This window comes from Macrosteles quadrilineatus, unplaced genomic scaffold (assembly GCF_028750875.1).
Source record: "Macrosteles quadrilineatus isolate MER2022 unplaced genomic scaffold, UCM_ALF_1.0 Scaffold_2__2_contigs__length_208266976, whole genome shotgun sequence".
Taxonomy (NCBI): Eukaryota; Metazoa; Arthropoda; class Insecta; order Hemiptera; family Cicadellidae; genus Macrosteles; species Macrosteles quadrilineatus.
In genome coordinates, this window is record NW_026542595.1 from 114,577,310 (window position 1) to 114,628,157 (window position 50,848).

General features: G+C 33.8%; 2 protein-coding genes across 4 annotated transcripts; both read right to left on the bottom strand.

The window, feature by feature from the left end:
- Nucleotides 1-3,930: 3,930 nt before the first annotated feature.
- On the bottom strand, nucleotides 3,931-18,369 carry LOC128987147 (uncharacterized). 3 transcript variants are annotated; one of them, XM_054407873.1, is made up of 9 exons: nucleotides 18,304-18,369; nucleotides 17,287-17,385; nucleotides 16,081-16,191; nucleotides 12,797-12,895; nucleotides 12,135-12,233; nucleotides 11,381-11,536; nucleotides 10,594-10,746; nucleotides 4,822-4,974; nucleotides 3,931-4,243 (listed from the first exon to the last, which is right to left on the bottom strand). In XM_054407873.1, the coding sequence occupies exons 3-9, from the start codon at nucleotides 16,093-16,095 to the stop codon at nucleotides 4,127-4,129; spliced, it is 792 nt and encodes a 263-aa protein (XP_054263848.1). In that variant the 5' UTR covers nucleotides 16,096-16,191; nucleotides 17,287-17,385; nucleotides 18,304-18,369; the 3' UTR covers nucleotides 3,931-4,126. The 3 variants fall into 3 exon arrangements, with proteins under 3 accessions (XP_054263848.1, XP_054263847.1, XP_054263850.1); XM_054407872.1 differs by lacking the exons at nucleotides 16,081-16,191; nucleotides 17,287-17,385; nucleotides 18,304-18,369 and having other exon boundaries at nucleotides 12,797-13,045; XM_054407875.1 differs by lacking the exons at nucleotides 3,931-4,243; nucleotides 4,822-4,974; nucleotides 16,081-16,191; nucleotides 17,287-17,385; nucleotides 18,304-18,369 and adding an exon at nucleotides 9,703-10,015 and having other exon boundaries at nucleotides 12,797-13,045.
- A 7,889-nt stretch (nucleotides 18,370-26,258) lies between these two features.
- On the bottom strand, nucleotides 26,259-32,788 carry LOC128984793 (GATA-binding factor 6-B-like). Its single transcript, XM_054404161.1, has 6 exons — nucleotides 32,611-32,788; nucleotides 31,405-31,515; nucleotides 28,121-28,219; nucleotides 27,459-27,557; nucleotides 26,705-26,860; nucleotides 26,259-26,270 (listed from the first exon to the last, which is right to left on the bottom strand). Exons 2-6 carry the CDS (start codon nucleotides 31,417-31,419, stop codon nucleotides 26,259-26,261), a joined length of 381 nt encoding a protein of 126 aa, XP_054260136.1. The 5' UTR covers nucleotides 31,420-31,515; nucleotides 32,611-32,788.
- Between the last annotated feature and the right edge of the window lie 18,060 nt (nucleotides 32,789-50,848).

Consider the following 50,848-nt stretch of genomic DNA (forward strand, 5'->3'; position numbering starts at 1 on the left):
ACAGTCAAAAGGCATAAGAGGCTGTAACATTAACTGGCTTAAATTACCTCTTAAAATTTCTATATGATATGTTATACTTTGTATGTATAGAACTAGACTGCAAGAGAGAAAGATGTTGAAATCATCGAACAAATTTGCAGACACGTGAAATTTGTTTCTTAAAATAAATGAGTATGAAAAAAGAAAAGTTATTGGATAATGTATCATTTAGTCATTTTGTTACCAACAATCAATGCCGTATTTAAGGTACTTGTGACCGTAGGCCAAATTACTTAAGCGGCCCCCATCCCTGTGGTAGAAATTCCCTACGATAGCTGTGAAGTAATGAAAATGTCCCACGATCATTGTCACTAGCAATTGTGTATGAAATTGTGTACATCTCAACATCTCCCGTGGGCTACAATCCCGGGAGAAATCATCATTGTCACCCTTGATCGCGAAGAAATCGTGAACACTGCTTTCCCTAAAACAAGGGAATATCGTCATCGACACTTGCGACCATAGCGAAATCGTGAACATCTCCCTCGGGCTGCATTTACGGGGAAATCATCATCGAGACTTAGGACTGAGGCAAAATCATGAATGATATATTTTCAATATAGTGTCAATTAATAATATTCTATCCTCCTATATTTTAATACCAGCTGATTGGTTAATTATTTATTGTTTTTCTTTTGTAAATCCATTGTACAATTTAATGTTTTGTTTTAGTGTTTGTTATGAACACATGAAGCTATAGTTGTTACCATAGCAACCCAAATGTTTATTATGCAATGCTGTTTATTTTCTATTCTGAATTTAATACAACATTAATACAACATTTTCTATTCCGATCAGAAGGTGGGTGATGTACGGACTATTCACTGTGGACAATTCAGTTATACATTCAGGTCAAAAGACACAACAGGCTGTAACCTTAACTGGGTTAAATTGCCTCTTAATGATTCTATATCTTTACCTGTAAAACATTTTAATTTAAGTTAATACTTGATAATCTCAATAATAAATACCTAACTAATGTATAAGAAATTAAAGTATGAAATACAATATAAATACAAAATCAATACAAATAAAAAATAAATAAAAATATAAAATAACATATAAAATATAAATAATTATAATAACTAAACCAATTTGTAAATTAAAAGGAAAAAACATGTGGCTCGGATTCAGTCGAAACTTCGTTGCCATTGACTGTATATCTAAGGAACATTACGTCCTCAGTCAGCACTCCTCATCCCTGCACATGGGATCACGCTTTACTTTGCGTTTGCTTGGGTGCAGGTACGAGGGCATGATTCCAAAGTGTTTGTACTAGAACGTTATCAACAAACATTTAACGATCTCTTGTCTTACATGACTAGATACACTATATGTTTCTAGGTTACTTACTCTTCTACGGATGTTCAAGTTGCATTTTGCGCACACTCGATATTTTTCCCCGTCTGCACTATTTTCTTCAACACAAAACTGGCCGTCTGAGTCTTTGTACAGCCATTTTTTGTTTGATTTTAAATTAATTGTTTTTTTTTTGCAGTTTTTGCATATTTCCTGTGAAACAGAATCTAAATTTAGTTTGGAAGTGGAGTGAAACATAATATAGTTGTAGATAAAATAATCATACAAAACATAGAACACGTGAAATTTGTTTTAAAATAAATGAGTTTGGAAAAAGAAAAGTTATTGGGTAATGTATCATTTAGTAATTTTGTTGCCAACAATTATACCACTTACTTTTAGACTATTAGGCTATGAATATTTCAATTAAGTGTTCAGAGAAGTAAGGCCTACAGCTAAAATTATAATACTTGAACAAATTTGGAAATATAGTCTACTGGTAAGAGTAAGGAACTTTTTAACTAACTTAAATTTGAAAGTTATTGAATTGCATGTACAGGTTAACCTGTATTTACATAAATTCAAACGTAAAATCAACTTATATGTCTGTAGGCGTAGGGTTTACCTTGTTTTTGCACCCGGCGTCATCACAGGAACAGTTCTCTGTGCATAACCTTCGCAATTTGCGGCATCTGCAATTTTCTTGGTGCAATCCAGATTGCATCTACATAAGCAAGGTCTCTTTCTGTTTCGTCGCAATGCCAACTCTTCCTTAAATAATCATAGAACCAGTTTTAGGACCTTCTATAAACTTGTTTAGTTCAGGAAAACCAATGTGTTGTACACATAATTGTGAAGTAACTAACAACACCAGATTAACAAACATCTAGCTCAAAAGTGGACGGAAATAAAATGTTATCATTTTGATAATATTTTAAAACTTATCATCACCTTCATCATCTTCCTCCTCTTCATAAAAATTCCCTTTTGATGTCCCTGGAGTGGCAAAAGCAACTTCCACTGGGTAGTCTTTTTCTAAGTCAAATCAAATAAATAAATAAAAAATAAATATTTCTTTATTGTCACATAACGTTTTGTACATGTGCATAGCTAAATTTAGTTAAATTATTTAGTTAGCGTTTAAATGGTTACTGGGTTTTTAACATTCAAATAACGCAAGGCGTATTTTGTTGAGGGAAGAGTTAATTCATGAGCAGAACACAATCTGTCTTGGGACGCCGACAGTAGTTTGATTTTTTGATGCAAGTTTGAGTGTGTGATTAGGAGAAGTTTTTGAAAGTTCAACAAAGTCTTCCCTATTTTTACACATATGAGAAGTACTACCAGAGTCGAGACACCAAATGTTGTCTTTGGGTTTACATTCTCCGGATAAAAGACAAAGTTCTTCTGTTTTGAAATATTTGTGATTGTATTTAGTTTTTGCCCAAAATGTTTCTGTTGAATGATTATTTCTCCCACATTTTTTACAGAAACCCTTTGAATTTTGATTAAAGTTTTTGTGCTTGCTGTTAACACTTTTAGAGAAAAATTCACCGTCAGTGCTTTGTTTTTCAACTCTATCTTTAGAGTGTGAATTTACTACTACTTTTTGCCTAGCTTCAAATTCTTCAAGTATTTTAATTTTAGCTTATCAGGTTTAGGAAGAGAATCTCGTGACTCTATTGCGACTCGAAAGTTCTCAAATAATGAATTAAGACTGTACAACATCATTATGGACAAAAGATAATCATTTATGACAATGTCTAATTCTAATAATTTATCAACAGCATCAGTAAATTCATCTAAGTGATTTCTTACATTATGTCCATCTTTCAATTTGTGTAGAATCAATTTCTTTAAAAGTGTTACCTTACGGGCAGGACCTTTAGATGCATAAATATTATTCAAAGTGTCCCAAATATCTTTTGAGGTGTTGCAGCTTTTTATATTTCTAAGCTCACCTGCAGAGATTAGTAGTATTAAATCTGATTTTGCTATCAAGTCTTGATTCAACCACCTTTTCTTCTTTTCAGGATCTGTATCATCAGGACATGGTTCTTCACCACAGACATATTTCAACAGATCTGATTTTATTAATATCGCTTGTGCCTGAATTCTCCAAGTATCATAGTTATTTTTGTTTAGAGGTTCAATTCGGTAATTTACAGTACTAGTCATTTTGTGAAAATGTTATGAGATGTTACAAGAACAAAACTTTACACTTCAACCTAGGCTGACTGATAAATTATTTAGATTGAAAAAGATTTAACTTGGGAATATATTAAATTCATGAGTCTAGAACCCTCTGGGCCCATAACCTAAAGGGGAGAGCATATTAAATGTGAAATTTACTCTAAAACTCATGAATATCAAACTAAATTTAGACAAAATAGAAAACTAGTGTTTAATTGAATCAAGGAAAAACACAAATGTAATAATCAAATATAAAAACATAAACATATGACTTAAATAAAATTAATAGTCACATGCTAGCTTATATGCAGATCATGAGTGAAAATCCAACAAAATCTACTCCAGACATAGGTAAAAATGAATCCCTAAACTTTGAGGTGGCAGCCAAATGATGGATTTTTGATAGGAGTACTCAATTCAATTTAAAACTTCTTTATTCGTTTCATGTACAGCAATACAATAAATAGCGTCACAGTTCCTTAATCTAACTCAGTACATTGCATTGAATTGTTCAGTTATGAAATTTACAGTTATGTAGCATCATCATTCACATCGATTAAATTGTACGGGATTTTGGTGTTACAGGCGGTGCAAACTACATAATTTTCCCCGTCTGCATTTTTTTGTATCCAGAATTGGCCGTCTGCATATTTTTGTAAGCATCTTTTGTTTGATTTTGTTTAATGTTCTTGTTGCAATTAGTGCATTTTTCCTGTGAAACAGAAGCTAAATTTAGTTTGGAAGTGGAGTGAAACATAATATAGTTTTAGATAAAATAATCACACAAAACATAGAACACGTGAAATTTGTTTTAAAAATAAATGAGTTTGGAAAAAGAAAAGTTATTGGGTAATGTATAATTTAGTAACCTTAACTGGGTAAAATTGCCTCTTAATGTTTCTATATCTTTATCTGTAAAAAATTTCAATTTAAGTTAATAATTGATAATCTCAATAATAAATACCTAACTAATGTATAAGAAATTGAAATATAAAATCAATAAAATAAAAAATAAATAGAAATATAAAATAAATACAAATATAAAATAACATATAAAATATAAATAATTATAATAACTAAACCAATTCGTAAATTAAAAAGAAAAAACATGTAGCTAGGATTCAGTCGAAACTTCGTTGCCATTGACTGTATATCTAAGGAACGTTACAGCCTCAGGTGCAGGTACGAGGGCATGATTCAAAAGTGTTTGTACTAGAATGTTATCCACAAATATTTAACGATCTCTTGTCTTACATGACTAGATACACTATATGTTTCTAGGTTACTTACTCTTCTACGGATGTTTAGGTTGCATTTGCTGCAAACTGGATATTGTTCCCCGTCTCCATTATCTTCTTTACATAACTGGCCGTCTGAATCTTTGTACAACCATTTTTTGTTTGATTTTAGATTAATTGTTTTGTTGCAGTTATTGCATCTTTCCTGTGAAACAGAAGCTAAATTTAGTTTGGAAGTGGAGTGAAACATAGTATAGTTGTAGATAAAATAATCAAACAAAACATAGAACACGTGAAATTTGTTTTAAAAATAAATGAGTTTGAAAAAAGAAAAGTTATTGGGTAATGTATAATTTAGTAACCTTAACTGGGTAAAATTGCCTCTCAATGTTTCTATATCTTTATCTTTAAAAAATTTCAATTTAAGTTAATACTTGATAATCTCAATAATAAATACCTAACTAATGTATAAGAAATTAAAATATAAAATACAATATAAATATAAAATAAATACAAATAAAAAATTAATAGAAATATAAAATAACATATAAAATATAAATAATTATAATAACTAAACCAATTCGTAAATTAAAAGGAAAAAACATGTGGCTCGGATTCAGTCGAAACTTCGTTGCCATTGACTGTATATCTAAGGAACATTACGTCCTCAGTCAGCACTCCTGATCCCTGCACATGGGATCACGCCTCCCTTTGCGTTTACTCAGGTGCAGGTACGAGGGCATGATTCAAAAGTGTTTGTACTAGAACGTTATCCACAAATATTTAACGATCTCTTGTCTTACATGACAAAATACACTAAATGTTTCTAGGTTACTTACCCCATTTGAGTAAAGGTACATATGACACGCGTTGCATAATGGCATGAAAGAATATCTCGGGTGTTTGATTGCTATGTTACAAGTTGGATTGAAACATAGCACATTCATATCTTGAACCTGTAAAACAGAAGTGATGTACAGATTATTCACTGTAAACAATTCAGTTATACATTACAGTCAAAAGGCATAAGAGGCTGTAACATTAACTGGCTTAAATTACCTCTTAAAATTTCTATATAATATGTGGTACTTTGTATGTATGGAACTAGACTGCGAGAGAGAAAGATGTTGAAATCATCGAACAAATTTGCAGACACGTGAAATTTTTTTCTTAAAATAAATGAGTATGAAAAAAGAAAAGTTATTGGATAATGTATAATTTAGTCATTTTGTTACCAACAATCAATGCCGTATTTAAGGTACATGCGACCGTAGGCCAAATTACTTAAGCGGCCCCCATCCCTGTGGTTGAAATTCCCTACGATAGCTGTGAAATAATGAAAATGTCCCACGATCATCGTCACCAGCAATTGTGTATGAAATTGTGTACATCTCAACATTTTCCTTGGGCTACAATTCCGGGTAAATCATCATTGACACCCTTGATCGCGAAGAAATCGTGAACACTGCTTTCCCTAAAACAAGGGAATATCGTCATCGACACTTGCGACCATAGCGAAATCGTGAACATCTCCCTCGGGCTGCATTTACGGGGAAATCATCACCGAGACTCAGGACTGAGGCAAAATCATGAATGATATATTTTCAATATAGTGTCAATTAATAATATTCTATCCTCCTATATTTTAATACCAGCTGATTGGTTAATTATTTATTGTTTTTCTGTTGTGAGTCGTTGTACAATTTAATGTTTTGTTTTAGTGTTTGTTATGAACACATAAAGCTATAGTTGTTACCATAGCAACCCAAATGTTTATTATGCAATGCTGTTTATTTTCTATTCTGAATTTAATACAACATTAATACAACATTTTCTATTCCGATCAGAAGGTGGGTGATGTACGGACTATTCACTGTGAACAATTCAGTTATACATTCCGGTCAAAAGACACAACAGGCTGTAACCTTAACTGGGTTAAATTGTCTCTTAATGTTTCTATATCTTTATCTGTAAAAATTTCAATTTAAGTTAATACTTGATAATCTCAATAATAAATACCTAACTAATGTATAAGAAATTAAAATATAAAATACAATATAAATATAAAATAAATACAAATAAAAAATTAATAGAAATATAAAATAACATATAAAATATAAATAATTATAATAACTAAACCAATTCGTAAATTAAAAGGAAATAAAACATGTGGCTAGGATTCAGTCGAAACTTCGTTGCCATTGACTGTATATCTAAGGAACATTACGTCCTCAGTCAGCACTCCTCGTCCCTGCACATGGGATCACGCTTCCCTTTGCGTTTACTCGGGTGCAGGTACGAGGGCATGATTCAAATGTGTTTGTACTAGAACGTTATCCACAAATATTTAACAATCTCTTGTCTTACATGACTAGATACACTATATGTTTCTAGGTTACTTACTCTTCTACGGATGTTCAAGTTGCATTTTGCGCACACTCGATATTTTTCCCCGTCTGCACTATTTTCTTCAACACAAAACTGGCCGTCTGAATCTTTGTACAACCATTTTTTTTTTAATTTAGGTTAATTGTTGTGTTGCAGTTATTGCATTTTTTCTGTGAAACAGAAGCTAAATCTTTATTTTGAAGTGGAGTGAAACATAATATAGTTGTAGATAAAATAATCACACAAAACATAGAACACGTGAAATTTGTTTTAAAAATAAATGAGTTTGAAAAAAGAAAAGTTATTGGGTAATGTATCATTTAGTAATTTTGTTGCCAACAATTATACCACTTTTAGACTATTAGGCTATGAGTATTTCAATTAAGTGTTCAGAGAAGCTGATGCATTAATCCGGACTCAAGGAATTGTTTTTCTATTATAGTGACTGACTGTGAACTTAAATTATTTTGTTTAAGGCCTACAGCTAAAATTATAATACAGGTATTATACAGGTTAACCTGTATTTACATAAATTCAAACGTAAAATCAACTTATATGTCTGTAGGCGTAGGGTTTACCTTGTTTTTGCACCCGGCGTCATCACAGGAACAGTTCTCTGTGCATAACCTTCGCAATTTGCGGCATCTGCAATTTTCTTGGTGCAATCCAGATTGCATCTACATAAGCAAGGTCGCTTTCTGTTTCGTCGCAATGCCAACTCTTTCTTAAATAATCATAGAACCAGTTTTAGGACCTTCTATAAACTTGTTTAGTTCAGGAAAACCAATGTGTTGTACACATAATTGTGAAGTAACTAACAACACCAGATTAACAAACATCTAGCTCAAAAGTGGACGGAAATAAAATGTTATCATTTTGATAATATTTTAAAACTTATCATCACCTTCATCATCTTCCTCCTCTTCATAAAAATTCCCTTTTGATGTCCCTGGAGTGGCAAAAGCAACTTCCACTGGGTAGTCTTTTTCTAAGTCAAATCAAATAAATAAATAAAAAATAAATATTTCTTTATTGTCACATAACATTTTGTACATGTGCATAGCTAAATTTAGTTAAATTATTTAGTTAGCGTTTAAATGGTTACTGGGTTTTTAACATTCAAATAACGCAAGGCGTATTTTGTTGAGGGAAGAGTTAATTCATGAGCAGAACACAATCTGTCTTGGGACGCCGACAGTAGTTTGATTTTTTGATGCAAGTTTGAGTGTGTGATTAGGAGAAGTTTTTGAAAGTTCAACAAAGTCTTCCCTATTTTTACACATATGAGAAGTACTACCAGAGTCGAGACACCAAATGTTGTCTTTGGGTTTACATTCTCCGGATAAAAGACAAAGTTCTTCTGTTTTGAAATATTTGTGATTGTATTTAGTTTTTGCCCAAAATGTTTCTGTTGAATGATTATTTCTCCCACATTTTTTACAGAAACCCTTTGAATTTTGATTAAAGTTTTTGTGCTTGCTGTTAACACTTTTAGAGAAAAATTCACCGTCAGTGCTTTGTTTTTCAACTCTATCTTTAGAGTGTGAATTTACTACTACTTTTTGCCTAGCTTCAAATTCTTCAAGTATTTTAATTTTAGCTTATCAGGTTTAGGAAGAGAATCTCGTGACTCTATTGCGACTCGAAAGTTCTCAAATAATGAATTAAGACTGTACAACATCATTATGGACAAAAGATAATCATTTATGACAATGTCTAATTCTAATAATTTATCAACAGCATCAGTAAATTCATCTAAGTGATTTCTTACATTATGTCCATCTTTCAATTTGTGTAGAATCAATTTCTTTAAAAGTGTTCCCTTACGGGCAGGACCTTTAGATGCATAAATATTATTCAAAGTGTCCCAAATATCTTTTGAGGTGTTGCAGCTTTTTATATTTCTAAGCTCACCTGCAGAGATTAGTAGTATTAAATCTGATTTTGCTATCAAGTCTTGATTCAACCACCTTTTCTTCTTTTCAGGATCTGTATCATCAGGACATGGTTCTTCACCACAGACATATTTCAACAGATCTGATTTTATTAATATCGCTTGTGCCTGAATTCTCCAAGTATCATAGTTATTTTTGTTTAGAGGTTCAATTCGGTAATTTACAGTACTAGTCATTTTGTGAAAATGTTATGAGATGTTACAAGAACAAAACTTTACACTTCAACCTAGGCTGACTGATAAATTATTTAGATTGAAAAAGATTTAACTTGGGAATATATTAAATTCATGAGTCTAGAACCCTCTGGGCCCATAACCTAAAGGGGAGAGCATATTAAATGTGAAATTTACTCTAAAACTCATGAATATCAAACTAAATTTAGACAAAATAGAAAACTAGTGTTTAATTGAATCAAGGAAAAACACAAATGTAATAATCAAATATAAAAACATAAACATATGACTTAAATAAAATTAATAGTCACATGCTAGCTTATATGCAGATCATGAGTGAAAATCCAACAAAATCTACTCCAGACATAGGTAAAAATGAATCCCTAAACTTTGAGGTGGCAGCCAAATGATGGATTTTTGATAGGAGTACTCAATTCAATTTAAAACTTCTTTATTCGTTTCATGTACAGCAATACAATAAATAGCGTCACAGTTCCTTAATCTAACTCAGTACATTGCATTGAATTGTTCAGTTATGAAATTTACAGTTATGTAGCATCATCATTCACATCGATTAAATTGTACGGGATTTTGGTGTTACAGGCGGTGCAAACTACATAATTTTCCCCGTCTGCATTTTTTTGTATCCAGAATTGGCCGTCTGCATATTTTTGTAAGCATCTTTTGTTTGATTTTGTTTAATGTTCTTGTTGCAATTAGTGCATTTTTCCTGTGAAACAGAAGCTAAATTTAGTTTGGAAGTGGAGTGAAACATAATATAGTTTTAGATAAAATAATCACACAAAACATAGAACACGTGAAATTTGTTTTAAAAATAAATGAGTTTGGAAAAAGAAAAGTTATTGGGTAATGTATAATTTAGTAACCTTAACTGGGTAAAATTGCCTCTTAATGTTTCTATATCTTTATCTGTAAAAAATTTCAATTTAAGTTAATAATTGATAATCTCAATAATAAATACCTAACTAATGTATAAGAAATTGAAATATAAAATCAATAAAATAAAAAATAAATAGAAATATAAAATAAATACAAATATAAAATAACATATAAAATATAAATAATTATAATAACTAAACCAATTCGTAAATTAAAAAGAAAAAACATGTGGCTAGGATTCAGTCGAAACTTCGTTGCCATTGACTGTATATCTAAGGAACGTTACAGCCTCAGGTGCAGGTACGAGGGCATGATTCAAAAGTGTTTGTACTAGAATGTTATCCACAAATATTTAACGATCTCTTGTCTTACATGACTAGATACACTATATGTTTCTAGGTTACTTACTCTTCTACGGATGTTTAGGTTGCATTTGCTGCAAACTGGATATTGTTCCCCGTCTCCATTATCTTCTTTACATAACTGGCCGTCTGAATCTTTGTACAACCATTTTTTGTTTGATTTTAGATTAATTGTTTTGTTGCAGTTATTGCATCTTTCCTGTGAAACAGAAGCTAAATTTAGTTTGGAAGTGGAGTGAAACATAGTATAGTTGTAGATAAAATAATCAAACAAAACATAGAACACGTGAAATTTGTTTTAAAAATAAATGAGTTTGAAAAAAGAAAAGTTATTGGGTAATGTATAATTTAGTAACCTTAACTGGGTAAAATTGCCTCTCAATGTTTCTATATCTTTATCTGTAAAAAATTTCAATTTAAGTTAATACTTGATAATCTCAATAATAAATACCTAACTAATGTATAAGAAATTAAAATATAAAATACAATATAAATATAAAATAAATACAAATAAAAAATTAATAGAAATATAAAATAACATATAAAATATAAATAATTATAATAACTAAACCAATTCGTAAATTAAAAGGAAAAAACATGTGGCTCGGATTCAGTCGAAACTTCGTTGCCATTGACTGTATATCTAAGGAACATTACGTCCTCAGTCAGCACTCCTCGTCCCTGCACATGGGATCACGCCTCCCTTTGCGTTTACTCAGGTGCAGGTACGAGGGCATGATTCAAAAGTGTTTGTACTAGAACGTTATCCACAAATATTTAACGATCTCTTGTCTTACATGACTAGATACACTATATGTTTCTAGGTTACTTACTCTTCTACGGATGTTCAAGTTGCATTTTGCGCACACTCGATATTTTTCCCCGTCTGCACTATTTTCTTCAACACAAAACTGGCCGTCTGAATCTTTGTACAACCATTTTTTGTTTGATTTTAGATTAATTGTTTTGTTGCAGTTATTGCATTTTTCCTGTGAAACAGAAGCTAAATCTTTATTTTGAAGTGGAGTGAGTCATAATATAGTTGTAGATAAAATAATCACACAAAACATAGAACACGTGAAATTTGTTTTAAAAATAAATGAGTTTGAAAAAAGAAAAGTTATTGGGTAATGTATCATTTAGTAATTTTGTTGCCAACAATTATACCACTTACTTTTAGACTATTAGGCTATGAATATTTCAATTAAGTGTTCAGAGAAGCTGATGCATTAATCCGGACTCAAGGAATTGTTTTTCTATTATAGTGACCGACTGTGAACTTAAATTATTTTGTTTAAGGCCTACAGCTAAAATTATAATACTTGAACAAATTTGGAAATATAGTCTACTGGTAAGAGTAAGGAACTTTTTAACTAACTTAAATTGGAAAGTTATTGAATTGCATGTACAGGTTAACCTGTATTACATAAATTCAAACGTAAAATCAACTTATATGTCTGTAGGCGTAGGGTTTACCTTGTCTTTGCACCCGGCGTCATCACAGGAACAGTTCTCTGTCAATTTCTCTTTCGCTAATTAGTAAAATATTTTAATTCTCTACTTTAAAACCGCGCAACAGTTACTTACCCCACCGTGATTCTTGTAGTACTGATTGCACGCGTTGCATTCTGTGCCACCTTTCCACCATTTTGATGATGTCACAGTGTTACAGTTGTTACAGATTTTCTGCAGCCACATGTAACAAAAGTTAAGTCTGTAGTGAAAAATAATATAGGCTAGTGGTAGATGTGACCTTTGAAGTTAGTCCAGTCATTGAGTAGTGGAGATTCAACAAAATTGTTTCAAAAGGTTCTCAACAGATTTCATTACTTTTATACCTCCACACAACACAACCACTTTGAGCAGACTTTGAACAGACTTTGAGCCAACCACCCACTAATGGTTTTTTTCGAATACTTCTTTCGGGCTCCCCTTCCAAATTAGCTGTGCAGATTCTAATACAAATTATTAAGAATTATTATCTTAGTGCAAGGACAAGGTAGCTAAAGGTCCATAGTTCTTTATTAAGGAACTATAGAAGCTAAAATTATTTTATGATCACTGCTGTTTAAAACCCTATATAAAAAACCAATCAAGAAAAATATTTAAACATTTTCAAATCTACTAAATCCATGGCAACGATGAGAAACCATCTAAATGAGGTTTTATTAACATGTCTCACTCATTACACACGGGCCCATCTAGGAGGCTAACTGTCTCCTTTAAAACCGCCCAACAGTTTTACTTACCCCACGGTGATTATTCGGCCATTGAAAGCAGGCGTTGCACATTGTATTCTTTTTTCTCCATTTACTGGTCTGGTCAGTGCCACAGTTTTTACAGGTAATCTGTAGCCACATGTAACAGAAGTTAAGTCTGTAGTGTAAAATAATATAGGCTAGTGGGAGATATGACCTTTGAAATAAGTCCATTCATTGAGTAGTGGAGGTTCAACAAAATTGTTTCAAAAGGTTTCTCAACAGATTTCATGACTTTTATACCTCTACACAGCACAAAAAAGTCTACCGAAGTCTGACTTGGGGAAGTTCCTGATATTAGGTTATTTAAATTAGAATAATAATTGCTCCCAGAAAAAAAATTGTTAAACACATTATTGCTAGATGTAGGGTGTAGTATATAGTTTTTAATGTTTACGAGGGTGGGGAAACTAAATCTGCAACTTAAATGAGATTTGACCTCACAAAATCCTACTACCGCATCAATGTTCCGTCAAATCAAATCAAATCATCTTTATTTTTGCACAGAAAAAAAACTGTATAATAGCTTCACAAGAATATATAATAAAACTAAATTATAAATGCTGTTAGAACTAAAACGCAACTGAACAGTATCTTAATTCGATCGGCAACTTAAAAAATCTTTCACAGTGTAGGGAGCTTGTTCCAAGAGTATGCGTTTGACCGCTCTCCCAAATTTGTCTTTGTCTTGCTCCACTTTCAGGGGTTCAGGCAACACATTGAAAAACCTGATACTATTATAAAATAGGTGTCTCTCAAAGAAACTTGTCCTGTGCTTAGGTAGCTTAATATTGTTTTTTTGTCTGAGAGTGTACTGCATTGAATGGAACTGCGGTTGATACAGTTAATTTCCTTTTAAAAACGATAGACAACTGAGTATGTATATGGATGGAAATGTGAGAATATTGTATTCCTTGAAGAGAGGCTTGCAAGAAGTACGACGGGATATTCTGAAGGCTGCTCTAAGGGCTTTTTTCTGAAGACGGAAGACAAACTTTGTTCGTACGCTCTCACAGCCCTAAACTGCCACCAAATACGACAATAATGGGTAAATCAGTCCATAATAGGCACTCAAGGTTACACGAGAATCGGTAAACCTCGAAAGACCTCTGATCACAAAAATTCCTGTGCTAATTCTTCTTGATATGAGCTCTATATGGTCATGAAAGTTGAGCTATCTGTCTAAAACCAAACCAAGAAACTTAGCATTGCTGTAAGAAGAGATCTCTTCGTCACCTATCAAAACAGTCAGTGTGACTTGCTTTTTTGAGCTGTTAATATGGTATTGGAGCATTTTTGTTTTCTTGCAGTTTAGAAGAAGTTGGTTGTTTTGGAACCATTTGCAACAAAAAGTAAAAACAAAAACAACAAAAGTAAAACAAACTGCAATCAAAATATTAATAACGAAATTAGTATCCTACACCAAAATATCCAGCACCTACCCTCCAGACTAGACATGTTGTCTATCTTACTAGATGAAATTTCAGTGGATTTATTAGTACTGACAGAACATAAAATGAAAGAAAATGAAATAAATCGTTTGAATACAAAAAATATGACAGTTAAATCTTGTTATGCTCGAAAATTAACATGTGGAAGTAATGTATTAATTTTGGCCAGATCAGCACTTTATTTATTAATTTATTATTATTAGAAACATCGTCTTTAATTAATTGATTTTAGTGTAAAGTTCAATGAGGATATTTAGTAATCATTGCTTTGTCTGAAGAATGCAGATATAAATTATTTCCTCATTAAATTTAGTTTTAAAAATACATTATTGGTTTAAATTGTGTATTTTATAATCCAATCAAAATTGCAGTCTTGAGAAAATATTTTTGTTCACTAATGTGTATTTTTATCATATTTAAGTATTCAAACAGATCAGAAGGAATTATTAAAAAAAAAATAGCAAACCGGCCATTGGTGACCTGCATGTTCATAGGATACACTACCAACCACTTAGCTAAAAGATTCGCCCAATCCGATGATTTCGAGGTGTATGTCTAAACCAAGGATTATGAACACCTCACTATGCCCCAGTGGTTGTAGTATATCGCTACAAACACACAGATCGCCAATTATTTGCCACACAGGACGGGATTCGAACCCGAGCAGACGAATGCCACTGGCCAAGTGACACACGCCCTAGCCTTCTCGGCTATCTGTGCTTGAAGACTGAGTCAAAAACCGGTATTTAAGCTGACGCCACTGATTGCGAACAGATAGCGCTACAGATGGTTGTTCAATGCGTTACTAGGTAGCAGCACTAGTTAGTCACGAACTATTTAGATGATATTTTTCAGTTTATATTGTGTTCCTGAGATTTTGCTGCAAAACATTATTTTCCCTAAAATGGCTTTATTATGACAACCTCGTCCAACTAAATCAAAGTTAAATTCAATATTACACAGTAAACTATATGTCTTTTGATTTTATGAGATTTTGGTTTCAAACAATGCTATCAGAACATAAAAATGTATAGGAAAACCAGGAAAATTACAACAAAAACTAAGTTTTATTTCATGTTTACTACAAATACGAGGATTTATCTTTGCTAAACATTTTCTTATCGTCTTATTATTCAAAATTAGCCTAATTAATAAAATAGTGACAACATTACAGTTAAAATTCAACAACAGGTAATATGTGGAACAATGTTTAAATCCACTTTTTGTTTTTGATGTTTGTAAATAAATACTTGTAAATTGTCTCTAGCTACGCTTATTTTAAAAACAAGTTTTAGTATTATTTATGACTGGATAGCGTAATATGTATCAGTTATTAATGTGACATTCACAGGTTCTTCCAAGGACGAAGTTCTAGCCACGGGTTCGGTAGTGGGAGGTTCTAAAGTGCTCTTCTCCAAAGTGTTCTTCTCTTCTACAGTGGGGAGTTTGACTCCACCCTGCAGTAAAGATAATTAGTTTCTAATTTACTACAAAAAACTCTAAAATATAAATCAGAATATAAATCCGGAGCCTAAGCTGAGTAGGTGTGGTCCTTCAATTGTTGAATCCTTCGTTTAAGACCACTCAAACTTAAGCAGAGACTATGGGGAGATTTGGAAATTGGGACCGATACAAAAAAAGTCTACCGAAATCTGATATAATATAGTTAACATGGTGTCAGAATAACTTGTGAGAATGGATTGTAAACCTGCACCTCTTGATTTGAGCAATACTACTACCAGCTTAAATTAGATTCAATTATATTCATCCTAAATTAAAGTATACTACCTAATTGGCTACATGGTAGGGGTATAAGTTACTTACCCCATTGTGGTTCATTTGCCATTGATGACAAGCATGTCATTTTTGGCCCCACCACCTAGTTGTTGTTGTGGTGGTGCAGTTGATACATATTTCTTGTAACAGAAGTTAAGTCTGTAATGAAAAATAACATAGGCTAGTGGTGGATATGACCTTTGAAATTAGTCCATTCATTGCGTAGTGGACGTTCAACAAAATTGTTTCAAAAGGTTTCTCAACAGATTTCATTACTTTTATACCTCCACACAGCACAAAAAAGTCTACCGAAATCTGACTTGGGGAAGTTCCTGATATAAGGTTATTTAAATTAGAATAATAATTGCTCCCTGAAAAAAATTTTTAAACACTTTATTGCTAGATGTAGGGTGTAGTATATCGTTTTTAATGTTTACGAGGGTGGGGAAACTAAATCTGCAACTTGAAATGAGATTTGACCTCACAAAACGCAATGGAAACGATAGTACGATGGTAACGATAGTAGTATGCTAGTAAGGAAAAGACCATAGTCTCAAATTTGAACTTTCACTTTGGCTAAAAAACAAATTACATTGCTCTAAATCAAATCGAAGATTACTAAGATTGCTTAAATAAATAATTTGAACATCCTAGTATTTTACTATGAATATTTAATTAATCTGTCATCCTCTTACAGTTGAATTGAACGTATCAATGATTAGCATTACACATAGTATAAATAAGTCAACCCTAAGTATGTCTTTACGTTTTTATCCAAATGCTGAATTTGTGACACAAAAGCTGAATGTTTACAGTTGTTATGTTAAGCAAAGTATTTTATGCCAAAAGCTAGTTTAGAATCTTAGCGCCGGCTGCTAGACTTTGTCAGACTTTGAGCCAACCACCCACTAATGGTTTTTTTTCTATCGGGCTCCCCTTCCAAATTAGCTGTGCAGATTCTAAAACAAATTCTTAAGAATTATTATCTTAGTGCAAGGACAAGGTAGCTAAAGTTCCATAGTTTTTTATTAAGGAACTAAAGAAGCTAAAAATTATTTTATGATCACTGCTGTTTAAAACCCTATATAAAAAACTAATCAAGAAAAATATTTAAACATTTTCAAATCTACTAAATCCATGGCAACGATGAGAAACCATCTAAATGAGGTTTTATTAACATGTCTCACTCATTACACACAGGCCCATCTAGGAGGCTAACCGTCTCCTTTAAATCCGCCCAACAGTTTTACTTACCCCACGGTGATGTTTGGGCCACAAAAAGCAGGCGTTACACATAGTTTTATTATTCCTCCATCTACTGGTCTTGTCCGTTCCGCAGTTATTACAGGTAATCTGTAGCCACATGTAACAGAAGTTAAGTCTGTAGTGAAAAATAATATAGGCTAGTGGTGGATATGACCTTTGAAATTAGTCGGTCAATGAGTAGAGGAGGTTCAACAAAATTGTTTCAAAATGTTTCTCAACAGATCTCATTACTAAACTAATAAACTAAACTAAACTAATATTTTTGTTCACTAATGTGTATTTTTATCATATTTACGTATTCAAACAGATCAGAAGGAATTATTTTTAAAAAAATAGCAAAACGACCATTGGTGACCTGCATGTTCATAGGATACACTACCAACCACTTAGCTAAAAGATTCGCCCAATCCGGGCTAGGTAGCAGCACCAGCTACTCAGGGACTATTTAGATTTTATTTTTTTAAACTTACATTAAGTTACTGTGTTAAAAAAAACTTAATTCACGCTATGCAACGGAACTAGACTGACGATTTAAAAAATTACACCAAACTTGATCGAAGCAACAATCATCAGTGTAAGTTCAAAGGAGAAATAGTCTTAATCCCAAGAATACCGATTTCATCTGAAATACCTTCTGAATTCAAGCGACTACAATTTCCTTTGCGTCTTGCTTTCGCAATGACCATTAATAAGGCACAAGGGCAATCCCTGACTATCGCTGGTTTAAATTTAGAAAATGCATGCTTTTCACACGGACAGCTGTATGTTGCGTGCTCACGTCTTGGTACGCCTAAAAACTTATATATTTATACACCTAATGAAAAAAAATCATAGTTTATCCACTGGCATTAAAGTAAAATAAATATTCTATACTTGTTCTTAGTATACTTTTTTTATTATTTATCGTAAACAACAAATTACCATTTAAAAATATAGTTATTAAGCACAGCAACTCGCGCCGGGTAACTGCTAGTAACCTATAAAGTATTTAAAAATATACTTTACTGTTGATGTCGAAAAGCCTAATTCTTTTTTCTTGGCCACTTTCCCCGAGCCATTCCTGGAGGCCTGCTCTCCTGGAACAAAACACATATGTCATTATGGTGATTTCAATTATTTTAAAATCAAATCACATGTGGCAGTAGGGGGGTCTATTATAGATGATGGTTATGAAATCATTTACTGCCAATCTCTACATAACCATTCACGAAGGAATGGTCAACAAACTTACTTGTAAACATACTAACTTGTAGATCATTAAATGGAATTCTTCATTTAAAGATTTAGTTTTATTTTAAAACAAGAAACGTCCCCCATGGTTGTTGTACGCCAAAAAGACAAAGTCCGAATCTGCTTAGATCCAACCGATTTGAACAAAAATATTAAACGTCGCCATCACCCACTTCAAACTTTAGAAGATTTATCATCTAGGTTAAATGGCTCAAGATTTTTCACACTCCTAGATTGCAGAAAATGATTTTGGCAAATTAAGGTTTCTGAGCGTACTTCTAAGTATTTAACTTTTTCCACGCGCGGATGATCCGCGTCGTGTGGCCCCGGCCTTACATTCGGGAACTAGTTCCACACGCGACGTGGCACGGGCAAACGTTTTGTCATGACTGGGGTTTGTCATGACTGCCCCCCCCCCCCCAACCACATTATCAGAACAATGTCGATAGTATTTGTCTTTCTTTACTGACAATGAGAATCGCCGTCGTAGATTATATTTTAAAAAATATATTGAAAAATTCTAACTAATTTATTTCAACTACCTTGTATATACTAAAATATACTGGACAATTAAAGAAAAAAGTTAATAAACTTACTTAGACTGTCCATTTACAAGTCTCCTGGTAGCTGTTGCTTTGGTAGCTGTAGCTGTAGGTTTTGCTGTTTGGCTTGTAGGTTTAGGAGTTAGTTTAGGAAATATATTTAGTTAGCATTAATATATTTTATTATTTGTTTTCAATTTGCATGTTGAATTAATTATAAACACTTAATAATTTGAAATTAGAGAGCCAAGCAAATAAATGTGAATCATTAAAAGTTGTGAATTATCTATTGGGTTGTATCTATTGGGAGAAAAATAAACAATTTGAATAACAGAGTTAATTTTTAAACAGGTAAGGTTCTTTTTGAAATTTTGAATGATGCCTTAGTCAAGAAGCAACAACTTTGACATAAATATGGCAAAAAAATTTAGTTTCAGGTTAGATAAATAAAGAGATTTTTGTGGACCAAACATTCGTCAAGAAACAGGATACTTGTACGATTTTGAGTTCATATCCTTATTTAATAATACTAGCCACCCATTAAACAAATCAGTTGTCATTCAAGCTTTTTTTTGTTTTGATCGATATGTTATTGGGAATGACTTTAAAACAATTGGGGGTTAGCGGTTTTTCCAACGGGAAAACACTGCCAACCAGACGATGTAATTACAGCTCTAACTTAACACCAAAGTTACTGTGCCTAACAGGAAGTATAGTTTCCTGTTATAACTGAAATGAATCTATAAATTTACCTCCGTCCCTTCAAAGGAATTATAGAGTTCTGCGGACAAAAATGTGAAATAGGCTACTGTGTGTTCCTAATTGACCTGCATTGTGTTGGTATCAAAATGCATGGTAAAACTGAAATATCAAGTGACTCTAGGCAAGGGGCTGAGCTTTTATTTAAAATGTAATAATTCAAAAATCCTAAATGTAATCATACACTATTGTTGTTATTCTCCTCACCTGTACATTTGAAGAGGTCGATGTGGAAAATCATGTTTTTCACCATCAGCTCCTCCCCAAAATATCTCGTCTTACACCCAAAACAATACCTCCTCGCACAACTCGTCTTAACTGCAGACAACACACACACACACCACTTAGACATAATCAATCTTATCTCAGTAAATAAATCAGCACTTATCACGTAACTTGTATCCAAAAAATATTCTCTCAAAGACATCTCAAACGTTAATGCAAACTTACGTGCACGTGTGCGTGTTGGGTTATTGTGTATAAAACACAAGCACTAACCCAACACAAAAATAATAATGGATGTTGGAATCAGACTGCTGTACTGGGTTTCATACAGGTTCATACAGTATCACTGTCACAACTTATACATATCTTTCACATTAATAATAATGCAAAAATATAACTGTTTATCTTTACAAGCCAATACACGGGCTAAGTGCACATTCATATCAAATGTTGAATTTGATCATGTTCTACCAATTAGTGATGGATAATATGATTGATTTTTTTATTTGAACTATGCAACACTTCAATATTTTCACTGTTATTTATTATAGAATAATTCAACTTCATCATATGTTTTTCTTTTTATTAATATGTCAATCCATCTCCCTTTTCAAACCATATATAATAATTAATTGTCCATACAGACCAATAGGTAATAAATATAATATATCAATATAATATACAATATAATATAGAAAACTTTCAAATAAGGGGAGATTTTCAATAGGTATTTTTCTTAATTGACCAGTATTTTCAGATTGCGCAACTGGTTTGCAACGACAGTTGTAAAACAGTCACACCGTGTGCGCTGGGCCTAAGTGTCATGATTACCAGCTTTACATGACAAAATACACTAAATGTTTCTAGGTTACTTACCCCATTTGAGTAAAGGTACATGTGACACGCGTTGCATAATGGCATGAAAGAATATCTCGGGTGTTTAATTGCTATGTTACAAGTTGGATTGAAACATAGCACATTCATACCTATCTTGAACCTGTAAAACAGAAGTGATGTACAGATTATTCACTGTAAACAATTCAGTTATACATTACAGTCAAAAGGCATAAGAGGCTGTAACATTAACTGGCTTAAATTACCTCTTAAAATTTCTATATAATATGTGGTACTTTGTATGTATGGAACTAGACTGCGAGAGAGAAAGATGTTGAAATCATCGAACAAATTTGCAGACACGTGAAATTTTTTTCTTAAAATAAATGAGTATGAAAAAAGAAAAGTTATTGGATAATGTATAATTTAGTCATTTTGTTACCAACAATCAATGCCGTATTTAAGGTACATGCGACCGTAGGCCAAATTACTTAAGCGGCCCCCATCCCTGTGGTTGAAATTCCCTACGATAGCTGTGAAATAATGAAAATGTCCCACGATCATCGTCACCAGCAATTGTGTATGAAATTGTGTACATCTCAACATTTTCCTTGGGCTACAATTCCGGGTAAATCATCATTGACACCCTTGATCGCGAAGAAATCGTGAACACTGCTTTCCCTAAAACAAGGGAATATCGTCATCGACACTTGCGACCATAGCGAAATCGTGAACATCTCCCTCGGGCTGCATTTACGGGGAAATCATCACCGAGACTCAGGACTGAGGCAAAATCATGAATGATATATTTTCAATATAGTGTCAATTAATAATATTCTATCCTCCTATATTTTAATACCAGCTGATTGGTTAATTATTTATTGTTTTTCTGTTGTGAGTCGTTGTACAATTTAATGTTTTGTTTTAGTGTTTGTTATGAACACATAAAGCTATAGTTGTTACCATAGCAACCCAAATGTTTATTATGCAATGCTGTTTATTTTCTATTCTGAATTTAATACAACATTAATACAACATTTTCTATTCCGATCAGAAGGTGGGTGATGTACGGACTATTCACTGTGAACAATTCAGTTATACATTCCGGTCAAAAGACACAACAGGCTGTAACCTTAACTGGGTTAAATTGTCTCTTAATGTTTCTATATCTTTATCTGTAAAAATTTCAATTTAAGTTAATACTTGATAATCTCAATAATAAATACCTAACTAATGTATAAGAAATTAAAATATAAAATACAATATAAATATAAAATAAATACAAATAAAAAATTAATAGAAATATAAAATAACATATAAAATATAAGTAATTATAATAACTAAACCAATTCGTAAATTAAAAGGAAATAAAACATGTGGCTAGGATTCAGTCGAAACTTCGTTGCCATTGACTGTATATCTAAGGAACATTACGTCCTCAGTCAGCACTCCTCGTCCCTGCACATGGGATCACGCTTCCCTTTGCGTTTACTCGGGTGCAGGTACGAGGGCATGATTCAAATGTGTTTGTACTAGAACGTTATCCACAAATATTTAACAATCTCTTGTCTTACATGACTAGATACACTATATGTTTCTAGGTTACTTACTCTTCTACGGATGTTCAAGTTGCATTTTGCGCACACTCGATATTTTTCCCCGTCTGCACTATTTTCTTCAACACAAAACTGGCCGTCTGAATCTTTGTACAACCATTTTTTTTTTAATTTAGGTTAATTGTTGTGTTGCAGTTATTGCATTTTTTCTGTGAAACAGAAGCTAAATCTTTATTTTGAAGTGGAGTGAAACATAATATAGTTGTAGATAAAATAATCACACAAAACATAGAACACGTGAAATTTGTTTTAAAAATAAATGAGTTTGAAAAAAGAAAAGTTATTGGGTAATGTATCATTTAGTAATTTTGTTGCCAACAATTATACCACTTTTAGACTATTAGGCTATGAGTATTTCAATTAAGTGTTCAGAGAAGCTGATGCATTAATCCGGACTCAAGGAATTGTTTTTCTATTATAGTGACTGACTGTGAACTTAAATTATTTTGTTTAAGGCCTACAGCTAAAATTATAATACAGGTATTATACAGGTTAACCTGTATTTACATAAATTCAAACGTAAAATCAACTTATATGTCTGTAGGCGTAGGGTTTACCTTGTTTTTGCACCCGGCGTCATCACAGGAACAGTTCTCTGTGCATAACCTTCGCAATTTGCGGCATCTGCAATTTTCTTGGTGCAATCCAGATTGCATCTACATAAGCAAGGTCGCTTTCTGTTTCGTCGCAATGCCAACTCTTTCTTAAATAATCATAGAACCAGTTTTAGGACCTTCTATAAACTTGTTTAGTTCAGGAAAACCAATGTGTTGTACACATAATTGTGAAGTAACTAACAACACCAGATTAACAAACATCTAGCTCAAAAGTGGACGGAAATAAAATGTTATCATTTTGATAATATTTTAAAACTTATCATCACCTTCATCATCTTCCTCCTCTTCATAAAAATTCCCTTTTGATGTCCCTGGAGTGGCAAAAGCAACTTCCACTGGGTAGTCTTTTTCTAAGTCAAATCAAATAAATAAATAAAAAATAAATATTTCTTTATTGTCACATAACATTTTGTACATGTGCATAGCTAAATTTAGTTAAATTATTTAGTTAGCGTTTAAATGGTTACTGGGTTTTTAACATTCAAATAACGCAAGGCGTATTTTGTTGAGGGAAGAGTTAATTCATGAGCAGAACACAATCTGTCTTGGGACGCCGACAGTAGTTTGATTTTTTGATGCAAGTTTGAGTGTGTGATTAGGAGAAGTTTTTGAAAGTTCAACAAAGTCTTCCCTATTTTTACACATATGAGAAGTACTACCAGAGTCGAGACACCAAATGTTGTCTTTGGGTTTACATTCTCCGGATAAAAGACAAAGTTCTTCTGTTTTGAAATATTTGTGATTGTATTTAGTTTTTGCCCAAAATGTTTCTGTTGAATGATTATTTCTCCCACATTTTTTACAGAAACCCTTTGAATTTTGATTAAAGTTTTTGTGCTTGCTGTTAACACTTTTAGAGAAAAATTCACCGTCAGTGCTTTGTTTTTCAACTCTATCTTTAGAGTGTGAATTTACTACTACTTTTTGCCTAGCTTCAAATTCTTCAAGTATTTTAATTTTAGCTTATCAGGTTTAGGAAGAGAATCTCGTGACTCTATTGCGACTCGAAAGTTCTCAAATAATGAATTAAGACTGTACAACATCATTATGGACAAAAGATAATCATTTATGACAATGTCTAATTCTAATAATTTATCAACAGCATCAGTAAATTCATCTAAGTGATTTCTTACATTATGTCCATCTTTCAATTTGTGTAGAATCAATTTCTTTAAAAGTGTTACCTTACGGGCAGGACCTTTAGATGCATAAATATTATTCAAAGTGTCCCAAATATCTTTTGAGGTGTTGCAGCTTTTTATATTTCTAAGCTCACCTGCAGAGATTAGTAGTATTAAATCTGATTTTGCTATCAAGTCTTGATTCAACCACCTTTTCTTCTTTTCAGGATCTGTATCATCAGGACATGGTTCTTCACCACAGACATATTTCAACAGATCTGATTTTATTAATATCGCTTGTGCCTGAATTCTCCAAGTATCATAGTTATTTTTGTTTAGAGGTTCAATTCGGTAATTTACAGTACTAGTCATTTTGTGAAAATGTTATGAGATGTTACAAGAACAAAACTTTACACTTCAACCTAGGCTGACTGATAAATTATTTAGATTGAAAAAGATTTAACTTGGGAATATATTAAATTCATGAGTCTAGAACCCTCTGGGCCCATAACCTAAAGGGGAGAGCATATTAAATGTGAAATTTACTCTAAAACTCATGAATATCAAACTAAATTTAGACAAAATAGAAAACTAGTGTTTAATTGAATCAAGGAAAAACACAAATGTAATAATCAAATATAAAAACATAAACATATGACTTAAATAAAATTAATAGTCACATGCTAGCTTATATGCAGATCATGAGTGAAAATCCAACAAAATCTACTCCAGACAGGTAAAAATGAATCCCTAAACTTTGAGGTGGCAGCCAAATGATGGATTTTTGATAGGAGTACTCAATTCAATTTAAAACTTCTTTATTCGTTTCATGTACAGCAATACAATAAATAGCGTCACAGTTCCTTAATCTAACTCAGTACATTGCATTGAATTGTTCAGTTATGAAATTTACAGTTATGTAGCATCATCATTCACATCGATTAAATTGTACGGGATTTTGGTGTTACAGGCGGTGCAAACTACATAATTTTCCCCGTCTGCATTTTTTTGTATCCAGAATTGGCCGTCTGCATATTTTTGTAAGCATCTTTTGTTTGATTTTGTTTAATGTTCTTGTTGCAATTAGTGCATTTTTCCTGTGAAACAGAAGCTAAATTTAGTTTGGAAGTGGAGTGAAACATAATATAGTTTTAGATAAAATAATCACACAAAACATAGAACACGTGAAATTTGTTTTAAAAATAAATGAGTTTGGAAAAAGAAAAGTTATTGGGTAATGTATAATTTAGTAACCTTAACTGGGTAAAATTGCCTCTTAATGTTTCTATATCTTTATCTGTAAAAAATTTCAATTTAAGTTAATAATTGATAATCTCAATAATAAATACCTAACTAATGTATAAGAAATTGAAATATAAAATCAATAAAATAAAAAATAAATAGAAATATAAAATAAATACAAATATAAAATAACATATAAAATATAAATAATTATAATAACTAAACCAATTCGTAAATTAAAAAGAAAAAACATGTGGCTAGGATTCAGTCGAAACTTCGTTGCCATTGACTGTATATCTAAGGAACGTTACAGCCTCAGGTGCAGGTACGAGGGCATGATTCAAAAGTGTTTGTACTAGAATGTTATCCACAAATATTTAACGATCTCTTGTCTTACATGACTAGATACACTATATGTTTCTAGGTTACTTACTCTTCTACGGATGTTTAGGTTGCATTTGCTGCAAACTGGATATTGTTCCCCGTCTCCATTATCTTCTTTACATAACTGGCCGTCTGAATCTTTGTACAACCATTTTTTGTTTGATTTTAGATTAATTGTTTTGTTGCAGTTATTGCATCTTTCCTGTGAAACAGAAGCTAAATTTAGTTTGGAAGTGGAGTGAAACATAGTATAGTTGTAGATAAAATAATCAAACAAAACATAGAACACGTGAAATTTGTTTTAAAAATAAATGAGTTTGAAAAAAGAAAAGTTATTGGGTAATGTATAATTTAGTAACCTTAACTGGGTAAAATTGCCTCTCAATGTTTCTATATCTTTATCTGTAAAAAATTTCAATTTAAGTTAATACTTGATAATCTCAATAATAAATACCTAACTAATGTATAAGAAATTAAAATATAAAATACAATATAAATATAAAATAAATACAAATAAAAAATTAATAGAAATATAAAATAACATATAAAATATAAATAATTATAATAACTAAACCAATTCGTAAATTAAAAGGAAAAAACATGTGGCTCGGATTCAGTCGAAACTTCGTTGCCATTGACTGTATATCTAAGGAACATTACGTCCTCAGTCAGCACTCCTCGTCCCTGCACATGGGATCACGCCTCCCTTTGCGTTTACTCAGGTGCAGGTACGAGGGCATGATTCAAAAGTGTTTGTACTAGAACGTTATCCACAAATATTTAACGATCTCTTGTCTTACATGACTAGATACACTATATGTTTCTAGGTTACTTACTCTACTACGGATGTTCAAGTTGCATTTTGCGCACACTCGATATTTTTCCCCGTCTGCACTATTTTCTTCAACACAAAACTGGCCGTCTGAATCTTTGTACAACCATTTTTTGTTTGATTTTAGATTAATTGTTTTGTTGCAGTTATTGCATTTTTCCTGTGAAACAGAAGCTAAATCTTTATTTTGAAGTGGAGTGAGTCATAATATAGTTGTAGATAAAATAATCACACAAAACATAGAACACGTGAAATTTGTTTTAAAAATAAATGAGTTTGAAAAAAGAAAAGTTATTGGGTAATGTATCATTTAGTAATTTTGTTGCCAACAATTATACCACTTACTTTTAGACTATTAGGCTATGAATATTTCAATTAAGTGTTCAGAGAAGCTGATGCATTAATCCGGACTCAAGGAATTGTTTTTCTATTATAGTGACCGACTGTGAACTTAAATTATTTTGTTTAAGGCCTACAGCTAAAATTATAATACTTGAACAAATTTGGAAATATAGTCTACTGGTAAGAGTAAGGAACTTTTTAACTAACTTAAATTGGAAAGTTATTGAATTGCATGTACAGGTTAACCTGTATTACATAAATTCAAACGTAAAATCAACTTATATGTCTGTAGGCGTAGGGTTTACCTTGTCTTTGCACCCGGCGTCATCACAGGAACAGTTCTCTGTCAATTTCTCTTTCGCTAATTAGTAAAATATTTTAATTCTCTACTTTAAAACCGCGCAACAGTTACTTACCCCACCGTGATTCTTGTAGTACTGATTGCACGCGTTGCATTCTGTGCCACCTTTCCACCATTTTGATGATGTCACAGTGTTACAGTTGTTACAGATTTTCTGCAGCCACATGTAACAAAAGTTAAGTCTGTAGTGAAAAATAATATAGGCTAGTGGTAGATGTGACCTTTGAAGTTAGTCCAGTCATTGAGTAGTGGAGATTCAACAAAATTGTTTCAAAAGGTTCTCAACAGATTTCATTACTTTTATACCTCCACACAACACAACCACTTTGAGCAGACTTTGAACAGACTTTGAGCCAACCACCCACTAATGGTTTTTTTCGAATACTTCTTTCGGGCTCCCCTTCCAAATTAGCTGTGCAGATTCTAATACAAATTATTAAGAATTATTATCTTAGTGCAAGGACAAGGTAGCTAAAGGTCCATAGTTCTTTATTAAGGAACTATAGAAGCTAAAATTATTTTATGATCACTGCTGTTTAAAACCCTATATAAAAAACCAATCAAGAAAAATATTTAAACATTTTCAAATCTACTAAATCCATGGCAACGATGAGAAACCATCTAAATGAGGTTTTATTAACATGTCTCACTCATTACACACGGGCCCATCTAGGAGGCTAACTGTCTCCTTTAAAACCGCCCAACAGTTTTACTTACCCCACGGTGATTATTCGGCCATTGAAAGCAGGCGTTGCACATTGTATTCTTTTTTCTCCATTTACTGGTCTGGTCAGTGCCACAGTTTTTACAGGTAATCTGTAGCCACATGTAACAGAAGTTAAGTCTGTAGTGTAAAATAATATAGGCTAGTGGGAGATATGACCTTTGAAATAAGTCCATTCATTGAGTAGTGGAGGTTCAACAAAATTGTTTCAAAAGGTTTCTCAACAGATTTCATGACTTTTATACCTCTACACAGCACAAAAAAGTCTACCGAAGTCTGACTTGGGGAAGTTCCTGATATTAGGTTATTTAAATTAGAATAATAATTGCTCCCAGAAAAAAAATTGTTAAACACATTATTGCTAGATGTAGGGTGTAGTATATAGTTTTTAATGTTTACGAGGGTGGGGAAACTAAATCTGCAACTTAAATGAGATTTGACCTCACAAAATCCTACTACCGCATCAATGTTCCGTCAAATCAAATCAAATCATCTTTATTTTTGCACAGAAAAAAAACTGTATAATAGCGTCACAAGAATATATAATAAAACTAAATTATAAATGCTGTTAGAACTAAAACGCAACTGAACAGTATCTTAATTCGATCGGCAACTTAAAAAATCTTTCACAGTGTAGGGAGCTTGTTCCAAGAGTATGCGTTTGACCGCTCTCCCAAATTTGTCTTTGTCTTGCTCCACTTTCAGGGGTTCAGGCAACACATTGAAAAACCTGATACTATTATAAAATAGGTGTCTCTCAAAGAAACTTGTCCTGTGCTTAGGTAGCTTAATATTGTTTTTTTGTCTGAGAGTGTACTGCATTGAATGGAACTGCGGTTGATACAGTTAATTTCCTTTTAAAAACGATAGACAACTGAGTATGTATATGGATGGAAATGTGAGAATATTGTATTCCTTGAAGAGAGGCTTGCAAGAAGTACGACGGGATATTCTGAAGGCTGCTCTAAGGGCTTTTTTCTGAAGACGGAAGACAAACTTTGTTCGTACGCTCTCACAGCCCTAAACTGCCACCAAATACGACAATAATGGGTAAATCAGTCCATAATAGGCACTCAAGGTTACACGAGAATCGGTAAACCTCGAAAGACCTCTGATCACAAAAATTCCTGTGCTAATTCTTCTTGATATGAGCTCTATATGGTCATGAAAGTTGAGCTATCTGTCTAAAACCAAACCAAGAAACTTAGCATTGCTGTAAGAAGAGATCTCTTCGTCACCTATCAAAACAGTCAGTGTGACTTGCTTTTTTGAGCTGTTAATATGGTATTGGAGCATTTTTGTTTTCTTGCAGTTTAGAAGAAGTTGGTTGTTTTGGAACCATTTGCAACAAAAAGTAAAAACAAAAACAACAAAAGTAAAACAAACTGCAATCAAAATATTAATAACGAAATTAGTATCCTACACCAAAATATCCAGCACCTACCCTCCAGACTAGACATGTTGTCTATCTTACTAGATGAAATTTCAGTGGATTTATTAGTACTGACAGAACATAAAATGAAAGAAAATGAAATAAATCGTTTGAATACAAAAAATATGACAGTTAAATCTTGTTATGCTCGAAAATTAACATGTGGAAGTAATGTATTAATTTTGGCCAGATCAGCACTTTATTTATTAATTTATTATTATTAGAAACATCGTCTTTAATTAATTGATTTTAGTGTAAAGTTCAATGAGGATATTTAGTAATCATTGCTTTGTCTGAAGAATGCAGATATAAATTATTTCCTCATTAAATTTAGTTTTAAAAATACATTATTGGTTTAAATTGTGTATTTTATAATCCAATCAAAATTGCAGTCTTGAGAAAATATTTTTGTTCACTAATGTGTATTTTTATCATATTTAAGTATTCAAACAGATCAGAAGGAATTATTAAAAAAAAAATAGCAAACCGGCCATTGGTGACCTGCATGTTCATAGGATACACTACCAACCACTTAGCTAAAAGATTCGCCCAATCCGATGATTTCGAGGTGTATGTCTAAACCAAGGATTATGAACACCTCACTATGCCCCAGTGGTTGTAGTATATCGCTACAAACACACAGATCGCCAATTATTTGCCACACAGGACGGGATTCGAACCCGAGCAGACGAATGCCACTGGCCAAGTGACACACGCCCTAGCCTTCTCGGCTATCTGTGCTTGAAGACTGAGTCAAAAACCGGTATTTAAGCTGACGCCACTGATTGCGAACAGATAGCGCTACAGATGGTTGTTCAATGCGTTACTAGGTAGCAGCACTAGTTAGTCACGAACTATTTAGATGATATTTTTCAGTTTATATTGTGTTCCTGAGATTTTGCTGCAAAACATTATTTTCCCTAAAATGGCTTTATTATGACAACCTCGTCCAACTAAATCAAAGTTAAATTCAATATTACACAGTAAACTATATGTCTTTTGATTTTATGAGATTTTGGTTTCAAACAATGCTATCAGAACATAAAAATGTATAGGAAAACCAGGAAAATTACAACAAAAACTAAGTTTTATTTCATGTTTACTACAAATACGAGGATTTATCTTTGCTAAACATTTTCTTATCGTCTTATTATTCAAAATTAGCCTAATTAATAAAATAGTGACAACATTACAGTTAAAATTCAACAACAGGTAATATGTGGAACAATGTTTAAATCCACTTTTTGTTTTTGATGTTTGTAAATAAATACTTGTAAATTGTCTCTAGCTACGCTTATTTTAAAAACAAGTTTTAGTATTATTTATGACTGGATAGCGTAATATGTATCAGTTATTAATGTGACATTCACAGGTTCTTCCAAGGACGAAGTTCTAGCCACGGGTTCGGTAGTGGGAGGTTCTAAAGTGCTCTTCTCCAAAGTGTTCTTCTCTTCTACAGTGGGGAGTTTGACTCCACCCTGCAGTAAAGATAATTAGTTTCTAATTTACTACAAAAAACTCTAAAATATAAATCAGAATATAAATCCGGAGCCTAAGCTGAGTAGGTGTGGTCCTTCAATTGTTGAATCCTTCGTTTAAGACCACTCAAACTTCAGTAGAGACTATGGGGAGATTTGGAAATTGGGACCGATACAAAAAAAGTCTACCGAAATCTGATATAATATAGTTAACATGGTGTCAGAATAACTTGTGAGAATGGATTGTAAACCTGCACCTCTTGATTTGAGCAATACTACTACCAGCTTAAATTAGATTCAATTATATTCATCCTAAATTAAAGTATACTACCTAATTGGCTACATGGTAGGGGTATAAGTTACTTACCCCATTGTGGTTCATTTGCCATTGATGACAAGCATGTCATTTTTGGCCCCACCACCTAGTTGTTGTTGTGGTGGTGCAGTTGATACATATTTCTTGTAACAGAAGTTAAGTCTGTAATGAAAAATAACATAGGCTAGTGGTGGATATGACCTTTGAAATTAGTCCATTCATTGCGTAGTGGACGTTCAACAAAATTGTTTCAAAAGGTTTCTCAACAGATTTCATTACTTTTATACCTCCACACAGCACAAAAAAGTCTACCGAAATCTGACTTGGGGAAGTTCCTGATATAAGGTTATTTAAATTAGAATAATAATTGCTCCCTGAAAAAAATTTTTAAACACTTTATTGCTAGATGTAGGGTGTAGTATATCGTTTTTAATGTTTACGAGGGTGGGGAAACTAAATCTGCAACTTGAAATGAGATTTGACCTCACAAAACGCAATGGAAACGATAGTACGATGGTAACGATAGTAGTATGCTAGTAAGGAAAAGACCATAGTCTCAAATTTGAACTTTCACTTTGGCTAAAAAACAAATTACATTGCTCTAAATCAAATCGAAGATTACTAAGATTGCTTAAATAAATAATTTGAACATCCTAGTATTTTACTATGAATATTTAATTAATCTGTCATCCTCTTACAGTTGAATTGAACGTATCAATGATTAGCATTACACATAGTATAAATAAGTCAACCCTAAGTATGTCTTTACGTTTTTATCCAAATGCTGAATTTGTGACACAAAAGCTGAATGTTTACAGTTGTTATGTTAAGCAAAGTATTTTATGCCAAAAGCTAGTTTAGAATCTTAGCGCCGGCTGCTAGACTTTGTCAGACTTTGAGCCAACCACCCACTAATGGTTTTTTTTCTATCGGGCTCCCCTTCCAAATTAGCTGTGCAGATTCTAAAACAAATTCTTAAGAATTATTATCTTAGTGCAAGGACAAGGTAGCTAAAGTTCCATAGTTTTTTATTAAGGAACTAAAGAAGCTAAAAATTATTTTATGATCACTGCTGTTTAAAACCCTATATAAAAAACTAATCAAGAAAAATATTTAAACATTTTCAAATCTACTAAATCCATGGCAACGATGAGAAACCATCTAAATGAGGTTTTATTAACATGTCTCACTCATTACACACAGGCCCATCTAGGAGGCTAACCGTCTCCTTTAAATCCGCCCAACAGTTTTACTTACCCCACGGTGATGTTTGGGCCACAAAAAGCAGGCGTTACACATAGTTTTATTATTCCTCCATCTACTGGTCTTGTCCGTTCCGCAGTTATTACAGGTAATCTGTAGCCACATGTAACAGAAGTTAAGTCTGTAGTGAAAAATAATATAGGCTAGTGGTGGATATGACCTTTGAAATTAGTCGGTCAATGAGTAGAGGAGGTTCAACAAAATTGTTTCAAAATGTTTCTCAACAGATCTCATTACTAAACTAATAAACTAAACTAAACTAATATTTTTGTTCACTAATGTGTATTTTTATCATATTTACGTATTCAAACAGATCAGAAGGAATTATTTTTAAAAAAATAGCAAAACGACCATTGGTGACCTGCATGTTCATAGGATACACTACCAACCACTTAGCTAAAAGATTCGCCCAATCCGGGCTAGGTAGCAGCACCAGCTACTCAGGGACTATTTAGATTTTATTTTTTTAAACTTACATTAAGTTACTGTGTTAAAAAAAACTTAATTCACGCTATGCAACGGAACTAGACTGACGATTTAAAAAATTACACCAAACTTGATCGAAGCAACAATCATCAGTGTAAGTTCAAAGGAGAAATAGTCTTAATCCCAAGAATACCGATTTCATCTGAAATACCTTCTGAATTCAAGCGACTACAATTTCCTTTGCGTCTTGCTTTCGCAATGACCATTAATAAGGCACAAGGGCAATCCCTGACTATCGCTGGTTTAAATTTAGAAAATGCATGCTTTTCACACGGACAGCTGTATGTTGCGTGCTCACGTCTTGGTACGCCTAAAAACTTATATATTTATACACCTAATGAAAAAAAATCATAGTTTATCCACTGGCATTAAAGTAAAATAAATATTCTATACTTGTTCTTAGTATACTTTTTTTATTATTTATCGTAAACAACAAATTACCATTTAAAAATATAGTTATTAAGCACAGCAACTCGCGCCGGGTAACTGCTAGTAACCTATAAAGTATTTAAAAATATACTTTACTGTTGATGTCGAAAAGCCTAATTCTTTTTTCTTGGCCACTTTCCTCGAGCCATTCCTGGAGGCCTGCTCTCCTGGAACAAAACACATACGTCATTATGGTGATTTCAATTATTTTAAAATCAAATCACATGTGGCAGTAGGGGGGTCTATTATAGATGATGGTTATGAAATCATTTACTGCCAATCTCTACATAACCATTCACGAAGGAACGGTCAACAAACTTACTTGTAAACATACTAACTTGTAGATCATTAAATGGAATTCTTCATTTAAAGATTTAGTTTTATTTTAAAACAAGAAACGTCCCCCATGGTTGTTGTACGCCAAAAAGACAAAGTCCGAATCTGCTTAGATCCAACCGATTTGAACAAAAATATTAAACGTCGCCATCACCCACTTCAAACTTTAGAAGATTTATCATCTAGGTGAAATGGCTCAAGATTTTTCACACTCCTAGATTGCAGAGAATGATTTTGGCAAATTAAGGTTTCTGAGCGTACTTCTAAGTATTTAACTTTTTCCACGCGCGGATGATCCGCGTCGTGTGGCCCCGGCCTTACATTCGGGAACTAGTTCCACACGCGACGTGGCACGGGCAAACGTTTTGTCATGACTGGGGTTTGTCATGACTGCCCCCCCCCCCCCAACCACATTATCAGAACAATGTCGATAGTATTTGTCTTTCTTTACTGACAATGAGAATCGCCGTCGTAGATTATATTTTAAAAAATATATTGAAAAATTCTAACTAATTTATTTCAACTACCTTGTATATACTAAAATATACTGGACAATTAAAGAAAAAAGTTAATAAACTTACTTAGACTGTCCATTTACAAGTCTCCTGGTAGCTGTTGCTTTGGTAGCTGTAGCTGTAGGTTTTGCTGTTTGGCTTGTAGGTTTAGGAGTTAGTTTAGGAAATATATTTAGTTAGCATTAATATATTTTATTATTTGTTTTCAATTTGCATGTTGAATTAATTATAAACACTTAAAAATTTGAAATTAGAGAGCCAAGCAAATAAATGTGAATCATTAAAAGTTGTGAATTATCTATTGGGTTGTATCTATTGGGAGAAAAATAAACAATTTGAATAACAGAGTTAATTTTTAAACAGGTAAGGTTCTTTTTGAAATTTTGAATGATGCCTTAGTCAAGAAGCAACAACTTTGACATAAATATGGCAAAAAAATTTAGTTTCAGGTTAGATAAATAAAGAGATTTTTGTGGACCAAACATTCGTCAAGAAACAGGATACTTGTACGATTTTGAGTTCATATCCTTATAAATAATACTAGCCACCCATTAAACAAATCAGTTGTCATTCAAGCTTTTTTTTGTTTTGATCGATATGTTATTGGGAATGACTTTAAAACAATTGGGGGTTAGCGGTTTTTCCAACGGGAAAACACTGCCAACCAGACGATGTAATTACAGCTCTAACTTAACACCAAAGTTACTGTGCCTAACAGGAAGTATAGTTTCCTGTTATAACTGAAATGAATCTATAAATTTACCTCCGTCCCTTCAAAGGAATTATAGAGTTCTGCGGACAAAAATGTGAAATAGGCTACTGTGTGTTCCTAATTGACCTGCATTGTGTTGGTATCAAAATGCATGGTAAAACTGAAATATCAAGTGACTCTAGGCAAGGGGCTGAGCTTTTATTTAAAATGTAATAATTCAAAAATCCTAAATGTAATCATACACTATTGTTGTTATTCTCCTCACCTGTACATTTGAAGTAGTCGATGTGGAAAATCATGTTTTTCACCATCAGCTCCTCCCCAAAATATCTCGTCTTACACCCAAAACAATACCTCCTCGCACAACTCGTCTTAACTGCAGACAACACACACACACACCACTTAGACATAATCAATCTTATCTCAGTAAATAAATCAGCACTTATCACGTAACTTGTATCCAAAAAATATTCTCTCAAAGACATCTCAAACGTTAATGCAAACTTACGTGCACGTGTGCGTGTTGGGTTATTGTGTATAAAACACAAGCACTAACCCAACACAAAAATAATAATGGATGTTGGAATCAGACTGCTGTACTGGGTTTCATACAGGTTCATACAGTATCACTGTCACAACTTATACATATCTTTCACATTAATAATAATGCAAAAATATAACTGTTTATCTTTACAAGCCAATACACGGGCTAAGTGCACATTCATATCAAATGTTGAATTTGATCATGTTCTACCAATTAGTGATGGTTAATATGATTGATTTTTTTATTTGAACTATGCAACACTTCAATATTTTCACTGTTATTTATTATAGAATAATTCAACTTCATCATATGTTTTTCTTTTTATTAATATGTCAATCCATCTCCCTTTTCAAACCATATATAATAATTAATTGTCCATACAGACCAATAGGTAATAAATATAATATATCAATATAATATACAATATAATATAGAAAACTTTCAAATAAGGGGAGATTTTCAATAGGTATTTTTCTTAATTGACCAGTATTTTCAGATTGCGCAACTGGTTTGCAACGACAGTTGTAAAACAGTCACACCGTGTGCGCTGGGCCTAAGTGTCATGATTACCAGCTTTACATGACAAAATACACTAAATGTTTCTAGGTTACTTACCCCATTTGAGTAAAGGTACATGTGACACGCGTTGCATAATGGCATGAAAGAATATCTCGGGTGTTTAATTGCTATGTTACAAGTTGGATTGAAACATAGCACATTCATACCTATCTTGAACCTGTAAAACAGAAGTGATGTACAGATTATTCACTGTAAACAATTCAGTTATACATTACAGTCAAAAGGCATAAGAGGCTGTAACATTAACTGGCTTAAATTACCTCTTAAAATTTCTATATAATATGTGGTACTTTGTATGTATGGAACTAGACTGCGAGAGAGAAAGATGTTGAAATCATCGAACAAATTTGCAGACACGTGAAATTTTTTTCTTAAAATAAATGAGTATGAAAAAAGAAAAGTTATTGGATAATGTATAATTTAGTCATTTTGTTACCAACAATCAATGCCGTATTTAAGGTACATGCGACCGTAGGCCAAATTACTTAAGCGGCCCCCATCCCTGTGGTTGAAATTCCCTACGATAGCTGTGAAATAATGAAAATGTCCCACGATCATCGTCACCAGCAATTGTGTATGAAATTGTGTACATCTCAACATTTTCCTTGGGCTACAATTCCGGGTAAATCATCATTGACACCCTTGATCGCGAAGAAATCGTGAACACTGCTTTCCCTAAAACAAGGGAATATCGTCATCGACACTTGCGACCATAGCGAAATCGTGAACATCTCCCTCGGGCTGCATTTACGGGGAAATCATCACCGAGACTCAGGACTGAGGCAAAATCATGAATGATATATTTTCAATATAGTGTCAATTAATAATATTCTATCCTCCTATATTTTAATACCAGCTGATTGGTTAATTATTTATTGTTTTTCTGTTGTGAGTCGTTGTACAATTTAATGTTTTGTTTTAGTGTTTGTTATGAACACATAAAGCTATAGTTGTTACCATAGCAACCCAAATGTTTATTATGCAATGCTGTTTATTTTCTATTCTGAATTTAATACAACATTAATACAACATTTTCTATTCCGATCAGAAGGTGGGTGATGTACGGACTATTCACTGTGAACAATTCAGTTATACATTCCGGTCAAAAGACACAACAGGCTGTAACCTTAACTGGGTTAAATTGTCTCTTAATGTTTCTATATCTTTATCTGTAAAAATTTCAATTTAAGTTAATACTTGATAATCTCAATAATAAATACCTAACTAATGTATAAGAAATTAAAATATAAAATACAATATAAATATAAAATAAATACAAATAAAAAATTAATAGAAATATAAAATAACATATAAAATATAAGTAATTATAATAACTAAACCAATTCGTAAATTAAAAGGAAATAAAACATGTGGCTAGGATTCAGTCGAAACTTCGTTGCCATTGACTGTATATCTAAGGAACATTACGTCCTCAGTCAGCACTCCTCGTCCCTGCACATGGGATCACGCTTCCCTTTGCGTTTACTCGGGTGCAGGTACGAGGGCATGATTCAAATGTGTTTGTACTAGAACGTTATCCACAAATATTTAACAATCTCTTGTCTTACATGACTAGATACACTATATGTTTCTAGGTTACTTACTCTTCTACGGATGTTCAAGTTGCATTTTGCGCACACTCGATATTTTTCCCCGTCTGCACTATTTTCTTCAACACAAAACTGGCCGTCTGAATCTTTGTACAACCATTTTTTTTTTAATTTAGGTTAATTGTTGTGTTGCAGTTATTGCATTTTTTCTGTGAAACAGAAGCTAAATCTTTATTTTGAAGTGGAGTGAAACATAATATAGTTGTAGATAAAATAATCACACAAAACATAGAACACGTGAAATTTGTTTTAAAAATAAATGAGTTTGAAAAAAGAAAAGTTATTGGGTAATGTATCATTTAGTAATTTTGTTGCCAACAATTATACCACTTTTAGACTATTAGGCTATGAGTATTTCAATTAAGTGTTCAGAGAAGCTGATGCATTAATCCGGACTCAAGGAATTGTTTTTCTATTATAGTGACTGACTGTGAACTTAAATTATTTTGTTTAAGGCCTACAGCTAAAATTATAATACAGGTATTATACAGGTTAACCTGTATTTACATAAATTCAAACGTAAAATCAACTTATATGTCTGTAGGCGTAGGGTTTACCTTGTTTTTGCACCCGGCGTCATCACAGGAACAGTTCTCTGTGCATAACCTTCGCAATTTGCGGCATCTGCAATTTTCTTGGTGCAATCCAGATTGCATCTACATAAGCAAGGTCGCTTTCTGTTTCGTCGCAATGCCAACTCTTTCTTAAATAATCATAGAACCAGTTTTAGGACCTTCTATAAACTTGTTTAGTTCAGGAAAACCAATGTGTTGTACACATAATTGTGAAGTAACTAACAACACCAGATTAACAAACATCTAGCTCAAAAGTGGACGGAAATAAAATGTTATCATTTTGATAATATTTTAAAACTTATCATCACCTTCATCATCTTCCTCCTCTTCATAAAAATTCCCTTTTGATGTCCCTGGAGTGGCAAAAGCAACTTCCACTGGGTAGTCTTTTTCTAAGTCAAATCAAATAAATAAATAAAAAATAAATATTTCTTTATTGTCACATAACATTTTGTACATGTGCATAGCTAAATTTAGTTAAATTATTTAGTTAGCGTTTAAATGGTTACTGGGTTTTTAACATTCAAATAACGCAAGGCGTATTTTGTTGAGGGAAGAGTTAATTCATGAGCAGAACACAATCTGTCTTGGGACGCCGACAGTAGTTTGATTTTTTGATGCAAGTTTGAGTGTGTGATTAGGAGAAGTTTTTGAAAGTTCAACAAAGTCTTCCCTATTTTTACACATATGAGAAGTACTACCAGAGTCGAGACACCAAATGTTGTCTTTGGGTTTACATTCTCCGGATAAAAGACAAAGTTCTTCTGTTTTGAAATATTTGTGATTGTATTTAGTTTTTGCCCAAAATGTTTCTGTTGAATGATTATTTCTCCCACATTTTTTACAGAAACCCTTTGAATTTTGATTAAAGTTTTTGTGCTTGCTGTTAACACTTTTAGAGAAAAATTCACCGTCAGTGCTTTGTTTTTCAACTCTATCTTTAGAGTGTGAATTTACTACTACTTTTTGCCTAGCTTCAAATTCTTCAAGTATTTTAATTTTAGCTTATCAGGTTTAGGAAGAGAATCTCGTGACTCTATTGCGACTCGAAAGTTCTCAAATAATGAATTAAGACTGTACAACATCATTATGGACAAAAGATAATCATTTATGACAATGTCTAATTCTAATAATTTATCAACAGCATCAGTAAATTCATCTAAGTGATTTCTTACATTATGTCCATCTTTCAATTTGTGTAGAATCAATTTCTTTAAAAGTGTTACCTTACGGGCAGGACCTTTAGATGCATAAATATTATTCAAAGTGTCCCAAATATCTTTTGAGGTGTTGCAGCTTTTTATATTTCTAAGCTCACCTGCAGAGATTAGTAGTATTAAATCTGATTTTGCTATCAAGTCTTGATTCAACCACCTTTTCTTCTTTTCAGGATCTGTATCATCAGGACATGGTTCTTCACCACAGACATATTTCAACAGATCTGATTTTATTAATATCGCTTGTGCCTGAATTCTCCAAGTATCATAGTTATTTTTGTTTAGAGGTTCAATTCGGTAATTTACAGTACTAGTCATTTTGTGAAAATGTTATGAGATGTTACAAGAACAAAACTTTACACTTCAACCTAGGCTGACTGATAAATTATTTAGATTGAAAAAGATTTAACTTGGGAATATATTAAATTCATGAGTCTAGAACCCTCTGGGCCCATAACCTAAAGGGGAGAGCATATTAAATGTGAAATTTACTCTAAAACTCATGAATATCAAACTAAATTTAGACAAAATAGAAAACTAGTGTTTAATTGAATCAAGGAAAAACACAAATGTAATAATCAAATATAAAAACATAAACATATGACTTAAATAAAATTAATAGTCACATGCTAGCTTATATGCAGATCATGAGTGAAAATCCAACAAAATCTACTCCAGACATAGGTAAAAATGAATCCCTAAACTTTGAGGTGGCAGCCAAATGATGGATTTTTGATAGGAGTACTCAATTCAATTTAAAACTTCTTTATTCGTTTCATGTACAGCAATACAATAAATAGCGTCACAGTTCCTTAATCTAACTCAGTACATTGCATTGAATTGTTCAGTTATGAAATTTACAGTTATGTAGCATCATCATTCACATCGATTAAATTGTACGGGATTTTGGTGTTACAGGCGGTGCAAACTACATAATTTTCCCCGTCTGCATTTTTTTGTATCCAGAATTGGCCGTCTGCATATTTTTGTAAGCATCTTTTGTTTGATTTTGTTTAATGTTCTTGTTGCAATTAGTGCATTTTTCCTGTGAAACAGAAGCTAAATTTAGTTTGGAAGTGGAGTGAAACATAATATAGTTTTAGATAAAATAATCACACAAAACATAGAACACGTGAAATTTGTTTTAAAAATAAATGAGTTTGGAAAAAGAAAAGTTATTGGGTAATGTATAATTTAGTAACCTTAACTGGGTAAAATTGCCTCTTAATGTTTCTATATCTTTATCTGTAAAAAATTTCAATTTAAGTTAATAATTGATAATCTCAATAATAAATACCTAACTAATGTATAAGAAATTGAAATATAAAATCAATAAAATAAAAAATAAATAGAAATATAAAATAAATACAAATATAAAATAACATATAAAATATAAATAATTATAATAACTAAACCAATTCGTAAATTAAAAAGAAAAAACATGTGGCTAGGATTCAGTCGAAACTTCGTTGCCATTGACTGTATATCTAAGGAACGTTACAGCCTCAGGTGCAGGTACGAGGGCATGATTCAAAAGTGTTTGTACTAGAATGTTATCCACAAATATTTAACGATCTCTTGTCTTACATGACTAGATACACTATATGTTTCTAGGTTACTTACTCTTCTACGGATGTTCAAGTTGCATTTTGCGCACACTCGATATTTTTCCCCGTCTGCACTATTTTCTTCAACACAAAACTGGCCGTCTGAATCTTTGTACAACCATTTTTTTTTTAATTTAGGTTAATTGTTGTGTTGCAGTTATTGCATTTTTTCTGTGAAACAGAAGCTAAATCTTTATTTTGAAGTGGAGTGAAACATAATATAGTTGTAGATAAAATAATCACACAAAACATAGAACACGTGAAATTTGTTTTAAAAATAAATGAGTTTGAAAAAAGAAAAGTTATTGGGTAATGTATCATTTAGTAATTTTGTTGCCAACAATTATACCACTTTTAGACTATTAGGCTATGAGTATTTCAATTAAGTGTTCAGAGAAGCTGATGCATTAATCCGGACTCAAGGAATTGTTTTTCTATTATAGTGACTGACTGTGAACTTAAATTATTTTGTTTAAGGCCTACAGCTAAAATTATAATACAGGTATTATACAGGTTAACCTGTATTTACATAAATTCAAACGTAAAATCAACTTATATGTCTGTAGGCGTAGGGTTTACCTTGTTTTTGCACCCGGCGTCATCACAGGAACAGTTCTCTGTGCATAACCTTCGCAATTTGCGGCATCTGCAATTTTCTTGGTGCAATCCAGATTGCATCTACATAAGCAAGGTCGCTTTCTGTTTCGTCGCAATGCCAACTCTTTCTTAAATAATCATAGAACCAGTTTTAGGACCTTCTATAAACTTGTTTAGTTCAGGAAAACCAATGTGTTGTACACATAATTGTGAAGTAACTAACAACACCAGATTAACAAACATCTAGCTCAAAAGTGGACGGAAATAAAATGTTATCATTTTGATAATATTTTAAAACTTATCATCACCTTCATCATCTTCCTCCTCTTCATAAAAATTCCCTTTTGATGTCCCTGGAGTGGCAAAAGCAACTTCCACTGGGTAGTCTTTTTCTAAGTCAAATCAAATAAATAAATAAAAAATAAATATTTCTTTATTGTCACATAACGTTTTGTACATGTGCATAGCTAAATTTAGTTAAATTATTTAGTTAGCGTTTAAATGGTTACTGGGTTTTTAACATTCAAATAACGCAAGGCGTATTTTGTTGAGGGAAGAGTTAATTCATGAGCAGAACACAATCTGTCTTGGGACGCCGACAGTAGTTTGATTTTTTGATGCAAGTTTGAGTGTGTGATTAGGAGAAGTTTTTGAAAGTTCAACAAAGTCTTCCCTATTTTTACACATATGAGAAGTACTACCAGAGTCGAGACACCAAATGTTGTCTTTGGGTTTACATTCTCCGGATAAAAGACAAAGTTCTTCTGTTTTGAAATATTTGTGATTGTATTTAGTTTTTGCCCAAAATGTTTCTGTTGAATGATTATTTCTCCCACATTTTTTACAGAAACCCTTTGAATTTTGATTAAAGTTTTTGTGCTTGCTGTTAACACTTTTAGAGAAAAATTCACCGTCAGTGCTTTGTTTTTCAACTCTATCTTTAGAGTGTGAATTTACTACTACTTTTTGCCTAGCTTCAAATTCTTCAAGTATTTTAATTTTAGCTTATCAGGTTTAGGAAGAGAATCTCGTGACTCTATTGCGACTCGAAAGTTCTCAAATAATGAATTAAGACTGTACAACATCATTATGGACAAAAGATAATCATTTATGACAATGTCTAATTCTAATAATTTATCAACAGCATCAGTAAATTCATCTAAGTGATTTCTTACATTATGTCCATCTTTCAATTTGTGTAGAATCAATTTCTTTAAAAGTGTTACCTTACGGGCAGGACCTTTAGATGCATAAATATTATTCAAAGTGTCCCAAATATCTTTTGAGGTGTTGCAGCTTTTTATATTTCTAAGCTCACCTGCAGAGATTAGTAGTATTAAATCTGATTTTGCTATCAAGTCTTGATTCAACCACCTTTTCTTCTTTTCAGGATCTGTATCATCAGGACATGGTTCTTCACCACAGACATATTTCAACAGATCTGATTTTATTAATATCGCTTGTGCCTGAATTCTCCAAGTATCATAGTTATTTTTGTTTAGAGGTTCAATTCGGTAATTTACAGTACTAGTCATTTTGTGAAAATGTTATGAGATGTTACAAGAACAAAACTTTACACTTCAACCTAGGCTGACTGATAAATTATTTAGATTGAAAAAGATTTAACTTGGGAATATATTAAATTCATGAGTCTAGAACCCTCTGGGCCCATAACCTAAAGGGGAGAGCATATTAAATGTGAAATTTACTCTAAAACTCATGAATATCAAACTAAATTTAGACAAAATAGAAAACTAGTGTTTAATTGAATCAAGGAAAAACACAAATGTAATAATCAAATATAAAAACATAAACATATGACTTAAATAAAATTAATAGTCACATGCTAGCTTATATGCAGATCATGAGTGAAAATCCAACAAAATCTACTCCAGACATAGGTAAAAATGAATCCCTAAACTTTGAGGTGGCAGCCAAATGATGGATTTTTGATAGGAGTACTCAATTCAATTTAAAACTTCTTTATTCGTTTCATGTACAGCAATACAATAAATAGCGTCACGGTTCCTTAATCTAACTCAGTACATTGCATTGAATTGTTCAGTTATGAAATTTACAGTTATGTAGCATCATCATTCACATCGATTAAATTGTACGGGATTTTGGTGTTACAGTGTGACATTGGCTTTCTGTTTTACCGAAGCAATAGTTATGTAGAACTGATCACTCTACATAACATGATTAAACAACCAAATGAAAAAGCGCGCTTTCATTGTTGCAACAATAACAGAGGAGTCAGAGTTGAACACCAGCTGTAACTGTTGATTTGAGGCTCAGCCACGGCTACCGTGAGCGATAAGGACGCTACATAACCTTTGACCGTCAAGCGTTGTCCAGTCGACATTGGAAGTAGAGAGTCTGTTACATTAAGTAGTAGTAGAGAGAGAGAGACGAGAGCGTGCACGAGACTTCAGGTAGAGAGCCGTAACCGACATCAAGCCCTTCAGCATCGCTGGATTTTTGTGAGCCTAAATTGGAATTTGGCTAAGGTGAGCCGCTACCATGTTATAAAATGTTATACTTGAGTTTCATGAGTAGTACAGCTAATTTGGCCTAATCATTAATATTGAAGTATTTAAAAAACTAAACTAAGCCTTGGGCATAGAATGAGATTGTCAGAACATGTGAGCAAACATTTAATTAAATACAACGAGATACTAATTAATGGTTTTACACTAAGTAAAACAGAAGTAATTAGTTTAGAACCTTCTAACTGAAAAAGTGCTAAGGTTAACAAACAAACAAAATGTAAATATTAGTTAGTAGTTTAAATGTAAATATTAGAATGAACTTTATGCATGTTGTTGCCATGATATTTATATTGCTATTTTAACCGTGCTAGAATAATTAATCTTGCAAAACTGACTACACAAAACAAAAGGCAAACAAAGGGACAAAATGTACCAAACCTTTTTTTGTTCTGCTAACATTATAATAAAGCAAGATATAGCGTAGCCATTGAACTGATTGTGGATAGCTATTTTTTATAAAATGTTAATATGAGGTTGAGGTGTAAATATGATTTGTGAACCACGTTGATAAATTATTTATTGTAGGCTATTTACTTAATCTCTCAATATGTACAGCATGTTATTTAATGATGTTATTTAATTATAAACCCATTCTTAGGTATTATTATTGTTCTAGAGTTGTAATGAGTAATTTCAGGCAAAGCTAGAGTAACAATTGTCAGTCTTACTGATACCTAGCCTATTGAGTTATTACATATTACACCCTAACATTGGTTATTCACTTTAAAGTACAGTATTTATCAATGTGCACTAGGTTCTCATTAGAAACTGAGCAAGAGTGTTTTGTAAACTATTAATAATGTATTCAGATATAAGCTGACTACTAAAGTGTCAGTAATACTTAAGCTGCGACTGGATAAGAAATACAAATGGGCTATTGTGTGGAACTGTATATAATATATTGGTAGCCTATTTAATTTATATTGTTGGAGTAAAGACTATTCTGGAGTGATTTTGTTTTAAGGGCTTTTTCCCTGGACCTGCGTCTTGGCATTGACTGGTGACCTTGCTGATCCACGAGTGTGATCGTCTGCAGGACTGTTGGACCATTGCGGGTGTCAGCACCGTTGTTTGCACCTAGAGGACATTACGCGCGGGTCACACTTGCGCTGTGATATCCGGTTGTGGACCGTACACGGACAATACGTCCTTTGTGTGTCGTTGTCGGTGCTTCTATTCGGTGAGTAGACTTTCATTTTCACACCCTTTGAATCACCCCGGACGGCCGGGCGGCATCGGTCACTATCAAGTGGAACCTGTGACCTTGGACTCTGGCAAGATAAGGAATTGGAGTGAATGACTAATTATATCCAGTTCGGAGCTCTGAGATAGAAATATTTATTGTCTTGTTTAACTCCTGAATTGAAGCTAGCTATTAGGTGTATTTATATTTATGCATGAGAGTATGTGTTTGTTATATTTTTAGAATAAGTTATTATATTTAAATTAAGTTACTATTGGAGTGTTCCTAGGGACTTGATTTGGTATTTAACAGAACTGGCCAGTATTTAATTTATGAGTATTTATTTGCACGAAACTCACTAAGTGAGCTATTTATCACTATCCTAATTGCTCTCCTTCACTTGTAGTATTTAAGATCTTAACTGTGGAAGAGAAATAGGCAATACAAGTGTATACAATTCAACATATGATCTTTATTTGTGTTTACCTAGTAGTATCGCAGGTTATTGTCTAGATAATTTTTAATCTGATTGATTACTGAGTTGTCAATGACAAAATAATATTTTGTTTTGTTTATGAGTTTGGGTGGTTAAATAATTTAAAGGTATACTGCTAATCCAAGTGCTTAAGGCCTAGTTTTTGCAAAGTCAGATTAAACTTTTGAGTGCATGGTAGTGGGCTCACTTGATGATACCTTAGGGCAGGAAAACATTCCTTGTTGGAGTCCTGCAACTGATCCATCCTAACAACAAGGTGGCGCCCTCTCTCGAGCAAATCCCGACCAACTTGGTAACAATTCAAGGGTGACCTGCTATCAGTAATCCAGACTTGGATGAGCTACGAATTTCCCCCACCACTCACGCCCTTCTCCACTGAGCTAGGCTATCAAAAGTGATATCTCAGGTGCCAAGGTGGCAAAATGGCGCCCAACGTGGGGCTTTTGGATAATACAGGAACTAAGCTGTATTGGGAAAGCTTTTAAACTGTGTGTGAACATAATTTTAATACTTCAAATTTTGTTGGTAATAATTGAGTGAAAAAAAAAATTGATACTGCTGTTTGGATTTGTTTGTTCTTTCATTAATCTGTTCCAGTTCACAAGCTAACTACTGAAAGGAGCAAAACTGGATAAAAGTTCTGCTGGTCTTATACTTTGTTGTGAATATAATTTTGTTTTGTTTATGTACTGTTCTGGTCATCTAGTGAATTTGATATTTTATCTGACAATGAGTGCCTATCATTTGCGTAAGCCTGAGGTCATCTACGAACTAAAAATCAGGAATGTTGATACGAATGATACTGCTAATGAGTTAAGGAAGCGTCTAACGCAGTGTTTATCGACAGATACAAAAATTGATGAGGCTGTTGTAAACTCCTTAGATGCAGACGTAGAATTAGAGGAATGTGAGATTAAATACCAGGATTTATCTTCATTGGTAAGCGACTATGAAGGGAATTATAACGACAACGAGTTTCACAGGATTTCAGCTCGTCTTTGGCACCTGTACCTTAGAGTAGAAAGAATCCCAGTGGGAGCGGGGGCTGATAAGGAGATTTCAGATTCAAAGGAAAAATTGTTACACCAAAGTAGGGAGCTACTGGATTCCTTTAAAGAAACCCCCACACAGAGGAGTGATGCGTTAGAAAAAACGCCGGCAACACCGTCCGAACGTCTACCTTCTCAAGTATTGGAAACTGTGACCCAGGAAACAAATTTTGAGCTGCCAAAAACTTCATCCCTTCTATCTCAACCACCTGCACTGATGGAATACGACAAGAACGTTGCTGGGGAACGGAAGCTACTGGAAGAATGGCGGCAGAACGAAGAAAGGAAATTGTACCAAGAAAGGCGTCACCAAGAAGAATGGCTTCAGAAGGAAGAGAGGAGGCTACAAGAAGAAAGAAGAAAACTGGAGGAAAAATGGCAACAGGAAGAACAGTTGTGGAAAATCAGAAAACAGCAAAGAGAGAAATTTAGCATGGAAGAGATTAGTATTCAAGAAGCTGCGAGGAAGACAGAAGTTGGAAAATTGAGGGAGGATTTAAGACCTCAAGCGGTTAGAGGATCTTTTGAGGACTGTGACCTGTCAAGATTTTCTTCAGCTCCAGATTACACACAAGCTACTTCCAGGCCAAAATATGTTCCGGTTTACAAATGGGGGCTGAAATTTGATAACTCCGGCATAAGTATTGCTTCATTCCTTGAGAGAGTGGAGGAGCTTCGAAGGGCTAGAGGAATCACTCATCAAGAACTATATGAGTCTGCGGTGGATCTGTTTTCAGGACCTGCGCTGGTATGGTACCGTGCGGCATCAAATAGAATTCAGTCTTGGCATCAATTGACGAAGGAGCTCAAGGAAGTCTTCCAACCGGCGGACTATGACCTAAGGCTCCATCAGGAGATATTTAACAGGGTGCAAGGGGATAATGAGCCTATAGATCTATATATAGCCGCGATGGAAGGCTTATACGGTAGATTAGCGGTACCTGTCCCTGAGCCCACACGCCTAGCTCAGATATATCACAACTTACATCCTCGGCTGCAAGACCGACTCGCTCTTTGTAGCATCCAAACACTTGACCAACTCCGTACCATGGGACGAAGGGCAGAGGCAGGCCGACTAAGTATGGTTAGGATAAGACCAGCAACGACACGAGAAAATACTCTCGAACCGGACCTTGCCTATCAGGATCAAAGCTACAGACGCAAAATTCCAGTGGGACGTGTAGCTGGTGTGCAACCCTTCGAGTCAAATCGCCAGGACTTTGTATGTTGGAACTGTCGAGAAAAGGGTCACAGCTTCAGATTTTGCCGAAAACCAAAACGAAGATTCTGCTTTGGTTGTGGAAAGGAAGACGTTTTGAGACAAGACTGTGGAAAATGTTGTCCAAAAAACGGGCAACGCAAGGAGTCAGGAAGGAATTAGATGGTTCTGGCTCCTTGGAAATTGAAAAGATCCTCACCACTCATAGATCGGCCGCTCAGAAGAGCACCCCAGATATTAACTATATCATACATAGCCAAGAGAAGGACAATCGGCCTTATTTGAAGGTGAGAGTGTTTGGCCGGGAGATTATAGCTTTATTGGACTCTGGGGCTTCCCAAACGTTTTTAGGTGAAAAGGGAATGTGGATTTTAAAAGAATTCCCAGCTCGCCTTCATAGTACTAGTGATCGTTTTGTGGAGACAGCAGACTCAAGACGCCATGAAGTCAAGGGCTTTGTCAACCTACCCATTACGTTACAGGGCCGAACTAAGAACCTGAATGTTTGCGTCGTACCCTCGCTGCAGCATACTCTGATCTTGGGAATAGACTTCTGGGAAGTTATGCATATTGTTGCGGATATGCACAACCGGAAGTGGGATTTCGGCCAAAAGAAAGTTGATCTGTTTTGTAGTTCGATTGAAGGTATTACCTCGGAAGATAACCTTACAGCATCAGAACGATGCAAGCTCCAAGATCTTCTGGAGAAACATTTCAAGGATGAACCTGCCACCTTAGGAAGAACTGATAGGGTGAAGCACATCATTGATACGGGAGATGCGGTCCCAATCAAGCAGCGGTACTACACTGTCTCCCCCGCTCGTCAAAAACTCATCAATGAAGAATTGGACCGGATGTTAGGGTTGGGGGTTGTGGAGCCATCACAGAGCGCCTGGTCTTCACCAATCATGTTGCTGGACAAACCAGATGGCAGTAAACGGTTTGTGGTTGATTTTAGGGCTGTGAATGCCGTGAGTAAAAAGGACGCTTATCCCTTACCGCAAGTAACCACTATCCTAGACAGGCTTAGAGACGCTAGGTTCCTGTCCAGTCTGGACATCAAAAGCGCATATTGGCAGATAGAGCTTGAGGAGTCCAGCAAGGAAAAGACTGCGTTTGCAATCCCAGGTCGCGGACTATACCAATTTGTCACCATGCCTTTTGGACTGTGTGGAGCCCCTGCGACTTGGCAACGTTTTGTGGATACAGTCTTGGGACCTGACTTAGAGCCAAACGTTTTCGTCTATCTTGACGACATTATAGTAGTGACCTCTACCTTTGACTCACACCTCCAGGTACTGGCAGAGATATTCCGAAGAATTCGTGCTGCCAAGCTTACCCTCAATCGAGAGAAGTGCAAGTTCTGCAGAAAGGAATTAAGGTACCTGGGATATATTGTTAGTGGGGATGGTTTACGCGTTGACCCTGACAAAATCAAGGCCATTGTGGATATCCCGGTACCACGTAATCCAAAGGAGATACGTCAGTTTACAGGTATGGCATCGTGGTACAGGCGCTTTATTCCCAACTTTGCGTCTCGTATGGCTCCTTTGACTTCCCTTCTGAAAAGGAGAAATCGTTTCGACTGGACTCCAGAATCTGAGACAGCTTTTCAAGACATAAAGTCCTGCCTGATCACTGCTCCCATCCTATCATGTCCGGATTTCTCGAGGCCTTTCACAATTTCCTGTGACGCCTCCGGTGTAGGAATTGGTGCGGTGCTGAGCCAGGAAATTGAGCAAGGAGAAAGTGTAGTAGCCTATGCCAGCCGTACACTTACCAGGCAAGAACAGAACTTCTCAGCCACCGAAAGAGAATGTTTGGCGGTGATCTTCGCAGTGGAGAAGTTTCGACCATACGTTGAGGGAACCAAATTCACGGTAGTGACTGACCACTACAGCTTGCTTTGGCTTAGGAATTTGAAGGACCCTACTGGACGCCTAGCTCGTTGGGCTCTGCGATTGCAACCCTATGATTTTCATCTAGTACACCGTAAGGGACATGAAAATGTTGTGCCTGATCTGTTGTCCCGCACAACCCCACCGATCGAGACTAGACCAACGTCTTCCAATATTATCTCTTGTGACTTGCTAGAGATGCCAGCGACTATCAAGGACAGATGGTACAATGAAATGTTGGACAAGGTAATGAAAGATCCTCAAAAATATTGCCAGTGGCGTGTTCAAGAGGGAAAACTGTGGAAGAATGTGGACATGTCAGGAGGCTTGCTTGAAGAGGCTAGCTGGAGACTAGTCGTACCAAAGGATCTCCGGCCTCAGGCCTTGGTCGAGTGTCATGATGACCCCCTCGCAGGACATCAAGGTGTTTTGAAAACCTATAAACGTATGCAAAGGATATATTATTGGCCAAAAATGCGAAAGGATGTCGCAACCTATGTCGCAAAATGTACTATATGCCAACAGACCAAATACGACCAGCAACTCCCTGCTGGTGTGATGGGCAGCAGACGTGCTGTTGATTCTCCTTGGCAAATGATTGCTGCAGATTTGATCGGACCACTACCAA

What these genes read in the sequence shown, in the direction of transcription:
- LOC128984793 (XM_054404161.1), bottom strand. An exon ending in GGCCGAATAATCACCGTGGG is followed by an intron (nt 27,558 to 28,120) that starts GTAAGTAAAACT and finishes ATGTGGCTGCAG; the next exon opens with AAAATCTGTAACAACTGTAA. An exon ending in ACTACAAGAATCACGGTGGG is followed by an intron (nt 26,861 to 27,458) that starts GTAAGTAACTGT and finishes TCTGTTTCACAG; the next exon opens with GAAAAATGCAATAACTGCAA.
- LOC128987147 (XM_054407872.1), bottom strand. Translation starts at nt 12,979, where the DNA reads ATGGACTTATTTCAAAGGTCATATCTCCCACTAGCCTATATTATTTTA. An exon ending in ACTTGAACATCCGTAGAAGA is followed by an intron (nt 10,747 to 11,380) that starts GTAAGTAACCTA and finishes TCTGTTTCACAG; the next exon opens with GAAAGATGCAATAACTGCAA. An exon ending in ACCTAAACATCCGTAGAAGA is followed by an intron (nt 4,244 to 4,821) that starts GTAAGTAACCTA and finishes TCTGTTTCACAG; the next exon opens with GAAAAATGCACTAATTGCAA.